The following is a 72,089-nucleotide window of genomic DNA, read 5'->3' as shown; positions in this document are numbered from 1 at the left end:
ATGTTACCTCAGTATATCAGGGACCATTAAAATCTTCGACTGACAATGAAGCATTGATAAATCTGGGGCAGATGAGCTTACTCTAGAGGATTAAGTTAAACACAGGCTCTCTATTAACGGTTGCTTCAACCAATCCATTTAAATATTATTGTGCTGACTCTCAGTAAGTGGGTCAAATTAATTATATCCTAGTTACATTGAAAAGAGCTTAAGAAAAATATGCACACAGTGTCCACAAAAATACCCTGTTATGTGCATTTGAACTTAGAATTTTAGTGAAGTTTTGTCACTTCCACACAAGATGCATAGAATAAATTGGGTATATTTTTTGAAAGTCAGAATTGGGGTAGAAGAGGCCCCCACAAGGCTCCTTAAAGGGGCACTGTACAGAGGGCACAGGGCAATCTTGTTTGAGGGCAATTTTTAGCAAAATACAGTTGTAAATAAGGCCCAAGGAATTGTACGTAGCAGAACGGGCCTTGCAAACTTTATACGCAGAGTCCTGTTAACTTCAGATATTGTGGAGCTGGCAGGGGAAGTCCATTGTGCTGTGGATTGTGGAGAGTGAGGGCTATATTGAGGTGATGATGGGGTAATAAGGAGGACTGGGGATTAGAGACAAGATGAGGAGGAGGGCACCGGGTGGGATAGGTAGGAAGAATCAGGCTGAAGTTAGGTTAAGCAGGGAGAGTCAGTTGGAAAGAGATTGATGGTTGAAGAGTTTAGTCAGTGAGGGAATCAGGCTGGAGTCAGTAAGGGAAAGGATCAAGGTATATGAGGGAGAGGGTCAGGAGTAGATGAGGGAGAGAAATGGGAGTTGATTGGGGAGAGGATCAGGGATTAGGTGGAGCCTCGAAGACAACAGCAGGGATGAGGTATTGAGGTGTGTGTCTTTGTGTGTGTGAAACGAAGGAATACACAAAGTAGAAGTGATAGAGAAGCTGATATATTTATGTCTCCTGGCAACTAGTGAGGGGGAAAGCTGGGTTGCCTTCAGCCAATGCCAAAGCTGGTCTCAACCCTCCAGATAAGGTTGCTTCATCGTGTGAGCCAGCACCAATCACAGGCTTCATAGGTGTAGAAGTATTTCAAGTAAGTGCCATCGAAGCATAAATTGTGTGGCACTTGAAACTGCTGTGCATACAGTGGTTCCTGTGTGTATGTGTACTATACACATGGAGAATCTGGAACAAATGTCTAGAAGTGTACTATTAAAGCTTGTAATCTAGTTATGATAACATTCAATCAAATAATGCATTGTAGTTTTACACCATGCAATAGAATTGCAAGGTTTCTTCCCTCTCAAGATGATGAATTACATCATAGATATCTATATTTGCAGAGAGGTGTCTCCCAAAGTGTTTCTAGAAATGAGAAGTGATCCATATTTCCTAGGGACCTACTGTGGACCTTTGCTGTTGGAAGGTAATGTTGTACAGCAGGGCAGGTTGGGTAAGGACCTCTGCCTTGCAGATGTTGATTGTAAGGCCCAGCCTCTCATATGCAACAGATGGTGATGGAAAGAACATAGGAGGCTCAGCAACCCATTGACAGCCATGACATGTGGGGTTCTTCAGCACTGTTGATGCTATCTACAGCCCAGACAAAAAAAGACCCCACCCAATGAGCAATAAGAACTGAAGTGAATTTATTAAGGACAGAGAGGAAGTCAATGCCCATTGGAAGGGCACCCAGTTCCCACTCTCATCCCTCTTTATCACTCAATGCTGAGAAATCCCATTAGATTATTTAGTCAGTGGGGCAAGGTAGGTATGCAAGATGCAACCCTCCAATAGTACTCCTTTCCATCCACCAGTCCCATACATTTGAGATGCAGTTAGCCTAATCTTGGCCGGGTTCAGGAGCACAAGTACTAAATTGATATCAGTGCTACCATTGTTGCCTGTGCACAAGTGTATTTGCAGTAAATGTCTATCATTCTTCTTTCTGCTGTCATGTAAATATTGTTTCAATTTGGCCAAGTCTCTTCAATCTTTCTCATTTCAAATTAATTATTTTATTATTTCAGTCATATTGTGTCTGAAATTTATTTTGTCTTTTTGCGTGTGTTTCTCCAAGACTGTAGCTGCTACAGCAGAGCTTCTACAACCCCCAAGGAAAACCAAAATTAAACATCTAAAATAATCCAATAATAATTCACAAAACAAATCTAATTGGATGGTTTCTCCATTAATTTACAAGAACAGCCTTCATTCCAAATGTTCTCTTCATCTCGAAAAAACAATAATATGCCCATTCAATCTCCTGCAGATTGAATATTGCTCAAACCAGATTAAGCCTAATGCAAAAAACAGATGCTTAGAAAATCAATGACATGTGAATTCAGACAATGCTATCTCTCCCTGTGATTATAGAGCTGCATATGGTTTTCCCACCAACTGTCTCCCATTTTCCTTTACTCTCTGTTGGGTCCATCCATTCACATCCTGTTTTATATGTCCATACAGAACCATAGCTGAGGCTATGTCTTTAGTTTTTATTTCAGCTTCAGATCATTGCAGGAAAAAGCAACAGCTATAGGCCAATGAACCAAAGGAGCATTGATAGAACTGATGAAATAATAGGGAATGTCCCAGGATCAACGAGGAAGTAAGGGTGAAAGGCACACAGGAAGGAATCAAATGTGAAGTGAAAAACAGAAGAGTTCAACTCAGTGGGCAGAAAATTCTGGGCCATTGGCCTAAGATCCTGATATGCACACCCAACTTCTAAAGATATTACGGAGGAAAACGTTAAGGAAACACAGATGACACACAAATAGGAAGAATTTGAAAATAGTTATTCAGGAGGTCCCCAAATATCTTAATGTAGCCACTTATACCAAGTGACTCCCAAGATGATGCAACAATATTGGAATACATCACAAAATATTCACCATCATAAAATATCCACAAAAAAACATGATCACTCAACTTCAACCTGGCTCCCGGTCAATGTCTCTCTTCAATGGACAAACAAAACCCACAAGAAACAGCTGCAAAGCCTTGATGAGAAACAAAATGGGTCAATGTGGGTAATAAATATGAAGCACAATGTACCACACTGCAGGCTACTTGTAGAAAAACAATGCTCCAGGAAATCAACCAATTATACAAAGCATTCCCTTATTGTACTATAAATATAACTTTGATTTCAGTAAAAATGAGAGACTTTTGGCATCTCAGTGATTGGGGATATTTCAGAGCCAGAAGTCATATACCTATCTGTTTTGAAAATTAATGAGAAAAATAAATCATCATTGTTTCTCATGCTTAACAAACACCCTTATGTTTAAAAAATAACTTTGTAAAACATATCACTCATCATAACTTAATGAGATTTTAATCTGTTTTTCAGCACCAATTAAAGAAAGCTCCAGTAGCAATAAAAGTGTCACACAGAGTGTTTTTACAGTTATTGCCTTGCTTATATAAAAAAATCCTCTAAAAACAATTTTACCAATTTCATGCATGCATGGAAAAACACATAAATAAGTGATAATGATAATTTGGCAAAGAGAATACTTTCAAGACCCATTTTGTTTGTAAGAGTGTTTTTAACCAACTTTTATTTGGAGAGAGGGTATAGAATATAAGAACTCCAGTTTATTTTCAGCATAAGTACAATGTATTAAACATAATTTAACCAAACTAAAGATTGGCAGAAGCAATTGAAGAAAATATGAAACCCTGCAATTCTGCCTGTGAACGTTCCTTTGTAAAAGAACAGATCTGGATGGAGAGTACAATGCTGACATACTCTAAAATGTTAATTAACCCTATGTAAGTTCTTTCTGTGTTCTGCAGCACTTCTGTTTGCTGTCATTTCCTTAACATAGCATTGAACTGAAGCCAACAACGGCTTCCTTACCCAAACCATGTTGTTTTCATCGGATTTTCAAACAGGGTCAGTGTATGTCTGATGGGTTCATTAAGGCCAAGCCTACTTAATTTATTTCATGCTCATGGCAAGTTAAGGAGATGAGAGAATTCATAAGTAAGTTGACAAAATTTAGATTATAATTTTCCAGGGTCTTTTTATCTCAGCAGATGAAAGATTTTTTCCCCTCCATTTGTTAGATGATAAAATCCGCTCAGTGTGATTTATTAAGGAACTTGAAGTGATTAGTTTCACAGCCCATGAAATTCCTTGGGTTCAGAAGGATGTCCAATCTGTTACACCACAAACTGTTGACTGCATGAGAACATGAGCAGCTCTGCTCTAAGGAGATTGTGTTGAGTTATTAAACACTTGTGTTAAAGCTGCTTATTCTTAATTCCCCAATGTCCTGCTGAACCGATCAGATCAAATCAGATCAGATTAGATCAAAGAGCCTGGGAACTGGGGCTTTGAGCAGATTCATTTAATCAGTAAAAAGAGCCTCCTGAGGAGAGAGCAGTACCAGGATCACAGAAGATTAAAACAGAAAATATGAGACAACAATCAGATGAGCAATGTCAGTAAACCAAGTATGTTAAGCATGGGAAAGCGTATTAGTCTACCAGTAAGTAACCTTTTAAGTGCTGTATTTCCATTGCTGCCCATTGAACAAAGTATGTATTTTCCATTAAGTTGTTCTTATAGTGCCACTGCAAAAAACTTCATCAACAAAAATAATTTTAAAAAGCATGAGAAAATTGCTCTAAAAACATAAGTTCCTAAAGTAAGGAGGCTTTCCCTCAGTGTGTATCTGCTTATACTTTTTTCTGTTAGGTATCACATCTGGCCAGGCTTTGTGCTTGCCTCCAGTTTTCTCTTCCCTGGTCACAAAAGTGCGAAGTTGTGGCAGAAAATTGTTCCAAAGGCTGTGACAGCTTTCACATCCCTTTCTTAATGTGTAAGTTTAGACAATGAGTGTCAGTGAACTATTTAAACGCTTGAAGCATCACATTCAAGCCTATTGTGCCTTTAACTTTCAAGCACACCTTTGACTCAATGCAATACAAGTCATTGGAGAATGAGCAGGAACAAGATCACATTACCAGGAGTACTATTTTCTGATTTCTGAAAATATCACAATTTATTGAAGTTATATGCATGTAAGATATTAATAAGCAACATTTTTTTAAATAAAGTCAGAAATGCTGGAAACACTCAGCAGTTTAGGCAGCATCTGTGGAAAGAGAAAAATAGTTAATGTTAAAGGGAATATCTTTGACAGGGTGAGGCCATGTTTGTCGAGGTGATCCCACTGTTTATGGAGCCATTTGACTGATAGGTTAATGAGGGCAGTTACAAAAAGGGATCACAAACAAAATGACATGTTAAAACTGTGAAAAACAGGTTAGAGCTGCTGCTGTAACCCAAAACCCAAAGAAATATGCTGGAAATGCCCAGCAGATTGGGCAATGGATGTAGAGAGAGAGAAAAATAATATTACAGAAGGATAAGCTTATAGCAGAACTGGCCAGTTCTAGTCCTACAGAAAAAGCAAATTATTCAGAAATTAAGTCCTGAAGGCTGAGGACAGAAGAGTCTCTATCTGACTCTCACCCTGACCTATTTGTCTGTGAACTCCTGTACTGTTCCAATGAGGTTCAACGTAAATAGAGTCGTACAACACAGAAATCGGTCCTTCAGCCTACTGTTTCCATGCCAGCCATCAGATACCTATACGTACTAATCCCATGTCTCAGCACTCAGCCAGTAGCACCTCATCTTCCATCTGCAACATGGCAGCCCCACTGTGCACAGCTTCTTCCATAATTCTTCCACAAATCCCTCTAAGTCTCCCATTTCTTTCTTGAAACCTGTGCCCTCTGTTTACAGACACCTGATTATCGAATGGGAAAAGCTTCTCACGTTTATTCTAACTATGCTCTTCATTATTTTATATTCCTCAATGAGATTCCCCTCTTAGATTTCTTGCTCCAAAGAAAACAAACCAAGCAGAAAACAAACCAAGCCCATGCAATCTCTTCTCACACCCAAAAAACTCCAACCTGGGTAATACCTTGGTAAATCTGCTTTGCTCCCCCTCCTCTGCAATCAGATCCTTGCATCTGGGGTCTGAAGCTCAAATGGTGTCAATATGACACCAAGGTTGCAAATGGTCTGGTTCAATTTCAAACAGTTGCTGGGGAGGGGAATGGCATCAGGACTTAGGGAACATTTACAATGGGGAGAAAAGACAATGGTTTTAGTCTTTGCTATTGCTCATGATTCTCTGAATGTGACTCATACATTATAGTAGAACAAGACTGGTGTGATCCTATCCAACTGATGATAGAAAACTGCATTTAATTATAAATGCTAATCACATCAAACATTAATGTCCATGTCAAAATACAATCTGGAGAGAGAAGAGGTAAATTCTGATCTGAAGATTTTGATTTGTTTAGTTCCAAGTTGTTGATGAAAGAAAGGAAAATGAAAGGATGCAGACACATTTATAAAACACATTCAAGGTGTCCCTATTTATTTTACATCAGCTTTACTACTTTGGAAGTATCATAACTGTTGCAATTTAGGAAATGTTAAGAAATCAAAGCACTGGTTAGAGAATTCAGGGTCACTGGGGTCATTGTTGAAGGGAACATACTTCACTAATCTACAGAAGAACCTCCTAATTTGCTTGCTTATTAGACTGCTAGGGAATGAGACCTTGGATCCAACTTCCATAGATGTACAACCATGGAATCAACATACAATATAAACAAGTAGAAAACCTGATAGAACATAACAAATTAAAGACATCCAGGGGAGAAATCACATTGCCCACAAATATAACAGAAAGAAATGAACAGATTGAGTTGCTCTGTGAATGGATCAATTTCAAACCTGCAGCGACTTGTACTTTACCCACATTTACACCATTGGAGGCACTGTTCTTTCTGAATTAGCAGTTATTGGCAAGCTGCTGCTAGTTTGGTTTGAACTATCTAAACAAGAAAACTTACTTTAAACATTGCTTAACCAGTTCCCTCTCTTTCTGCTAAAGGTTTTAACTCTTTGTATGCTAAAATTGCCACCTGTGATGTTCAAGTACTTTGCCCACCATTGTATGATTCTTTTCATCTTCTTCTTCTTCTTAGGCAATCCCTCAGGATTGAGGGTTACTTGCTTCCACTCTGACTTTATGATTCCTTAGCTGGCTGTTGGGTCTTTGTGGGAACAGCAGACTCTTCCACTGATGGAGCAGGTGGGTGGTTTATGAGCCTGTGCACTTCTTCTGCCATTTACACTGGGCTTCTCCATGCTCCCAATGCAGGAGCTCAAGGTTCTCAACATCTTTTCAAATACTCGTCCTTTTAAGGAACAGTGGACTGGGTATTTTCAGGTATTAGTGGGGATGTTGTATTTCTTCAAGAAGACTTTGAGCACATCTTTGAATTGTTTCCCAAAGTAAGGATAATGGGGTATACTAAATAATGAAAGTGTGTCCATTTTTCCTTCTCATATTATTTCACACATCTGAAAATGCAGTAATAAAGCTTATAATTTTTCATGAACTGCATGTGGCCATAAAATGTGACCTTGAATGGTTTAACTATCTCTAAATAGAATTGCTAAGCAGAATTGAACCAAATATTAGGGACAAAGTTGTCCATAGGTTTCACATTGTGATTCCAGTGAGAATTCAGCAACAACCTCTAGACCTGGATGTCCATAATCCTGTATGATACTTGAGGCAGCACCAGGGTTGAAACTGTTTCTCCATCAAAAGAATCATAGTGTAACAGACTGATGCAATGTGCTCCTCTGAATAATGAAATGACGCAGATTTCAGTCTGTAATTTTCTACCTAATCTCTTAATTATAGGTAAGAGAGAAGGCTTAATTTTAATTGCACTGATTGGTGAAAGGCAGGCAACAATGGGCAAAACATAAGTTATACACCCTGCATGGTTAATTGGGCTTAATGTAAACTGGTATCTAGCTCTCTGCGTCATATTTCCTGCTTGGCAAGATCATTTGAAGTTGACTCAAGTGGGCGAGGTACCGAGTTGAAACCATAAAGGCAGATGAGAAAGAGCCCTGTTGCAGGTTGTTTCAAGTATTGATCAGTGATTGTCTATCTTCTCAGCCGAGAAAGTGCATGTAGCCTGGGGAGGCACATGCACTGCCATTGGAAGTTCTCTGTCTGGTTATTTGTGGCATGGAATTGTTCTTCCCTTCCTCATACTATATCTGAAATTGATCTGAACTCCTCCTCTCCTAAAATCTTCTGAATTATATCTTTGGAGGGAAATCCACTAAGGTATCATATGACCACAACTCTGTAGAGCACAAATAAATAAAAATTATAATATATGAAACATGTTTAAAGGGCAAGGAACTTAAATGTGGAGGGGTGACGGGGTGGAATGGGAAAACATATAATGCAGTGCATTTCACTGGAAGTCTGTTTCATTTTGAAATAATATGACCACAGTAAATAAAAATGATAATACATGGAAACATCTATTATTATAAGTTGCCTTTATGGCTTCTTTCTCTCCTCCTGCTTTCCTTCCTGTCCATCCTGCAGCAAGCATAATTTTTTTTATACATAATGCTTCACCAATTTTGTTTCTCTTTCCATACTCCTTTAAAATTATTTCATTAAACTAAATGGGGCAGCCACTCAGATAAACTAGCTGATTGCTTACATTGAGTTAAAGCTGCTATTTCAAGATAATAGCATTTTACCAACAGCCTTTTCTATTTCATTTTAAATGTCAAAATCCATTGCATCTAATCCCATAAACTGACCAACAACATAATTCATTTCATGAGTAAAGTTTACTACACAGACAATATCATTCAACAAATCTAGTTTTGATCAGGCAAGCTTGATCAACATTTTATGCCATTACCTCAGATGATTTGAAGACTGATTTCAAATGTGCCACATTAATGAAGCACAACAGGATCCAGAACTGATGAGCATAGTGAAAATTGGGAAAAATTATTAACAACATCTGTACTTAAAATTCAATCATGCAAAAATCAAGTCTTAAAAGTAAATTCAGCACTTTGTATTTAAACCTAACTTTCATTGCTAAATGTGAGGAGGTCTGGATAGGGAGTAGCTTAATTTCTAGTCTTCGTTTAGTTGAAGTATTCAGCAGTATAGCACCTAAACAGGAATGCACTACTATTTTGTATGGTAAGATTACCTACAAAGGGAATGCACTCCTAGAGTTCTCCTAGCCATTTGGTGGCCACACTGCAAAGCTTTGCACTGCTGTATGGAATGTATTTTCCCCTAATGCAGTTAACATTACATTGATTTATAATTACAACAATTTGCTGGCTTTTTAAAGGAATTTTGAAGGGTACAAAACTAAGTGTAGATCGTGGAGGCCACATGTTACAATGCACACATTGGTTCCTGAGCTGGTGATTCATGAAATTCTGCAACAGAATTTATACTTTTTTGGGTGGGGAATGAAGTAGAGAGATAGAGACATGGTTACAGTAACCTTCCTGAGGTGACTGAATAAAAGGAAAAAGAGTCCATGAAGCAAACACAACAGGATAAAAATGTTGTCAGCATGATATGATCTTGTGAATGAAGTGACTGAGAACCCTGCTCAGTAAAAAATAGGTCAAACTAAAGACAATTGTCTACTGCTTATCCTTATCCTTTCTGGGAGTTTAGGATAGCCTAAATATGCCTTCAAAAACTGGAATCCATCCCCATCCCCAGTCTTGCCTTGTTCTAGATGAAAAGCCCTGACAGAAGTGCATCCATGGGTGGGCATGAAAAAGATGTTGGGAAATTATGTTTAAAGCGGATCTAATATAATTCTCAACAAGCATAGAAGTAGTGCAATGAAGTGAGCAGTGAAGGGCTATAATGTACCACTGGACTTTGCATTGAATTTCCTGGCATGATTAAATTAACTCCAGAAAGGTGTGTAAAATTCAGCTGTTAAGTAGCAAGAATTGTATTATGTAGTTTTTTAGCATTTACAATTAGCTTGCGTAAAAAAACATGCAATCTGGAAAATCCACCTTGTTAGTTTGCATCATATACTCTAAGTGTATGTCACAAATTCTTGTTTCACATCAAGGTGTACTGAATGGCTACATTTTCCCACACATCAATGAACCCACACATTCTTTGGTTGCTAATACGGCTCTTGTTTATGTAAATTCAATGCATATACAGGTTTAGTGAGATTTGAGCTGCTGGCAATCCTTCACCTTTCCCAGAATATAACATCAATATGCTTTAAAAAACTGTCATTTGTCCTTGTCCTCAACCAAGCCTCAGGAAAAAAAAAGCATGCACTGTGACCATGAAAAATATTTATGACAAAATATATTTACAGGTGGACCTACTATATGGAACTCTGGGTGGATTATTCATCCACAAGGGCAGTTTCAGTTTCAGTGAAACTTACTAAGCACACACATCACAGAGGCTCTATTATATAGGAAGGTGTACCAATCAAATGTGCTGAATTGTAAAGATGTTACTTCAGAATTATAACATTTATCTTTGAATTAATTAGTTCCCTTGTTCTTTTCCACCCGGTGCACCAATCTTTCAATTCCAAAAAGAAGCAGCAGTTTTACAGCACAATCACAAGTTCATTTCCCTCCTTAAATTCTCTTAGATTTCAGAAATTAATGCTTGTTACCTGAATAACATATAGGAAGTTATTAAAAAATCTCTATTGTTTTAACACTTGTAGACAAATGGTAGAGGGAATGGCAGGAATTTTCAGCTTTGCAAGTATCTACAGTAAAACTCCATGAATCCAGCATGCTTGGGAATTTGGCTGTTCAGGACTGGCTGATTATTGGATGTTATTCCACTAATACTCTCACACGCTTTTAATTCACTTTTTTTTCCAAGAGGTTACACAATGGTATGATGCATTTTCCACTGAACCCAGTAAATTTAAAGGGAACTCGAGCAATGGAACCCAAGTAAACTTAAAGGGATTGTAGAAAATGGGGTCCCGGTAAGTTCAAAGAGAGCATTAGAAAAGGGTTCCGGTGAGCTAGATGCCAAAGCATCAGGATTTCCAAATACAGACTGTTCCTGGGTTAAGAACGTCCAGCTTAAGGAGATCCCTTAATACAAATGAGCTCTTATAATATTATTAAAATTCAAAAGTCTGACTACATACATGTTCATTCCTACAGAAGGCAGAACTGGTTTCCTCTCTCTCTCCACTTTTCGTAATTCTTCTTTCTTATCAGTCTTATGTGCTTTTGATGCCATTCATTGCAATGCTGTGGAGGTATGGTTATCATATCAAGTGATCTTTGTGTATTTTCCAACTTATGGACAAAATTGACTTACGAATGTCGGTAAAAATGGAACCCATTCGTCATCCAGGGATGGCCTGTAATTGAATTATCAAAGTTTCACTGAATCTCAGAGGGGTGTCTAACAATATGTCACAGAAAGCAAACTCAAAATAGTATTCTGGAGACACTAGGATGGTAGAATAATAGATCACAGTCTCAAGTTTGCGAAGGGCAATCTTAGATGAATTGTCAGGAAAGAGTGATAAGCAGCTGGAAATGGTGGCTGAGTTCAAGATCTAGAATGGAGAATGGTGGAGCTGAATGAGATCAAATGGACTAAAAGGCCCTTATTCATTTATATCTCTCCAGTAGTTTTGCAAAATCTAAATGTCATACATATTTGAAATACTTTCCCAGTTTTGTTCTTTCAGCATAGAACTTGAGAATGTGTGCAGGCAAGCAATGATTCAGAATTCAAAATAATTCGGGTCAATAGTTCAATACAGCAAAAGATTCAGGAAATCTAGCTCAAAGTGTCACGAGGAACATCGCCACTCAAAAGGTAATAGGGTTGTGGAATAAGTTTTATTATTAAATTAATTAAATTTTATTTACAGCGTGGTAACAGACCCTTTCAGCCCAACGAGTCCACGCCGCCCATTTTAAACCTCAAATTAACCTACCCGTACGTCTTTAGAATGTGGGAGGAAACCGGAGCACCCGGAGGAAACCCACGCAGACACGAGAGAACGTACAAGCTCCTTACAGACAGCGACGGGAATCGAACCCCGATCGCTGGTGCTGTAATAGCGTCGCGCTAACTGCTACGCTACCGTGCCGCCCGTGTCAGGAAAAGATATTTAACTTTACATTTAATGGCTGTTTCTTAAAATCTGCATCTATTGACAGATGATCTTGACCGATTTCTTACAATTCAGTGCATTTTTTAAAATCAAACATACTTTTTAACAGTCTAGCTCTCCATACAGTTCAATCGTACAAGACCTGATTGATGCACCGCTAATCAGGGCTTTCACTTTGACTTCTATCTCAGATATTTCTGAGATAGATGCCTTCTATCTCCCATCCACTCTCTTAGCAGATAAAGAAGAGATAAGTATTGTGATATGTGTCCATTGCTTCCATGTAAATGAGGTGCTGCCAACCAATACACCTACACCCACCGTTAACCCCAATCCACCCATCTGTCCTGACTTGGGTATTCCAACAGATTCAAAGTTACTCTGCTGGTGATGTAAGTAATGGATTTTCAGGACCTAGTAGCTTTACAAGCTGAATTAATTTCTAATTATCTTCATAGTTTTCAGTTTTCTAAAATTACTATTGATTTTCTTTCAACAGTTGACTGACCTGCAGATACCCAGAGGTTGATTTTAATTCTTCTTGAGAGCAGTTGGACATGCTGACAGTTCAGAAGAATTCAATGTAAGTTTTTTTTAAACAAATTGTAAACTCTATGGGCCAAAAATATGCAAGAGTGAACTCCCCACACAATGATGGAGGAACTCAGGAACTGAATCCAGATGAAGGGTCTCAACCCGAAACATTGACAGTCCATTTCCTCCACAGATGCCTCCTGACCGACTGATTTCCTCCAGCATCTTGTGTATTGCTCCAGATTCCAGCATCTGCAGTCTCTTGTGCCTTCAGGAGAGAACTCCCCCTTGCCCAAAGTCCCCTCTCTCTCCTTCCAAATTGCCTGGCTCCAGTCAACCCTCTGTACATCCAACCTCTCCGTTCACCATCCAATTTCAACTCCATCCCTAACTTTTAAACTGCCCCCATTCTACATCCTTCAATTTAAATCCCTGTCCCCTTCCTTTCTCTACCCTTTTGTAATACCCCACGCTGCCATTCCCATCCAACCTCATCACACATACCAATAAGAAGTCCTACAACCTCTTCAGCCTGATCTTAATATTTTTCTCTTGGTACTGGCATTGCTTGACATAACCTTTAACCTATCTGACATTATTTTATGCCTTGGATCATCTGCTTGGATTCTGTTGTCCTAAAGTTCCCAAGCCAACCCTTATTCCTGCCTGCTGGCCTAATGTTAATCCTGACAATTTCAAGAGGGAGAATCTCCAGGGTGATAAGATTAAATTAGCCTTGGGAGATAAAATGATAGTCATGTCACCTTCGGGATTTCTTTCCCCATTATGAATGCAGACCCATGCAATCACTCACCCACCTCTGACCCTGCACCCTCCCATCTGGTTACAATTGACCCTTCAGCCTATTGAAGAATAAACACTTGGGCAAGGAACAAGTATTAGCTGTGCTTATGAAAGTGGACCCCAGCTACAGTATATACCTTCAGGGGCAGAGGAGAAAACAGAGGAGATTGTCCAATCAAATCGTATTCTATCATTCATCTTAATGGACCTCGGATTGGATTTTGCCTTCCAGCATCCATGAGGCAATTCATTATCTCACACAAGTAGATGGCTAACACATTTCAAAGAGATTCTTCGTTCTGAGATTAATTTTAATTTTAAGCAGCTTTATTAACATATTTTAATACATTTTCCTCAAAGTAAATGATTTTGTTATATTTGAGTGATAAAGAATTATTAAAAGGCAAAGTTCATTTTCTCATAATTTTCCTTCCAGCATCTTTTATTTCTTATTAACATATTGTTTTGCCAAAACAAATATGGCAGGTAAATCGTGAAGTAAACTTTCACTCAAAGGCTCACTCAATCTCATTTCTGATTTTGCAAAATGATTACCCAACCTTATGTTCTTTTGGTAATGGAAGAGAAATGCTTCGGTGACCAGCATTAAGGATATATTGGTTAATTACTTATTTGCAGTGGAAAATATGCCGGCAAACAAGTTGAAGGATTTTGCAACTCCAGAACCAAGATCACCACCACCACACCTTCCCTGTGCCCCCCCCCCCCCCCCCAATCAACAAACACCAACAAGCACAACCTTCAGCCAGCTGTGGAAAAGAGTGTTTGAAGAGCAAGACTTCAAATCTGGCATCAAGCACATGGTCTACCTGGCAGCAAACATTACAGCCCTCTGATCACTTTGGCATCATGGACAGCCTACACTAGGCACCAGTGTTTCATATAAATGCAAATAAATGTCATATTGTAAAGATAGTTGCAGAATTAAATTCCCTCCATCTTTGCCAAGAGTACTTTGTACAATGTTAATCTGATAGTTCACCATTTATCACATCACCTTCCCTTCAGTTTGCGCCAGATTTCTTACAAACTAAGCTCAACTTTCATTGAATGCTTACAACTAACAGACACCTTCATCCCTTTAGGTTGCATTGAATTCAGACCCAGGTGCTAGAGGTCAAAGGCCAGGGTCTAATCTATTGCATTAGCCAATCTCACTAAAGATTTGTGTTAGAGTCAGAGATAAGCCAATAAATCACAGATAACCTAGACTTCAATCATACAACATGTAAATCTTGAAGTGAGTTATTTTAATTTGATGCAGAAATACTGATTATTTTTAAAATAATAATTTATGCATAACAAAATTCTAATGCAATTTAAATCTGACATTATAGCTGAACAATTTTTTAAAATTAATAATTGTTCAGGATTGTTTTTGTTTTGTTTCTGACACCTTTTTTTGTTATATTTCTCACCAGTTACATTGCTAATTTTCTCCCCTTCTTGAACGCAGGCCTTGACTGATTGTGGGTACTGTTCAGTTTTCAAGCCTTGAAAATGAGTGCTTGTGAAACATCCAAATCCAGACTGATGAACATATCCATCTTACGTCCACATGCACACAACTCCAGACAGGGACACAAAACTGGCGACTGGCCAATATCTTGATCAGTGAATATTAAGTAAAGCCAGTTTGATGTGGATGGAAAAGAAACAACTTGAATGAGAACGGAGTGAACAACACAGACACAAAGCCACAGGAAAAGAGTAACAGTGTCAGTATGAGGAAGAGATGGTGTGATTGGCTCTGCCCATGGTTCTACAAGGAGGAACAATTTCACCAGCCACCAAGAGATAGAATGTTCTTGTGCTCTTGAACTGAGAGAGTAGGACAGATCAACACCACCTTTTAAGCAAAATTTTGGAATACAGACCCCAGGTGGGCATAGTATTAGTTATATCCATACATTTAAACTGTTTGCTTTTCCATATGGGGCAAAAATTATTGGGTTACTTAAACTGTGACATTGCTAAGTATTGAAAGTCACTTGTGTTTTCAGTTTGTTTCTTTCCATCAGTAGTATAGTTTTTAACATATAACATATGGTTTTCTCCTGGGCTTATGATTTAATGCCTGAAGCACACTGGCAGAAATATAAGAAAGTAAGGAAATTTCCAAACAGTTCTCCAAGTGAAATAGTCATTGAGCTAAAAGGTAGGTAAAACATGCAGCAAACGTGTGACAAACTGCTGAGATTTTTGGCATTTAATGCGTGAAGACACATTTTTGGAACTGGTTCCAAAAGATTTAACAATCAGAATACTGGATCAAGATCCAAAACACTGCAGCAGCTAAGATTTGAGATTTAGATTGAGAAATCAGAGATTTCTTGTCGATATACTGCCTCATGTCATCCCACTGAAGAACCACAGTGACAGAGGAGCCCATCTCACCACAGTTAAGACCAGAGCCTAACAAAATCAGGCCCAGGATACTCCATTGACCATAAGACCATAAGACATACAAGCAGAAATAGGCCATTCAGCCCATCGAGTCTTCTCCACCATTTGATCATTTTTTCCTTACATTCTCCTGCCTTCTCCCCGTAACCTTTGATGCCCTTACTAATCAAGAACCTATCAACCTCCACTTTAAATAGACCCAATGATTTGACCTCCACAGCCATCTGTGGCAAATTCCACAGATTCACCACCCTCTGGCTAAAGAAAATTCCTCTGATCTAAAGGGACATCCTTTTATTCTGAGGCTGTGCCCCCTGGTCCTAGACCCTCCCACTACTGAAAACATCGGTAGGTTTCAATGAGATTCCCCCCTCTTCCTTCTAAATTCCAACGAGTACAGACCCAAAGCTATCAAATGCTCCTCATACATTAGCCCTTTCATACCTGGGATCATTCTCGTAAACCTCCTCTGGACCTTCTCTAATGCCAGCACATCCTTACTTAGATATGGGGCCTAAAACTGCTCACAATACTCCAAATGTGGTCTGACCAACGCCTTATAAAGCTTCAGCATTACATCCTTGCTTTTATATTCTAGTCATCTCAAAGTGAATGCTGACTTTGCATTTGCCTTCCTTACTCCTGACTCACCCTGCAAGTTAACCATTAGGGAATCCTGCACAAGGACTCCCAAGTCCTTTTGCATCTCCGATTTCTGAATTCACTCCCCATTTAGAAAATAGTCTATGCTTTTATTCTTTCTACCAAAGTGCATGATCATACACTTCCCTACACTGTATTCCATCTGCCATTTCTTTGCCCATTCTCCCAATCTGTCCAAGGCCTTCTGCAGACTCGCCGCTTCCTCAACACTACCTTCCCCTCCACCTATCTTTGTATCATCCGCAGACTTGGCCACAAAGCCATCAATTCTGTCATCCAGATCATTAACATATAACATGAAAATTAGCAGACCCAACACCGGTCCCTGTAGAACACCACTAGTCACTGGCAGCCAACCAGGAAAGGTCCCCTTTATTCCCACTCTTTGCCTTCTGCCAGTCAGCCAATCTTCTATCCATGCTAGTACCTTTCCTGTAATACTATGGTCTCCTATCTTGTTTAGCAGCCTTATGTGTGGCACCTTGTCAAAGGCCTTCTGAAAATCCAAGCAAACAACATCCACCGACTCACCTTTGTCTATCCTGCCTGTTACTTACAGTCATAGAATCATAGAGTTACACAGCTCAGAAACAGGCCCTTCGGCCCAACTGGTCCATGCCAACCAAGATGTTCCATCCAAGTTAATGCCATTTGCCAGCATTTGGCCCATAACTTTCTGAAACTTTCCAATCCATGTACCTGTCCAACTGTCTCTTAAAATTTGTTAGAATTCCAACAGATTTGTCAGGCAAGATCTCCCCTTAAGGAAACCATACTGACTTCGGCCTATTTTATCATGTATTTCCAAGTACCCCAAAACCTCATCCTAACATCTTACCAACCACTGAAGTCAGGCCAACTGGGCTATAATTTCCTGTCTTTTGCCTCTCTCACTTCTTAAAGAGTGGAGTGACATTTGCGATTTTCCAGTCCACTGGGACCATTCCTGAATCTAGTGATTCTTGAACGATGACTTACAGACTGGGAAAGATTTGCGCCAGTAAATATGGTGAAATATATCCTTTCAGGGTGAAAGACTGTTGTGTTAATTTGACCACATAGAATTTAGACAAATTTAATTTCCAAAATGCAATCCTCTAAAGTCTTCTAGAAACATCATTTGAATGGGTTAATAGGGTTAGTGAGGTTAACTCTTCTACCACATTCCTAGTTATTTCTTCCCAACACCCATCTCAAATAATTACCAACACCATGTTAATAGCAATAAGAGATGTTGCAAGATATCCCTGAGGCAGATCCTGCACTGACGGCTGGTGGTTCTTTGCCTGTATAATGATCTTGTTAGTATTGTCCAGGATTGACATACGACTGTGCTGCCTTTTATACTCAGCTCTATTTTCAATCTGGAAATGTGCTTGTCATCATTATTATTTTTGATTTAGACCTGAGGAGAACAAGTTTATGAATTAATTTGGGTTGGGAACCCTTAGAGTGAGGCATCACTGAAGGTATCAGCTTCCTAGCTGTAGGCATTTAATCACTAGGATCTACAGATCAACAAGGTCCTACTAAAAAATCACCCTTGATAAAGAAAGGAGGATATGGAACAGTAGAGTCAGGAGCCAATGCCCAGGGCAAACACTGCACTAGTGATTGTCCAGAGCATTAAGAAAATAAGGGTAACTTCACTAGATAAAGTCACAGGACATCAGTTTGTTATCTTCTCACATCCTTAATACCCTCTACTTCTTCTACTGTAGGCATTTGTAAGGCTGAAGTCCACATTTCCACTCATTCACTTGCTTGCAAGAATAGAGAGAAGACACAGGAAAAAAAGCCTCAAAAACCCTGTCAATCAACTGTCTTTAAACAATATCATTTATGAAGGAATGCCAATAAAATCCATTCTTTACAGCTATCCCCCTTGTAGCAGCTGACTTCATTTGTCTATGTTCTAATTTACATTCCTTTTCAAATTCTACCTGAATGAGATAGCCTTGTTTTAGTTATTTAAATAGATGATCCTGTAGGAGGAGCAGAGGAAGGGGAGTGGGGTGTTGGGGACAAGGGTTTTCTGGGCTCCCACAAACCACATTATGGAGAAGATCATGCAATACCACCAGATCTAAAGTCCTGCTTGATGACAATCTACAATGCTTCCAAATCATTGTTCTTCTGAAAGCTGAGTGCCAAAGATTACAGTCCTTAAGATTTTAAACCAAAAACCCTTGGGAAAAAAAGGTGATATCTGTGATATAGAAGATGAGTTGGAGGGCAAAGCTAAAATACACTGGAAGGGGATGTTAACAAGATATCATTAGAAGCAGAGATGGTACAGGTACTGTATGAGGTGAAACTTTATAGGCAAGATATACTGGAAAACAGACTATGCTCCAGCTGAATAAGTTGCCTAGTCTGGAAGTTTTTATACCTAATTTGCCAAGGGATGTAGCGAAGGGCTTTCCATAATCTTCCAGTCTTTCCTAGATGTGTAGGGGAAGTGCAAAAAGATTGGAAGGTAGCAAATATGACGTCCTTGTTGAAGAAAGGGTATAAGAATATACATGGTAACTGTAGGCCTGTCAGTTTAACATTGGTGGTGGGCAAGGATTTAGAAAGAATAATCAGAGAAAATATTTAATATGTAGTTGGAGAGGTCTGAGTTAATCAAGAAGAGCAAGCAACCTAAATAAACTGTTTGACGAACTAAACAGAGAAGGTTGATGAAGGCAATGCAGTGGATGTTGCCTATGGATTTTAAGAAAGCTTTGATAAAGTACCACTTAAAAAAATAATAAAATTGGTTCTCATGGAGTAGGAGAGTCAGTGTTAGCTTGCACAAAAAAATTGGCTTAAGTTCAGAAAGTTGCAAGGTGTGGTATGCAGTCACTTTTCAGACTGAAGGATGGTAGACACAAGTGTTCCCCAAGGGTCAGTGATTTACTTACAAATGACTTGGATATTGTTATAAAGAGTAAAATTTACAAAAAAATGCCAATGACACCAAACTTGGAGGTGCAACAAGGATGAAATCAATGGATTAATAGACAGACTGTCAGACAGATAAGAGGCAGATGGAATTTCATACAGAAATGTGTGAGGTGATGCATTTTGTCAGAAGGAATGGGAAGAGGCTACATCAACTTATTGACATAGTTATAAGAGTGTGCAGAACAGAGGGACCTAGGGTTCGTGTGCATAAATTTTTAAAGATCACACAGCAGAGCGCGTAGTAACCAAAGCATATTGGATCCTGGGCTTCATTTATAGAAGTACTGAGTTCAAAAGCAGGGAATTTATACTGAATCTTGAAAAAGCATTGTGTTCTGATCTGGTCAGCACACCTTGGGAATAATGTGAAAATCCTTAAATGGATGCAGAGAAGATTTGCCAGAATAGCTCCAGGGATAAGGGTTTATACCTACATAATTAGCTTGGAAAAGCTGAAGTTGTTCTTTGAGCAAAGGAGGTAGAGGTGAGATTTGATGGGATGTGGAGTTATACACGTTTATGGCAGGTTTAGATCAGGTAGACAAAGAAAAGCTTTTTCCATTAGCTTTTCACATTGTAGCTGATGGTACAAGGACTAGGACATCTAGAATTAAGGGTTTTGGATAAGAGATGGAGGGAATATGTGAGAAGAGGGTTTTTTAAGTGACGAGTGGTAATGACCTAGAACTTGGTGTCTAAGAGGGTGGTGGAAGTGGAGATGATCAATGATTTCCAAAGGAAGCTGGGGAGTAGGCACTAGAGGGAAATAAACTTTGCAGTGTTGTGGGGATAGTGCAGGTGAATAGAACTGACTGGACTGCTCTACAAATAGCTGGCATGGAATCAATTAAACAAATTGGCCCCTTCTGTGCTATAATGGCAATTTTTTTCTGATGGTGACCCTCTTTTCTTTACTCTTGTGAATTTCAATTCATTAAAGGTTAAAGCTTAACACCTTCAGGAAGCATGAGAAAATTGCTGTGGAATAGATGTAGAGCACCAGTGGAATATGTTGTTAGTTATTTGAGGTGATATCAGGACCACTAAATTCGTTAACCTAAGGTGAATATGGGCAATTATGTTTTTTTTGTTCTGTTGTAGAAATACATCAGTCAGTAAACCATCTGCAATACCCAAGTGGATATAATCAAAAAATTCTTTAAATATGTCTAGCACACTTGAATTTTCAACTGTGCAGCTTTGCTGCTCTCAGCTTTGTGCAGATATGCCAATGGTTAATTGCTCTGGGCTGGCTTAGCACTCCTCTCCAAATCAGCAAGCATGCAAAGCTGGCTACGATTCAATTTGACACATTATTAGTAATGATTATTGTCACAGATAAATTAGATTGAACAGAAAATAACCTTCATCCTCAGTGAATTTTAACTCTCAGAATTAATGTGATTTGGTGAACACATATAAATAAAAATTTGATGAGTCCCCACTGACTGCCAGCCATGTCTGCTCTGAAGTATATTAATTTTATGCAGATGATGAATTCCTTAAGCGTTCGGTGATAATCATGCTTGATTTGACAAGACTTTCTCATGCTATTTTAAGGCTTTAATTTTCTGTGAAGTTCTGTCAAGTGCTCATCAAGCGCCCACTTATCTGCCTATATTACCTTGACAGTCAAATATGGGGTTGCATAACAGCAGTGAAACAAGGTGCCAGCTGATTAATATTCAGGTCATGTGACCACAAGACGAAAAGCCAATCATTGGCTGATTAATATTCAGGTCACATGACTCCTAAGGAGAGTAAATGAATTACACAGTAAGACATCAAACAAAGTTCCATCTCGAAAGAATGATTGCCTTTTCTGCTGCTGTGATGTTTGTCAAATTCACTCTAGTCTTGTCCAATTAAGCCACATGAACTGAATTAATAATGAAAGGATGTATTTCTTGCCAAAGCACATGCAATAAATTGCACCATTGAATATGAATATTGTCAAAATGATTGAAAAATCACATCTGGAACAGTATCATATTTGTATTTAAGATTCAGTCTGCATTTCCCTGAGAGCAAAGTGTGAATTACAGTTTGCAATGAAGCAACACATTTCCTTATCACATAAAAAGTGAAAATTATTCTGTGTGAAAACACATTTTAATTGCTGCAAAGATGCAGAATAAACAGGCATTCCCTTGTAACACTAACAAATATTAATTGAATGGTGTCAATTTATTGTAAACCATCAATCCTGCCATATTTTACACAGTAGCTGAATAAATTAAAACATTAAAAGTCACGCAATTGAGTCTTTGAAGTGCGGAGCACTTTTGGTCTTCATTATGTAAGCATTATTTTCTTCAGTAATCCTTCCTCTGTCTTCTACAGGCATTCACACACAAACTCTTACTTTATTACACATTTCACCTGTGACAACATTATTGCTCCATTTATCATTAGGGATGAATCACAGGCTAACCAACAGAGAGCAGTGGTAAATAAGTTTTAATTTGTTGATGTGGAATGGGAGGATGTAGTGTGCATGATGAAGGGAGAGCAGATTTTGTACTTCCTGGCATTTGGTTGATTATTCTCCACATCTACTGCTTATGCATTAGCAATTTCAATTGTGTTACAATTGTAAAATAACTATAAAATGTCTCCCTTTAAAAGAATAATTACAATGGGCATCAGACCCAGAGTTATATGTAAATATGAATATTATTGCTGGATTACAGAATAATTAATTAAGTTATGAAGTGTATTAAATTTGTGGCCTAAATGTAATATTCATAAACCCAAAAGATGTGGTGATGTGATATGTGCATGTTAATAATCTAGATGGGTTAATTCACATGAGCTAGGAGTTGATTATTTATGTAGACTGGAGTTTCAAAGGGATGATTTTGTGAAATGCATAACTTCAGATTTATTCATGTATATCCTTGGCTCATGTGGCTGCAGGAATAAAGAAACAACTTTATTAATAAAATATACTTAATTAAAAAAATATGGAGTTTAGCAGAGTAATTGTGTCTTCTGGTCATATATTAATTGCAGTTTTACGTGGCAGCTTTGCAGCTATTAGAAATCCATTCGATAGTGAAAAGTACAACTAGTAATAATCTGTACAATCCAGTTGTATCTGTGTCTATTTGTCTGAAACAGGAATCAATGAGCTGCCAACTTCCTCGTTCCCTTTTACCAGGTCACAATCCTACAACTCTCTATCATGTGAATCACCCTGCTAATCATTCAGGAGTCAATTCTCATGGTTAATCTGGAATTCAGTGTCAATAGTTCATAGAGATTAATATCAAGTTATCAAGCCTCATAGCAAGTTGTAAAATTTAGGTCTAAATACTATCCACATTTGTCTAATATTACTCCCTACTTCATAGATGAGAGAAGAATATCATTTTATATCAGAAAATCATTAAGCAACATCACACAATATAGTTCCAGCAACAGAATTCCAATGAAAGTTCATTGAGCTGTTTCTCTTCTTGTATAAACTGCCTGACCTGTTTCCAGTATTCTTGCTTCTTAATCATAATTTCAGACCTCCATTACTGAAAATAGCAATCAGGATGCCTTATTTACACTCTTCGTGTTTTTATACTTCACTGATTTCAAATCATCCAATCCAGTCCTGCCCTGTTTTCATTCAGCTGTTTAGTTTACAATCAGAGCCATTAATTCTTCCTCAATTGCAAATTCTGAAACTGAATTCCACACAACACAAATCTCTGTATAAATGCACTATTCCCAGTTGCTATTTAGAATTTCATATAAAATGACACCATGAATGTTATAGTGGGAAAATAGTGATTCAAAATGTATATGAGCTCAGAATTTGCTGTACACTGTTTTCTTGCTATTAAAACAACAGCTTCCTAACGCTGTTTGAAAGTCACTTAAAGATTGAGGACTTCAATTGTGTGGTTCACAGAAAAGTGTTGTTATGTTTTCCTGTTTAATGCTGCACTGATATTGTTGGTTTCAGTGCAGTGTTCCTTACTGAATTCTCACAGTTTCCAGCAGATGTGAACTTTGCAGACAGTTTTTAAAGGGGCAAACAACACAAGCAACACTCTTCCAGTTACAGGGGAATATTGCTACTGAATGAAAGGATGTTACAATGATAGACATGGGTTGGTAGAATGCTCCCAAGGGATCAGAGGTAACTGGAGAGACTGGTGAAGAGAAGTGCTTGCAGAAGGCTATAGCCAGGCAGGACATTTCCCTGCATGTCTCTAAACTATGAATGTTAGCCCCTTAGGGAAACCTGAGAAATACTAGTGTCTGCTCTGTCTGCTCCTATGGGTTGAAGGTTGCATCTGAGGTCATAGGAACTGAAGATGTAAGTAATGTTGAAGGATGCAGCCCTTTAACCAGCATGGTTTTGCGGAAATGTGGTTAGTAAAAACAGGCTGTTCTCTGAATACACAAGAACTCTCAGTTTTTAAAACCATTAAGGTTAGAGATCTCACTGAAAATGAATTTTGCATGCTGCACTATTGTTGACATCAAATGGGGATTTTTGTACTGGAAAAGAATTGCTGGGATACAATTCCTGCTGAGCAATTTGAGGTAAGTTTCCCAATGGGTGCAAAGAAACCACAGAATTGCTCCACTCTAGATTATGCTGACTTTCAACAGCATAATACCACTATTTTTGTGTGAACAAATCTCTCAATCATGTTATTAGAAGATAAATCAAATATTCATCAATATTTTTTTAAAGTTCATATTGTTTAAAAGTTTGCATATTTAAAGTATATTACAAAAATCACCGCAAAATTTTACTTTGGTGAATGAGACCAAATTTATGTGACAATAGTAGTAAAAAAACTATATAAACAATAAAATCTGCAGCTTTCAAATGCATTAGCTCAATGGAGAAAGAGTTCCAATTGCAGAGTATTACAATGATTAAAAAAGCATGTGTGCAGAGAGGAAACAAAGCTCATTTTGCAACCTATTGAATAGGGACTTTATTCTCAAGAGGAGGACTGAATAATATTAGTGGTGCATGCTCGGCCCCTTCAATCTATGTGTATTCTGTTTCACATATACCTCATAAAACATGATTTTGGAAGGAAAGAATTATTTTATTTCATGACTATCTATTTACTTTGTATCTGAGATATTGTAATAAAGTGAAAATCTGAGGAAATACAGACAAAAGGAAGGCCATCAGTCTATCCATCTTCCACAGAGCTTGTATGATTTTGTATGGATTTTCGTCCAATTTCATCTTCCAATGAAGATGAGGAGCAATGGAAAATTTGAACAAGGTCAAGCAACATGAAATATCTTTGTAGTCCATTAGGACCATACAGTGAAACTCCTATGTATAGATTTCTCTGCTTCAATCTGCTGAATTACACAGATCCCCTTCATCTTTACAATCCTTTTCTTTGATAAGTCATGATCTTTGTGAATGGTAGAGCAATCTCAATGAGCTAATTGGCCTTTTCCTGCTCCTGTTTCCAATATTCTTATGAATGTTTCCAGGACTATTTTGTTAAGTTCCACAAGCTAGCACAATTAAACATGCGTACTCTAAAGTATTAAATACAAAAAGCAGTCAAGCATTCGGCCTAATATGCCTGAAGCCTGGGTAGCTTTACTATGACCAATATGCCAAACCATGTCATAGGTAGTATTAGATCAAGGAAGATAATACACCAAAAGCCATGTTAAAGATTCTGAGCAACTATTCAGTCACAAGTGCTGCAGCCACAGTGAAAACTGGCTCAGCTGGGCTCAGTACAAAACTGAGCATATACATATGCTGGAAAATCAGTTGCTTGAATGCATCAGGAAAGATATTGCCCAGCACCAACCTTCCAATTACTGGTTTTTGCCTGGTTTAAGTATTTTCTTTCAATGTTATACTTCTGGAATTCATTTTTTATGACTGACACAAATGAAGAAAAGTGATAGCTAATCACAAGCCTATGGACCAAGATGTCCAGTTGAGATAACTATCACCAGGCTATATGAGAAGAATTTACTTCTGTTTAGCTACTCAGTTCTACATGCAATGCATTTTTTAAAATAATTTATAAAGCATCTAAAGGCTGATAACAGTTGATAGAACTGCACAACTGTTTGGTTAACTCTGTGTAATGTATTCCAGTAGAAACAAAGGAATTTCTGTCACGTTCACTATGGAAAATTTAGCATAGAAACTGATGTGACTTTTGTCACAGTTTTTGCATTAGGAACCTCAAGGTTATTTTGCTTTGCCAACAGTACCAATGATGATAATAGCCTCAGAAATTACACGAGCTGAAAACTACCATTGTTTTCTTATCTGATGAATAAAGTGAACAGGCTCTCTAGTTAATATACTTGCTTTCATTTGTGGGGCTAGGAAGAGCAGGGAAGTTTAGGGCTCTCCTATTCCTGGCCTTTCCATTCATTCTGCAAGAATACAAAGTCAAAGTGAGTTTATTGTCATATGCGCAAGTACATGTATACGCAGGTAAATGAAAACCTTACGTGTAGCAACATCATAGGCACATAGCATCATATAAGCAGCATACTGTACTCCTATGTCTGTCCATGGTACCTTCATTCCCCAAATTACCCTGGTTTCAGCAGACACCCAAACTAGTTCTCCTTATGAATGATGTCACCTCATGCACCCTCAACCTGCAGAACTACTACTTTTATTGTAAACTAAGATTATATTTAATTGTTTTAAAAAAATAAAGCGAATAGGGAAAGTAGCCGGACAGACAATAACTTTTTGGAGTACGTTGTTTGTCAAGTACATTGAGGAGATAATTATAAATGGAGTCAAGCAGTGAGTCAATTAAGGTGCAACTGGAATGGTGTCAAAATGTCCTGAGTGCTCACATTATTTGCATAGTTTGTGGCTGAAACTAGATACTGTCAAATTACTTACAGGATGAAGTTACTGAATAAGAGAATTGTAAAATCATAGAAAATTTATTACATGGAAAAAGGATATTGGTTCATCAGATCTGAGTCACTTGAAAGAAAACTATTCAATCCGATCCCATCTTCTCGCATCAGATCGGCAGCCCTACAGGTCACAGTTCTCCATGGGCACATTCAACAATCTTTTAAATGTGATGGAGGGTTCTGCTTCTGCCACCTTTAGGGTAAAAAAATTCTTTCTTCATCTCCCCCCTAATCATTCTGCCAATTACTTTAAATCAAGGCCCACTGGTGTTTAACCTCTCTGCTAGGGGATATAGGTCCTTCTTTTTTACTTTATCTAGGCACCTCATAATTTTAGATACTTCAGACAAATCTTCACTTACCCTCCTCTGTTCCAGAGAAAACAAACTTAGCTTATCCAATCTTCTTTCATTGGAAGAATTTTCCAGGCTTGGCAACATTCTTGTAAACCTCCAATCCTGGTTGGAGTACTTTGGGTTAGGTTGTTTTCTCTGGGGCGTCAGAGGCTGAGGGGAGACCTGATAGAAGTTTATAACATTATGAGAGGCACAGATAAGGGAGACAGTCAGAATCTTTCTCCCAGCGTAGAAATGTTAAATACTAGAGGACATGCATTTAAAGTGAGAGGGGGAAAGTTTAAAGGAGATGTGCGAAGCAAGTTTTTTACACTGAGAGTGGTGGGTGCCTGGAAAGGGCTGCCTGGAGTAGTGGTGGAAGCAGATAACAGGCTTTTAGATGGACACATGAATATGCAGGGAATGGAGAGATATGGATCATATATACAGGCAGAAGAGATTTAGTTCAGTGCAGACATCATGAGCCAAAGGGCCTGTTCCTGTGCTGTAGTATGTTCCGTCCTGCCTGGTGCAATCACTTTGTTGACCAGCTTGCATGTGGGACCTTGTCAGAAAGCTTGTAGAAAGACTTCTTCTAACAATGTTAATAGAGCAAACTGTGCCAGACCTATGTAATGCTTACTGTGCCATCTGTCACACTGCCTTTCTAAGAATGATTGTTTAATTAATAGTGATTCAAGCTGGCCTTGTGCTGTGGCCGTTGGCCTATCAATGGTTGGTTTGAGGCAGGCTAACCTCAGTTCACACAACACTCCTCCAGCCAGCAGAAGATAAAGGACTTTCATAGGTAGAACCAGAATCCCAAAGGGAGGCAGTTCTTTGATCTGCTCCTCAAACACCCCAGCTATAGCTACAGGTTTTAAGACTCAGATTCACAAATTTCACATAGATTTGCAGCACTGAAACACCCCACTTAATACAGACTTGGGGTTTTTTTGTCCACAAAAGACTCATACAGTCTTAGGGCCATAGAGAGATACAGCACAGTTACAGGCACTTTGGCCCACCAAGGCCGTGCTGACAATCAACCACTCATTTACACCAATCCTATATTGGTCCCATTTTTTATTCTTCCTTTATATTCATTAGCTAATGGGTAAGGGAGTTAAAGGTTAGGGAGAGAAGGTGGGAGAATGGGTTTGAAAAAAAATCAGCCATGATCGAATGGTGGAGCAGACTCAATGGGCCAAATGGCCTAATTCTGCTCCTGTATCATATGGTTTTATGGAAAGACTGGCTGCATTTTCCTAATTCCTTGTGCAAGCTAGGAGCTCCCTCGTGCTCCTTGATATGGCAGTCAGGCAGGACAGTCAATGCCCTGAGGATCACGTTCATCAACATCCTTCTGCAAACAGCCCCATTATGGTCCTCACCTGAGTCCTCTGCCATAGGAATCTTGTTTGCCGTCACCCTCTGGGGATACTATTCTTTCACCCTGACATGGCTTCAGGCCACTCATCCTACTCAAAGCCAATTATCTAAAAGCTGCTAGCTACTCCTGAAATAAAGGAATACTCCCCGTGTGAGCACCCTGAGCAAATAATAAGATGAACCACATATTTCCTATGTAACGTTGAATGGCTCTGATGACTTGGGCTCTGTGCCAATTTTCTAGCACTATCACATTTCTCATTCATATTTTTTTCTGTACTTAGCTTTGCAACATATTAAAACATATGAAATCCAGGGAAGTAGAGTAGTTGACAAAATGGGAGCAGGTATGAAATATCCATTTGTGTAGTTAATGCCATTATTTTTATAACAGTTAGAACTTGACATACTTTCCAGTATATATTATTGATGCAGTCAATCACAACCATGAGATATATAGGTTTGAGGGGTTGAAATGTAGTTCTTCTAATGTGCACTGAGCACTCTTGCAGAGTGTGAAAGATATGTAAGCTCCTACAAGTCAATGAGTGCTGATGACACAAGCACTCATACTTTCAGGTGGTTGGCTCAGATCCAGGCCCTGAGTTTTGCGGAGACAAAAAGAGCCTGTGTCATGCCATGGCATTTAGTTTCTTGTTTACTTCCTATAGTAACAAGAGCACTATCAGCACTTGCAACATCAGACTTGTTGACAGATTAAGGCTAGGCAGCCAGCACTGATCTCTTCTAATACATTGCTGATATTCTTGGTCTCAGTCAATTCTGCCTCGGTAAGAAAGAAATGGTAATCATTCAGCATAATGACCCAAGATATTAAATATATCTCAAGAAGTTGAGATTTTTAAGTCTCAAGCGTGACCTTAGAGTTCCAAAATTGTCCAAAGCATGCACCCACATTTGTGGGGACTATAATAGTGATGGATTAACACCAGCACAGTCAAATCCTGTGGTATCACAGAATCATAGAATGTTTACAACAAGTAGGAGGCCAGTTTAGTCTGTATCAATTATATGTAAGAGCAATCTAGTTAGTCCCACTCCCCTGCACTTTCCCCAGAGTCCTGCAAATTCTTTCCTTTTGGATACCTATCTGGTTACCGTTTGAATATTACAATTGAATCTGCCTCCATTCCTATCCTTGCCAGTGCATTCCAGACTCTAACCACTTGCTGAATAAGAAACAATTTTCCTTGTGTAGCCTTAGTTCTTTACTTGCCTGAATGAGTGCAGCTCCACAACACTCAAGAAGTTCAAAGCATTCCAGGGCAAAGCAGCCTGCATCTTTGACAACCCACTAATATCTTCTAGCTCTAGTGTGTGACATTTATAAGAAGCAAATCATTAAGGCTACTCTCAAAGCATTTTCCAAACTCATGATCTCTACTGCTTAGGACAGCAGTAGCAAACCCAATACTTCTATCTAGAACCATCACTTCCTCTGTAAATCACACACCATCCTGACTTGGTTTTGGTATTGGTTTATTATTGTCACTTGTACCGAGGTACAGTGAAAAATTTGTCTTGCATACCGTTCTTGTCTTGCATACCGACTTAGGAAATTTATCACCAATTCTTTATCATTCAGTGATCAAAATCCTCCACCTTGTTACATGGTAGCACGACAGAAGGGTCGTTACTGCAAAGATAGCAGCAGTTTAGAAAAGTGGCTTATGACAGCCTATTTACAGGCAATTAGAAACGATTAATCTGTCTCATTCAGGCTGAAGCCAAAGACAACTCACAGCAACATCGCAGTTTGCTATCCACTGTTGCATTAGGCAGATCCCCAGCACTCATGAACTCAGCTTCCTGTGTTGCAAGGTGATGTTGTCACACACTCACTGCTTTGTAAAACAGACTCGACTCCCTCAAGATCTAGCTGTCACATTGCCATGGGCAGCAGAATCTTAGAGATCCATGCATGGTAGTACCAATGTACTTTCATTATGTGGCAATCCACCATGTTAGCTGCATTTGATTCTTCAAACCATAGAGTGCTTAATGACTGACAAGACCTTTACATTGACTTCAAATTCCCCAGCAAAACATTGTCAAAATCCTCAAAATCCCTATCTGTCATGAATCTTTACCACCTTGACTGCAAGGGTTTAAAAATTCATTCACAACCATCCATTCAAAGCAATTATGGTTAGGCAATAAATGCTGCCTTGCCAATGATATCCATGCTCTGCATGAATGAAGAAAATATTGTAAGTGAGTGATAGTGGGGATTTGGAGTATTGGACATGGTTTGTTTCTGATAGTGCATTTGGTGGAATACGGTAATTTAATACACATTTGCTGACACTGATTTTGTGAGGACATTGAATCGCCAGGTCCTCAGGGGTTGACACTGAGCATTGGTCTTCAGGGCTACATGTTCCCACCATCTTCTGAGCAGGTCTCCTGACTCATTGTGGAAATGTGGCATCTCACCTACTTTGTTCCTCCTCCACCAAAGGTTATGGTAGAGCACCCCAAAACCTCGAAGCCCATTCTCTTCAATGTTTTGCCATTCTTCATTGTTTCTGGGCCAGATCCTTTTACCGCTGCTGGAACCTTCTCCAGCCACAGTTCACCTTCCCTTTGAGAGGTGCAGGCAAGCCTTGAGCACTGTAGAATGGCTTTATTGGATGATAGTTGCACATGATATTGTCCATCTGATGGGTACAGCCAACCAACAGCATAATTTTCACTGGCAAAAATATTGCACTCATTGAAATAATGAAGCAGCATAAAGTTGCTGTGGTACTTCCACTGAAATCAATAGGGACAGATTATATGTCCATAATCCTCTGGGCTGGATTTTGGTGAGAGTAGGTCAACAACTAACATAAAAAGCTTTCGTCTTCTTTTCAGCTCTGATGTCAGGTCTCTGACCCGAAACATTAACCCTGTTTCTCATCCCACAGATGTGGCCTGACCAACTGAGTATTTCCAGAATCTTCTGTTTTTGTTTTAATTGGTTTGTTCTTGTCACATGTATCAAGATCCAGTGAAAAGCTTTGGTTTGTGTGTCATCCAGTCAGATCATTCCATATACAAGTACATCGAGGTAGTCCAAAAAGGATGAACAGAATACAGAATACAGGTACAGAGAAAGTGCAGATGCAAGATCAAGAGTTCATCTTTATTGTAGAAGAGTCTAATAACAATGGGTCGGAAGCTGTCCTTGAGCGTGTCCTCAAGCTTTTGTATCTTCTGCTCGATGGGAGGTTGAGAAGAGAGAATCTCCAGGATGGGAGTTTTATCTGGATTTTTAACATAAAATCCTGTCATAATGCAATTATTTAAGGATGGCAGTAATGTGATGATGTCATACTTTAATGTCATGCTTTTAATGTTAGAAATTGTCTTATTGTAACTTTAGCTGTTCCTATGTTGGAGAAAGGAACCACTTTAACTAGATGCAACTTGAAGGCAACCTGTGACATGGATTGTCCTTTGTGTGCTGTTAAAAGATGCAAAACAATAAATACTGTACTTCTTCACCTGGACAATTAGGTGACAGAGCAGATCACCGAACCATTGTAGAAGTGTCTGATATTCATTTAAGTCATTGTAATAATAAAATAATGGACGGGTTTCTTAATGGCTGGTAATCCACAGTTACAGTATATTGTCCCAAAGAAGAAGTTAAAAATTTACCCAACTTGTTTCTTGAACAGAAGATCTGTATAGTTTAATGTTTTCTTGAAGATTTTGTTGGAGTAAGCAGGGCTCAGTGAATAGCTGGATCCATTTCACCAGCTCTAGCACACATTCCTTTTCAGTTCTGCGTGTCTGCGAACAGCTCAGAAGGTACTTCTGTACTCTAACTAACTGCTGCAACCCTGGGCTCAGGAGATAGATGAAAACAAGCTCGTAACACTATTCAATGATTACTTCCAGAAAGGACATTGTGCAGGGACAGGATTAGGCTTGTGTGCGATCTTCCCATGATTGAATATCTGTACAGCCATCATGCTGTGGAATGGCACATGAAAACTGGTAACTTCATGACGTGCTAGAGAACTGATGACCTCTGTTGATCATATCTCAGCAACAGTCTTCCTTCAGGAGAGGAAAGGAAAAGAAATGAGGAGAACTGCTCTCGCCGGGCATTTATTGTTGGATCTTTAGTGGACAATCATTGAATAAAGAAATTGGAGTTTAAACAGAAGTAGGTAAATATGCCCATTGATTTGGCAGATTGTAGAATGCCATGCAACACATTTGCTGAATGCTTGTTCCTTCTCACCATCAATGGTGATTAGCAAATAATTGTTTTGAAAAGTCTGAGCCCAATACAAATGCAGCTGTATTTAAAACAAAAACGATGCTTCCATTTCATCAGGATCTGATTAAAATATCTCAGTTTGTAGTTTCCACAGTATGAAGTCCAATCAGTGCTTTTTGTAAAGTTCTATTTTGAAGTCAGTGATCTTGAGACCAAAGAATACACCAATCTAAACTGTATTTATTATAGTCAATTGCACACAAAGTCTGCATAGTAACTAGGTGGTTAAACTGTCTGCCATGTGTCAAAATGATTGTGGGTTTCAGAATTTGGTAATGTGTGTGAGATTCAGTTAGGTAGGAAGTATAGAGGAGACTTCAAAGCTTGTACTCATTCACCTTCTTGGCTAAAAACAATCCCACAGAAGTAATGTATTGCTATGAAAGTCACAGATTAAAATTCAGACAGAATGTTACGGTCACAGGAGGAGTGTCATCTTTAATATCTTAATAAAAACTTTTTCAAGTGTGAGAAAGTGTTGCTTAATGTTGTTGAACACCTGATGTTATATGACTTCTCAAACTTGTACTTCTAGTACTGCAGGCAGAGACAAAGATGTCAGAGAAGATTCTTTTGACGCAAAGGTTTATTACATTGCGGAATGTATTACCACAAGTATTCATTGAACCACAGCCAAAACAAATATGGTATTTAAACAAGGAATGGGCAAGCAGTTGGAGCATAAAAAATGTAAAGGGTTCAGGGAAATGGGTTTAGATCGATTGCTGATTTGGGAGGTCTGGTAACGAAGCAGAATAAATCACTATGGCCTGATGAAGTATGTACCAGCCTGCTGTGGGAGGAAAGGGAAGATGTTGGGGGGGGGGGGGGGTGCTCTGACAGAGGTTTTTAAATCTTTGATAGCCACAGGTAAGGAGGTCGATGATTAGAGGACAGTGAGTGTGGTACCTTTATTCAAAAAGGACAATAGGGATAAGACAAGTTATTACAGGCATGAGTCTAATGTCAGTAGCAGGAATGTTATTTGATAAAATATGAGGGGCAGGATTAATCTATCTGTGGAAAAGGCAGAGTTTATTCAAATGTAGTCAGCATGGCTTTGTTCAGGAGACAAGCCCTCTGACCAATTTGAGTGAATTTTTCAAAGAGGTAAGAAAGTATACTGATGAGGATAGTGTGGTTAATATCTTCTATATAGACTTCAGTAAGACCTTAGGCAAGGTCCTACATTGGAGAATGGTCCAGAAGATTAGATCCCATGGTATTCAGGGCAAGTTGGCAAATTGGTTCCAAAAGTGGCTCTGTAATAAAAGGTCGAGGGTGATGGTGGAGGATGTTTTTCTGTTTGGAAGCATGTGACCAGAGTGATTATTGCTGGGACCCTTCCAGCAATGGATGTGAATGATGAAGGTATGATTAGTAAGCTTGCAGGTGGCACAAAAAATGTTGGTGTAATTGATAAGCTAACCTTTTAAGTCTATTGAACAATATTGATCAGTTGGCAAGATGGCCAGAGTATGGCAGGTGGAACTTAATCCTGATAAGTGTGATGTGATGCATTTTGGGAGGTCTAATAAGGGTAGGATGTACAATGTTAGAGTCCCAGGGAGTACTGAGGAAAAGATAGACCTCAGTGTACAAGTTTAAGGATCCACAAAGGCAGCAGTATAATATATAAGATATTAAGGTGGTGTATGGGATACTTGGCCTTCATTAGTTGGGGCATAGAATATTAGACCAGGAAGGTTATAGTACAACTTTATAAAACATTGGTTAGGCAACACCTGTAGTGCCATGTGCACTTCTGGTCACAACAACATAGGAAAGATGTGATTGTACAGAAGACGGCACAGAGGAGATTCACTAGAGGACTGGATAGGCTAGATTTATCTTCCTTGGAGTGGAGAAGGCGGAGGGACCTAGATAGGGTAGTTAGTAAGAAACTTTTCCCCATAGGGGAGGTGTCTAAAACTAGAGGGCATATATTTAAGGTAAAGGGCAAAACATTTAGAAGGAACCTGAGGAAGAACTTTTTCATCCAAAGGGTGGGTGGAATCTGGAATGCCCTGCCTAAGGGAGCGGCGGAGGCAGAGAACCTCACAACATTTGAGAAGCATCTAGACAAACACTTGAATTGCCAAGGCATGGTAGGCATGGGTCAAGTGCTGGATAACGTAATTAGCATAAATTGAAACTTGATGACCGACCTGGACATATTCGGTAAAAGGCCTGTCTCTGTGCTATATGACTCTATCTATGACATCCTTCTGAATTTATGGCATCATTCATACTGTGATTCAATAAATCATATTTTGAAAGAGTTACCATGTTGCTTTATCACTTCCCCCTCCTCCATCAGTGCCAGATTATTAAACAAAGAAGGATTTGCAAGTATATTGAACGTTCAAAGTGCACCCAATTAAGCACTTTTGAAGTATAGCCACACTAGGAATGTAAGCATCAACAAATAACAATATGATAACATCCAGCTCATTTCTTTTAGGTATTAGTTGAGGGCACCAGGGAGAACACAACTGGGGCTCATCAGTATGAGGTTATATGTGATTTTACGTTGATCTAGGAGGGAAGTTGTTTTAGTGTTTCATTGTTTGATTATGCTGCATTTCCTCAATTCCTCACCTTTGCTCTATAAAATGGATCATAAACATGCAACCTTTTAATCCATCTCTACCACACCAAGTAAATCCAGGTAAATGTATATATTTAATATTGTTAAAACCAAGCACAGGATCATACTTGAAGATAAAACTTACAAAGAAACCCTTTCTATATAAGTCAATGATATTCATAATTTATCAGATTATATTGTTATTTTAACATTGCAAGAATATGCAATGCAAGGAGACACAACAGGATTGCGAGTTAGGATTTATACATTAGCTTTTGATGGTCTATAACTCACAGCTAATAATCACCATGAAATTTCACTTGATGATTAAATAGGTCATTTAATAAATTGTAAGATCTATCCTGCTTGTGTGAAATTAATTTGCAGCAATCAAAATACAAACTTTTTTGATTTGTTTTATAAAATTCCCATAAAGCCTGAATATAACACACCACTGAGCAATCAGCTAAACTAATTGTTTCATTACCAATCACTGGAGTCTTCCTAAATCTTAAAAGATCACACTGTCTGATAAAACTTAAAAAAGATCTTTATCATTTTTTTTCATGTGACGTAATAGGATATCAACATTGAAGCATATATAAATAACCACTTGATTCCATTTCTCAGTGCATTGCTTTATCCTGCAGTATGTTTCTTTGGAGTATCTGGTCACAAACAACAGCCCAAAGGCATAAGAGTTCCCACTTTGTTGCTTTGCACAGCTGTTGAGAGTGCTGTGTGTAAATCTGGCAAATCTGCCAGCTGAAATGTTGAGTGTGCACTTTCAATTCACAACCCAAGAGATCCTGAAACAAATCTTACCAATCTCTCTATTGATTTTAAAATAATTTTATTCTACCATACTTCCTTAAGTGCATCTGATAATGCCTGCACTACTGAAAGATTAGAAAGTCATATTTTAAACAAACTGATTGAGTGGCAAATAAAGTGCAATTTGACTTATGCAAAGGCAGATTTTCCAAGATGAATAAACAAACTTAATATGAAATAGCATTTTTGTAAATCCTAAATGACTCATGAAGGATGAAGTTGCGCACACTGACAATGAGCGGTGTAGGAAAATAGGATACCTAATAATTGAAATAAATATGATTTATAATTTTTATGTTTATTGGTATAAATGCAATTATTTAGGGTCTTTCTGGGGTAAGTCTGGAGATCTGAATCAGATAGGAGAAGAACAGATGGAGAAATGGGGAAAACATCCCAGAGATCCTAGGAAGGTTCCCTATGCTGGAAGTTCTCTCACATTGCACAATATTTTTAATCAGGACACAAGTAAATTTTAAATGAAACCTGATCATTAAAAGTGATTGTTATTCTTTGCTCGTGTAGGGCCTTTCTGAAAATGTAATCTTGGTCTTCCTTTTTTTTCTTGTTCTTTTTTCATAATTCTCAGATTTGGGTTTAGCCAGCATTCATTCAGGGTTTTGCATTACTCGCTGGTTCATCTTTGAACAATTTCCCTGTCCTTTTAAATTGTAACATGTGAATTGTATTAGTGAAGAAAATTTACTGGAGCCATGCTCCCAGTAGGGAGCATGCTTGAAAGAACAGTAGGATTGATGAATTTATCTGTTCTTGTTAGAACAGCATATTGTTTAAAAAGGCTGACTGACATAATAATTCCACACATTTAACTGTAATATTTAATTCTATTTTGAAGTTAATATGAAATAAAGCAAGACGTGTTCAGGTTATTCCAATCTTGGTTGTCAAGTACATTATCTGAGGCCACAGATGAAGAAATGTGATCGCCAGCTGGTCCAAGTACATCTGGGAAAACACGCGCTGCATCACATCTTGAACAATCAAATTACTCAAGTTCATTTAAAATAATAATTAGTTAACAAATGATATACAAAACTGATAAATCAGGAAGAAAATACTGTGGATTCTGGAAATCTGAAATAAGAACAGAAGTGCTGGAAGTACAGTGTGGGTGTTTCCAGTATTTTCTATTTAAATAAAACTTGTTAATAATATTTCATAACTTATTTGAATCAGCATGCTCAGCTATAAACATTAATATGTATTATTGGTGAATAATGTTCCATTGTCAGCTTGACCTTTCTTATTTGGGTTGTCATTGCTGCCAGAAAGCTACATCTGTTCATTATTATGTTGAACATGTCTGAGCACAGTCACTTGAAGAGTCCCATCCTTGTCGAATGTATCATTGAGGTAAGGACAGGCTGTTGTTCTGTTGAAAAACAGTTTTTTTTCATAATTCTGTATTTGGATTTAGTCAGCTTCAGAACTTCACAAAAAACCATAGTAACCCTCAGCTAATGCTCACCTGTCACTCACTTTCACATACACTGGTAGAGGAGAGTTAAAAGGAGCAGGCAGGAAATTACTGTTGCAGTTTGGAAAAGGGAACAGCTCTATTTGAAAGCAGATGGGTCAACAGACCTATTGATTCATTACCTGAGTTTCCTGAGGTTAGGTCATGCAACAGGGAGCAGAGATAAGGCCAATCACAGCACTGATTTGTTTTTCAGTGAGTGCCATTGCATCAAGCACAGGCGGGAATATCTCTATTGTTTGTGGAGGGACTACATTTCAGTCAAGTGTTCTGATGGCAATCATTTTCTTCCTCTTGAAATGAAAGCAACACTAATTTTCTGACCAATCTATTGGACATTAGAACTAATGAACTAATAATGGCTAGAATAAAATTGCTGGGATTAAAATAAAGGTTTTTGTAATACACGGCTTCATACATTTTCATGTTCTTTGGTTTAATATTTAAAAATAGTATTTTTAATTGTTTACAATAAAAAAAAGGTGAGAACTTTCCATCTTGGTGTAAAATGGATGATAACATATCAGCCATATGTGGCCCAATGCTATTGATTTTCTTTTGCACTGTCTTTACTAAAATATAGAAAATTCTATTTATTGAGGCAGACTGTATCTGACCAGAGTACATTTTTCACCTGCAAGATTCTAATGGCTGCACTAAACTTTTGCCACTCAAGGTCCAACCAAACACAAGGTCTCACCTTTGAAGTCATTCCACAAAAGTGTCCATGGATGGCAGATTATTCATAAGTAATGGACCTAATGCAAACTCTCCTGCCCTCAACCACCCTGACAGTCTTTTGACAGCTTGCTCTGCCAAAGACCTTTCCAACTGTTTCTAATTGTCTCTTTTAATCAAGGCACTATTTAAAATTTAGCAATAATGACAGGACAAGGCAATGCGTGATAAGTGGCAACTTCTAGACATTTACATGTCCATGGTGATGAATACCTGAATTGGTTATCCAAATGGGATTTAGAGGGTAAAGAACTGTGATCATTCCAGAGGTTGATAAATGGAACAATGCACATCTCTATGGAAGGCTGAGTAACATCAGCCAACTGGCCTTCATTGTCTGTTCTGATCAATGTCAGAAAGTACTATTCTGACATTATCCATCTTGTACATAATTCTCTCCCTAAGGTTGCTCAGTAATAACCTTCTACATTGAAATAATTGACATTGTGTTTATGTTTATGAATGGTTATATTAATTCACCCAGTACCTCGTTAACATTTGATAAAAATTGATCTCTCTTTGCTGCCAGTATTGTATCCTACTATTGAGCTCTATAAATGCATGTGCATTCCAAAATAGTGACTCTGTAATGGAACAGTGAAATGCAGCTGCTTCTTGCAGTGCACACTTTGCTCCTTTGCTATTATGGTTCTATGAGATGTCACATTTTAATAATGGTTCTCTTGGAGAGTACACAGTAATCCTCAATGAGAGACAGATAGGTTAGACAGCTCTGTTACTTATACTGCATGGAATTATTGATTTCTGATCACCTGGATGCTATGCCCTCTAATCTCCCGAGTCTTCCTTGCTCTTTTGTTTCTCCAGCTGCTCCTGAAAAATACCTGTCAGTGTCATTCTAAATGACTATACTTTATGGGCCTAGCAGGCAAGAGCTCCAATAAAATAAGATTATAAGATAAGGTATCTTTATTGGTCACATGTACATTGAAACACACAGTGAAATGCGTCTTTTTCTTAGAGTGTTTCTGGGGGCAGCCCACAAGTTTCGTCACACTTCTGGCGCCAACATAGCATGCCCACAACTTCCTAACCTGAGGATTTCTTCTACATTGCAAAGATTTTCTGCTCTCTATGGTACACCCCCACCCCCCGCCCCCAGAACTTCCATTAGTTAAATGAACATAATTCAAATAATACGTGGGCATCAAGTTAATGATGCTAATTAATTTTGGATTGGTGTCTTCATCTGTAAAGGAATGTGTAAGTTATTCATCTCAACAAAATCTATTTATCTTGCCTTTAGAACCTCATGGCACATTATCCACTGATTTTTGGGCAAGATGGAGTTCCAAATTTCGACACACCTCTGTGTGAAAGTGTACTTCTCCATTTCCCTTCTAAAGAGGCTAGCTCTAATGTTATTATGATTCCCCACCTGAAGAAACAGTTGCTCAGTATACAGTTGTTATCATTGTAAATGCTTCGATCAGATCAACCTTCATTCTTCTATACACAAGATGAAACGTGTATAGAAATCATCCTAACATCTTATGTACATGAGCAATTTTATGATAGCGCATAGAACTGAATAAGTGAATTTCATTATTGTAAAAGCACTAATTTCCCAAATTTCAATGCAAGTGTAAATGGAAATTTTACTCCATTGCATGCAATTTTGTGAGTCAAACTAATCGTGTAATAACCAATACCTGACATAAAACTTTTTAAAATATAAAAGGCAACAATTACTTTATTGCCTAAGCAACAATTACCTAAACAAATGATATTTATAAAAAGTAATGTTTGTCACATTTATGTTATGTAATTATGTTTCATCTGTCTTTTTCCTGAGGCTGCATATGGCACCATTCTCTGCTGATAAGTTGTGAGGAAACCAACCTGTGCCTTTTTGTAGAATAGTACTGTGTAAGAACATGCCATTTTTCCCTGAAGTAAATGGGGATGTTTCTCCACAACACCACCCACAAAGGCTTATCTCAACTATGAAGCATGTTGTTTGGAGTATTGCCAAGATACAAAAAACATTTACAGCATCACATTAGATTGAGTGCTTGTGCCAGAAAAATTGAGGAAGATTTCACTGATGTGATAAAATATATTAAATGAGAAAAATCACAACTGTAATGTCCAGCAATTAAATTTGTGCAAATTAACTGTGAACGAAAGGGACATTATCTCTGTAAATGCATCTATATTTCAATACGAATATCATTTGAACAACATTAGAGAGCTCTACTGGCTCATTGAGTTTGAATTCAGTTTGCTTTCATATTGTTTAATTGTAAAAGTGAACTCTGCCAACATTTGAAAGATTTCACTGCAATGTACTCAGTGAGTATTAATACCCACACTCCCTCATGCTGCCCCTGCTGCATCTGATCAATAATGCAGGCCATCGGAGCCGCAGAAAAATGTACATGAGACAAGGTCTCCAGGGTAAAAGGACTTAATAATGAGAACAGAGTCATCAGGATGAAAAGAGGAATATATGTCATGTACAGGGAACATGTGGAGAGCAGGTGAGATGTAGTTGCTGAGTCTGAAGAATGCATTATTTAGACTGTTGTATTGACTCCAGAAGAAAACACAGTTATGCAGCCTACTTATTCTACCTTAGTGCATGGAAATAGGACTAATCTGGGAATCAAGCTCAGTGGATATAGTCTGTATATAATGTCTTTGTATGCACAACGCATTGCTAATAAAGATGGCACAAGGTAACTTACTTTATATGATGGTTCAGATTAAGACCACTGGATTTTTATCTTTGCAGACCAAACATGCTTGAACTTCCCGAATATTAATTTTGGATTTGTTAAGTGAAACCCATGTCATTATATGGGAACACACAGCAAAGAGGCTAAAAGCCTGCATTCATTTTAAGCAGCCACTGCAATATCTGCTCCAGTGTTCTTTATCAGTGTTTCTTTCCCAGTTTTAACAAATAATTTCTAATGTAAACAGACTCTGACAACCTTGCCTTTGTGCTATTGCTAAGCCAATCTGTATGAATTCAAATACTCCAATCACACTAGTATTGCTTTTCTGTCCATCAGACAATGAGAACCTTTCCAAAATCCACACATGGACTGGTCACTGAGCTAAGATTGGTTCACACGGTTATCAGGAGGAAAACTGAATGCTGGGAATGACAGGCCTGTGGTCTACCCAGTATTGGGCCTGGTGCACCGTTTAAACGAGACTGGTGAACTGCAGATTCCAGGGGGATGAACCCAAGCAGCTCATTAGAGATCAATGTTGGATTTTGAGCATCTGCTGCACTGGCATTGGTTCTCTGCCGAGTCCTGGGAGGAGATGTGGGAGCATAGGGGAGAGAGTGATAGGGAGAAAAGGGAAAATGACTTAGAGGGAAAGGCTGACTGGTAGAAGTTGATGCGATCAAGAGGGAGTGAGTGACAACCAAGAAGCAGTGAAATTCAATGGCATCTTCCTTTGGCACTATATAGAGCCATGCAGAGCTCCACATCCAAGTGGATGCTATTTAGCAAACTGAGCTTTAACTAGCAGTCTCCAGTTATCCTTTTAAAGATTGTTAATTAAGCTGCATATAGAATCTACTTTGCTGAGTCCAGCTAGCCTGTTGGTGGTTGTAACGGTTTTGCAATATATTCCTGGAACATATGTTAGGCTTGTTATTTAAATAATAACAAGGAGCAAACCCCTCTTCATCTACCATCATCAAATTGGCAGGAGACGTGCTTCCGTTTTATGCCTATAAAATAAGGGCAACATCAACCACTTTTTGTGGCATCATCTCTTATATACTGCTGTACAGCTTGTCCCAGCCTGTATTATAATTATTGCCTTCCCTAACCTATTCATCACTGAAAATGTTCCAACATATCATTACATCTGGAAGCATGTAAAATAACTTTCCCTTTGTGGGTTTTATTGCTGGTGAAGTTACAGAACATTCAGGTAAGAATGGAATATTTTCCTCTTTTGACATTGAAATGGCAATAGCAAACACTGAGCTCAAGTGTAACAAGGCCGAATGTAGAGCAAAAGTCCATCCATTCTGTTTACTCCTAAAAATGTGAGACGTCTCAGTCTTATCAACTCTTTCAATGAACTGTGTGTGACAGCACAGCAGTGTTGCAGCAGCAATTTTAGAATTTGTTGTGTTGTACTTGGTAAATTGGTTTATTATTGTCACATGTACCGAAGTACAGTGAAAAACTTGTTTTTGCACGCCATCCATACAGATCATTTCAATACAGAATGCAGAATAAAGTGCTACAGTTACAGAGAAAGTGCAGTGCAGGTAGACAATAAGCACAGGGCCATAACAAGGTAGATTGTGAGTTTGTGGGTCCATCTTATTGTGTCAGGGGACTGTTCAATAGTCTTATAACTGTGGGATAGAAGCTGCCCTCGAGCCTGGTGGTACGTGCTTTCAGGCTTTTGTATCTTCTGCCCGATGGGAGACGGGAGGAGAGAGAATGTCTGGGGTGGGAGGGGTCTTTGATTATGTTGGCTGCTTTACTGAGGAGGCAAGAAGGGTAGACAGAGTCCATGGAGGGGAGGCTGGTTTCCGTGATGTGCTGAGCTGTGTCCACAACTCTCTGCAGTTTCTTGCAGTCACGGGTCAAGCAGTTGCCGTACCAAGCCGTGATGCATCCAGATAGGATGCATTCTATGGTGTATCTGTAAAAATTGTTGAGGGCCAAAGGAGACATACCAAATTTCTTTATCCTCCTGAGGATGAAGAAGCACTGGTGAATTTTTTAGCTGTGGCACCTACGTGTTCAGACCAGGACAGGCTATTGGTGATGTTCACACCTAGGAACTTGAAGCTCTCAACCCTCTTGACCTCAGCATCATTGATGTAAACAGGAGTGTGTGCACCGCCTCCCTTCCTGAAATCAATGACCAGGTCTTTCATTTTGCTGACATTGAGGGCAAGATTGTTGTCATGACACCATGTCACTAGGCTGGGGGGCGGTGTACATACATCTGTCTACATCAATGGTGCTGAGGTCGAGAGGGTTGACAGCTTCAAGTTCCTGGGAGTGAACATCACCAACAACCTGTCCTGGACAAACCATGTGGATGCCACGGCCAAGAAAGCTCACCAGCGCCTCTACTTCCTCAGGAGGCTAAAGAAATTTGGTTTGTCCCCTTTGACTCTCACCAACTTTTACCGATGCACCATAGAAAGCATCCTATCTGGATGTATCACGGCTTGGTTTGGCAACTGTTCTGCCCAAGATCGCAAGAAGCTGCAGAGAGTTGTGGACACAGCCCAGCACATCACGGACACCAGCCTCCCCTCCTTGGACTCTGTCTTTACCTCTCGTTGTCTTGGTGTAGCAGCCAGCATAATCAAAGACCTCACCCACCTGGGACATTCTCTTTTCTCTACTCTTCCATTGGGTAGAAGATACAGGAGCCTGAGGGCACGTACCACCAGACTTAAGGACAGCTTCTACCCCACAGTGATAAGACTATTGAACAGTTCCCTTATACAATGAGATGGACTATGACCTATGACCTCATGACCTCACGATCTACCTTGTTGTTACCTTGCACCTTATTGCACTGCACTTTCTCTGTAGCTGTGACACTTTACTCTGTACTGTTATTGTTTTTTTTACCTGTACTACATCAATGCACTCTGTACTAACTTAATGTAACTGCACTGTGTAATGAATTGACCTGTAAGATCAGTTTGTAAGACAAGTTTTTCACTGTACCTCGGTACAAGTGACAATAATAAACCAATACCAATACTCTGACACATTGTTATTTGAGATACAGCCCACTATGGTGGTATAATCTACAAACCTGTAGATGGAGTTAGAGCAAAATCTGTCCACACAGTCATGAGTGTATAGGGGGTAGAGTAGGGGGGTGAGGACACAGCCTTGTAGGGCATCAGTGTTGAGGATAAATGTGCCAGGGGTGTTCCTGTCTATCCCTACTGATAGCGGTCTGTTGGTCAAAAATCCAGTTGCAAAGGGAGGTGTTGAGTCCCAGGTCTCAGAATTTGGAGATGAATTTGCTTGGAATTATAGCATTGAAGGCAGAGCCCTAGTCAATAAATAATAGTGTAACATAGGTGTCTTCACGGTCCAGATGTTCCAGAGGTGAATGTAGGGCCAGGGAAATGGTGTCCACTGTAGACCTGTTTCAGTGGTAGGCAAATTGCAGTGTGTTGAGGTTGGCTGGGAGGCTGGAACTAATGTGTGCCATGACCAGCCTCTCAAAGCACTTCATGGTGGTGGATGTCAGAGCCACTGGGCGGTAGTTATTAAGGCATGTTACCTTGTTTTTCTGAGGTATCAGGATAATAGTGGTCTTCTTAAAGCAGGTGGGAACCTCAGATTGAAGCAGGGAGAGGTTAAATATGTCTGTAAATACCCCGCCAGTTGATCAATACAGTACCCGAGGGCACAGCCAGGGATACCATCTGGGTCAGATGCTTTCCATGGGTTCACTCTCCAGAAGACTGACCTTACGTCCTCAATGGTGACTGTGAGTTCAGGTGCATTGGAGGCTGTCGGGGTGGGTGGTGACTTACCAATCCCCTTCTGTTCAAAACATGCATAGAATGTGTTTAGCTAATCAGGAAGAGATGTGCTGTTGCAATGGAATACCTGACTTCGTTTTGTAGCCTGTTATAACATGCAAGCCCTGCCACAGCTGATGGCTGGTCTGAGACTCGATTTTGGACTGGTATTGTCTCTTAGCATCCTTGATACCTTTACAGAGCTCATACCTCAATTTCTTGTATAGGTCAGGGTCAACTGATTTGAATGTTGTTGTCCTGGACTTCAGTAGTGAGTAGATCTCCTGGTTCATCCATGAGTTTCAGTTTGGCAACACCCCTGATTGATTTCTTTGGTACACAGTCCTCTGTACACTTGCTGATAAAGTCTGTGATGGTGGTAACATACTCATCTTGGATGGCTGCTGAATCTTTGAACCATGTAGATAAAGTCGGGGTAGGGTTCTCTGGATGTCTACATCCAGATAAATGTTAGTCTTTCATTTCACTTGGTGCAGTTATCTGCATTTTAATGTGGGCTGTTTACAATTACATCAAATCATTCTATTATACTTGCTTCTTCATGACTTCCTTGACAACACAGTGATTAATTGAGCAAAGCAGATCAGGAAGGCCAGCCAGCCAGCCAACAGATAGACAGCTGCAGATGTCCAGTCAACAGCAGCCTCCTGGAAACCAATCAATGACCAACCCTAGCATACTACCAGAAACCATTCACAAATGGGTGAAGTACCAAGCCTGGGCTCCTATGTGGGTACAATCACCACTGCAGCTGCTAATATTCCTGCTTGCACTCAATTTATCCGCTACCCACGTGCGATCTCGGTTTGGATATGGCAGAAAGTTGAATACAGAGCAAGAATATTTTTGAAAGTTTGTGAATTTTCATCACCTGGACCCCGAGTTCAGTGGGTAAAAATAGGAATGAAGGCTAAAACTTACAGTGAAAGTGGAATAACAGATTGAGTCTGAACTTGAATGAGTCTAACATTTCCAGCTACGCTCCAGTACTTAGTTAAAATATGTTCCAAAAACAAAGCTGTACTTCGATGAATATCACATGTCGGCTGTATGTGTCACCATATCCTGATGATCTGATCTCAATTTCTGAGTCATAGAACAGGAAAATAGAAGATTTTGTTATGGCTGAAATTTGTGAAGATTAGTTCTCTCCAGAGTTTTAGAAATAATGCACTTGTAATAATAGTATTAATAATTTTATACAAGTTAGTAGAAACTGTAATAAAAATAGAAAATGTTGGAGAAAGTCAGCAAGTTAGCTGACATCTGTGGAGAAAGAAACAGAGTTACAATATTGACTGAAGTTAGATATAGATGGAGGGAATTGAAAGCTGTGGGAAACAGCACTACTGGATTATTCACTGTGGTGTTACTGAGTAAGGACAATGGCCTGGAACATGCTTGGTGCAGCTTGCCGCTCACCGCTGGGATAAGTGGTTCCTCATTTATTCACATCCAGAAGTAAGTACCAGCTGGCCAACTACCTCCCTGGCCCAACTGGCAAGGTCCTGATCACACTAGGGCCTTGTGTGGCATAATTGGGTTATGTGCGTGGGCCAAAATAATCCCCATCCACAAAACAGTTGAGAAAGCCTTTGACAGACCCTGGGAAAACCATATTCCCAGCTTTGCCAACCGCTTAGATTTTTTCAGTGCTTCAAAATGATCCTGACCTACAGAAATATTCAAAATGTGTTAATAAGTGACCAAAAACACACTGTAAGATCATCAAAATCAATTGCAACTTACCTTTTATTCCTGCTCCTCTTCCTCATGACATGCAATCTCAATTCCAACGAATGCGCTGGAGGATCCTGCACTGGAGTTACTGCTGCAGCAAGTTCATGCTCCACCACCAAACCCCATGTGGAAACCAGCAGCAGAGTGAGTGATACATTCCTTGGCAGCAATCTGTCAGCATGCTCTGGATTTCTGCCTTAGTTCCATACTCATTGGCATATACATAGGTAAATGCATGAAGGAGTCTCTGTGCATGAAGGTTCTGATGGAGAGGGCTATCAGCCAAGCAAGGTCTTGATGCTCATTTGAAAGTTCTGATGATGAAGCCTTCTGCCAAAGGACCCTCACAATCTGCTCAGGGAACCATCCCTCAGATGACCCAATATCCTCTACTACTTGGGATCATCTTCCCTTAGACCAGCATCCTTTCCGATACAACGCACAAACAAGGCACTTGATGGAATGGCAAACTATTTAAAGAGGACCAACCCGAGGGTGACTTCCCTCCAATAAGCTCCACAGTCCCAGGAAGTCCCCTTTAAGTAGCAATGAAGCAGGCCTGACAAGCACTGTGAAGGCCTGCTCCTTCTCAACAGCCCCCTCTATCTGTCCAATGCTGTTGGGTGACACTGTGCACATCTGATACTCTTTGAGCACCAAGGATCCGGAAAAATAAATGACAATTCATGTAACTCACCGTGAGTCTATGATTTTCCTCTGGGTATGACTCTTTATTGAATTGCACCAGGATTACAGAAACATAATGCTATGTGATCTAATTCCCAGCACATACCTTGACTACGCTATGAAATATCTCAGTGAGTATAATTGCTATAGCTTTTCAGCTTTCACCAGATCAGTTTACCTTTGTTCCATTGCAACTTGTTAAAAGTAACATTAATCTAAATAACATTTTGATACTCGCTTATTAATATTTTCTTTCCTTTTTTGGGATCTGGGAAATCGGTGTGAAGACTGGTGCTTATTGTCCATCCCTAATTGCCCCTGAGAAGGTACTGGTGAGCCATCTTCTGGAACTGCTGCAGCCTTTTTGGTGGTACGTCCAAAATATTAGAGGGAATTGTGTTCCAGGATTTAGATTGGGCAACAAAGCACTGGCAATATATTTCCAAATCCTAATGGCTACCTTTGTCTGTGTGACTTGGTGGATAACTTATAGGTGTTGGTGCACCCAGTCCCTTGTTCTTCCTGGACATAAAGACTATGCCTTCATAATAACAGTTTCACTGTCTTATTAACTTATCCTCAAGATTGCATCTATGTACAGTAAATTTTACATTGAAATGAACACTGTGGTAGAATAGGCCAAAGCCACCTAATTTAAATCAGCTGTTTCTACAGGGCCAACTGTAAAAGAAATAATTAAGTAATAAGGCTCTTTTTTTAATAGGTATGGGAAAACCTCATTATTTACATAACATAACTTCATTTCGATCTGAGTTGGATTAAATCAAAATTATCTACCAAAAGTGTGTCAGTTTTTATATTATCCAGATATCTAAGCCACAGTAAATGCCAAACACATTAGTGAGAGGGGAGAACTGGACACAGATGGACTCAAGATGATTGCCAGTTTGATCTGTGGTTTACTGATGGTTTGTACATATGGAAACATAAAACAGAAACTTAAAAGGAAACTAAATTTCCTCAAACGAGCTTGTTAAGCTTTATTGATGTCAACATTTTCCTCAAAGTAAATACAAATTTTAGTAAGGGATGTGGCTATAATCCAGTGATCCTCAGACTGCTGCTATTTAATGTAGATAGCTTTCTGCTCTGAATACTGTCTCTTCTCAGTTGCTAAAGTTGTTGTCATTCTGCCCATCATTTTGAAGCTATTAAAGTTTAATTTATTTAGTGTGGTAAAAGAACAATTATCATGATCCTGCATGCAGAAGACAATTGTAGTTGATCACATCTGAATTTAAATTCCTTCATTTTTCCAGGCCAACTGACTAATGTTCTAACAAATTTTTAAAATATGGTAAATGCTTCTGCAAATATTCATCGATTTTCTTTTTCAAGATATCAATGTATGCCACTTCTTTAAGAAATCCCCACACTGCCCTAATTGTCTGACTCCAAGAATGCTGATGGTATTCAACATATAAGGCCATGGAGAAATACTAACATGCATCAGTACCTTCAACAGTTTTGTTTCTCAGAACCTCAATGAGCATTATGAAGTGATTTCAATATTACAGTAAATAAGACCATATAAACAAAGTTATTTTTGTAATAAGAAACCTTCAGTGGATTTGACTGCTTAGTAGTTATGGTACCACGCGAATTATTGATTTTTATTCATTCTCTCTCATCTTCCTCATGTTTAATACAGGTTGACACCGCAAAATTTTTTCAGCAACATTCTCACTGTACTCTCACCCGGTGCCAGTATTGTAACCTGCACCTTGCCTTCCACAGACCTCTGTTGTACTGGGTATCTCTCTGGGAATTGAGCACATGCTTATCCCCATTTCTCTCCACATCCTCCTCAGGTGCTCCTTGTGCATTATGTACTCAGCCTACCTCTTGCTGCATTAATTTCCAATCTCCCCTCTCAATGTTCCCAGAACTTTTCCTCCTTATCATCTCCCCACTTCCACTCTGAGTAATTCTATCCAGCTTATACCAACTGTGCAGTCTCTTGCCAGATCTCCTTGACCTGCCCACAAGTACCTGTCAAAACCAAATGATCACCAAGTCTTCTGGGAGCATCACTGCAATACTTTATTCCATTTATCACTTCTACATCTAAACACATCTCCTCACTGCCTCTGCCTTGTCTGCTTCTCTCTCCTACAGGCCAGCCTTTAGTCTCCTGTCTCCCCACTGTTACACTTCTTTAGATCTTTCTTGCTAAAGTCCACCCATTCTGAACTCTTTTATGCATGCATATTGTAACACTATTCCAATGGTTTACCCCTGGTATGTGCTGCCTCCCATTTCCTTTAAGCCTCAAGTAAATTAAAAGGACATAACAGACAAACATGAGAAAGGTGAATAACAAATTTGAAAGTCAAATAAACAAAAAGGAACAGAAAAACAGAAACAGAGAGGTTGTTACAAGACAAAGATAAAAAATGTGAAGACCCAAGATCCTTCATTACTGTAGTAAAGTACTACACATCAGTGCCTCTAATTCTAGCATTTCCAAAGCATAAATCAATGTAACAAGGGAACGATTGAGACACATCAAGAATAAAAAGGTAATTGCCTCACTAAATTAATATTGATTGCAAAATTCATGAGATCACACGTCCTTTAAAAATAAAATTAAATTAAATGTTCCCTGGACTTGACCATAGAAGAAACAAAAATCATGGGTTTAGAAATACTTCCGCATAGCACACTTTTGTGCAGCACACAAAATAATTTAATCAACCATCAAGTGAGCTTTTTCTCAGTTCTGGCAAAGGGTCTCAGACCTGAAACATTAACTGTTTATCTTTCTATAGATGCTGACTGCCCTGCTGAGCTCTTCCAAACATTTTTCTTTCAGATTTCCAGTATCTGCAGTTTTTTAAAAATTTTCATTTAATCCATAACCTGATTGTCCTCACTGCACAGTCCTTGTAGGATGCCATCTTAGTTCTGGATCCTCTGAGCTTGTGACATAATGATACATGGAGGCTTCTGGAAATGTGTAGTGATATCAAATAAAATTCAGTGCATGAATGGATATTACTTCTGTCAAATTAATTCATGAATTCATGTCCTACAAACTGCATTGACACTCATACAGAAACATATTTCACTAGACAGTTGAGACCTGCTTCAGGACACGTGAAAGGAGACCTGCTGGGCCAGGTCCATGCCTGCATCCTCCTACAGGAAGAAGATCTTTAAGTTTTCCATGTACCTCTTGCTTCTACACCACACCTACTTTCCAGAGAACTTTGTAACTATATTAAAATTAGAATGGGTGCTCCCAAAATATGGTACAAGGTAAACTAATTCAAGTTTGGCATAGAGAGAGATACAGGATGGAATCAAGCCCTCCAGCCCAATGAGTCCGTGTCAACCATCAACCATCCAGTTACACTAATCCTACATTAACCCCATTTTCTATTCTCCCCACATTCTCAACAGCTTTCCCCAGATTCTGCCACTCACCTGCACACTTGTGGTGGCCATTTACAGTGGCCAATTAACCTACCAACCTGCACATGATGTGGGAGGAAAACAGAACACCCAGAGGAAACCCATAGGGTCGCAGGGAACAAATTCTTGCAAATTTAGCTTTTTAGTTATCTACAATGTGGTAAAATTTGACTGCAGTCTTGGCTCCATGAGCAAATTGAAAATGATTTAAGAGCTGTTGAGTATCCTGACTCACTATTCCTCTCATACTGCTATGAAGTTATCCTTAAGTTATTTATTTCTGTTTTCTGTTTCCTGTTTTATGCCTATAGGTTTGGTTATATGTGGAAACAGACATGAAGTTCCACATGTAATTAATCTCTGATATGTCCAACAGATATCGCTAGTCTCCAACAACAACCAGATTTCGCATACATCATAAATGGGGTTTGCAGTAATTTAACTAACTCAAACCAAATGCATGGAGATACATCCAAATTAGATTTAGCAAGCCTGGTTCTCATTACTTCAGTAACCACATTTAAATTAATGGAGAGGGCTTATTCTTTTGATAGTGTGATGTGGTTCATATGTAAATGTTTATATATATATTTACATATATTTTATATATATATTTTTATATATACACACAATACTTAATACATTGGAAAAACCTATCTCGTAGTGTGTTCAAGTGTAGCACAAAACAGATTAAAGGATGCCCATAATCGTCCTCTTTTTATAAGAACATATTGGCAACTCTTTGCCTTAACCATTCCAAATAAGGAGCCCTTTTTAACTCTCCCCATTATTTTACTGTGCTATCTGCTGCTCATAACAAGCTGCCAATATGAAACATTCTGTCCAAGGATGAAATATTGGGTTCATATTGCTGTCTCAATTCCAAATCCCGATGTTTGCATGAGAATCATGGAGCCAGTAGAAATGATAAAAATTTGAATATGAAACCAAATAGTTAAGCATGTATTCATGAATATTATCAATTTTTAGAGAGGATAGCAATTTTGGGCTTAATAAGGGTGGGCTCAGTAGAAAAACACTATGATGCTGGAGGAACTCTGCAGGCCAGGCGGCATCTGTGGAGAAAAGCTGGTGGTGAGCATTTTGGGTCAGGACCCTTCTTCAGGACATCTAGATTCCAGAATCTGCAGTTCTTTATTTCCCCGTACTCAGTAGAATCTGAGAATGCAACAACAAGCAACAAGAAAGAGATAGGCAACTGATAGTTCAACCTAAACTCTTTTCTTGCAGAAAAGCAAGGACTCAAAGGCTATTCTGCATTTTAGGAAAGATGAAACTCTATGGACTTTTATATCTGTGTTCATGACTTGCTGGCATTTGTGAACACATTATTCTGAGCAATTTCAGGGAATGAGTAGGAAAGAAAGTACCAAATGTGCTCAGTTCCCAAGAGTGTTAGCCACACAGTCCCGAAGACAAAAGAACAGCACTCATAAAGTTCAAGTGAAGTAATAATGTTCTGTAAAAAAAATTGCAAAGAGGAAATTGAAAAGACACAGCCCTAGGCGAAACGTTGGGACCTCTGGCTACATTGTTTTGTCTGCTGATATTAGGATTTTTCTTTATATGTACTATTGGTCCAATATTACTAAAGTATTGCAACAAATAATTATTCATACACAAGGAAATTAAAACATTCTCATGAAATTGTTTGTTCCATGTAACAACATTCCACTAAACTACATGTAATAAAGCCATTTGTATCCAATCCTTTTGCTTCCAACCACCCTCCTCCACCCCCACCCCCCACTGATGTTGATTCTTTGCTTGTATCTGAATCTTAAGATGTTTCTGGCTTTCCGCCATTTTGGTCAGTCCTAATATGTAAACCTTAACCTTCAATGTTGAAAACTGTAAGGAGCTGTCAAAGCTCAATCAGCAATGATATATACCAACATACTTTTCCAGCATGGGCAGAGATCTTCTACATGAATCCTGACAATGCAAGCAACTTGTGTGAAATGTACAGGAGAAGTTATAGACGAATTTTAACTCCACCCTGGATTACTCAGCAAAGATTGATGGGTCAAATTTGGGCCCTTTCTTCCTAGCAAGAAGCATCTAGTCATTACGTAAACTAACAGGAGAGCTTTCCTTAGAATTCTTATAACCCAATCAGGTCAAAGAATCAAAAATAATTTTCCAAAATCTGCAAGTTATTTTTCAGCCTACACATGAGTTCTTTCATAGAGATAACAGAGAGGAAGGCAATTCTCCCAATGACAAAATTTTACCCTCCTACCAACATTACTAAAGTGATGACCATCATATTACTGTTTGTGAGACCTTGCAATGTGTAAATTGGCTGTAGTATTTTACGCACAGTAAAAGTACTTCCTTGTAAAACCAATTTGAGACATCTTGATGTAATGAAAGGTGCTGTAGACATGCAAATTATTTTTACAAGTTCTTTCACAATGGTCTTCAACTGACATTCTTGGGGTTTGGCTTCCTTGAGGAAGCTCATTTTATTTAATGATATTATACAAGATTTCCATGAACCAGCAACAAACATGTGGACCAATTAAGTCTTTAAGTCCAGTGTTAATCCACAATGTCTGGATTTGACACTATTAACACCAGCTGTTGCTCAAAGATACCAGACTTGAAATATCCAAATTAAAAGATTCCATTATGTTGGGCATTTTTTTGTCAATCATGATAAAATAGTGTAGTTTCAGATTATGTGTACCATGATGCTTCTATACATGTACATATAGCATGAATTGGGATAAGAGAAATCCAGATGAGGATATAAACAATACTTTTGCAGGGTGGCTATTTTCCCTTCTGAAGATAAACCACTGATTATGATAAATTTTATTTAAAAACATTGGAAGTGTTTACTTAGTAAGCCACAGGTTTTATTGAGCTATAATTCTTCTTCTTTCCTTGATCCATAAGAGAATGAAAGGAATTTTCCATGAGTTTTGTGGTCTTGGCACACTCATGTTATTTGTGTGAAAAAATGCTGTTTGGGTGTGTTTAATCATTTGCCAGGGCAGCAGCTGGTGCAGTAGCGATCTGCAACAAATTACAGGGCAGTTAAACCGAGATTTTCCACAATCAAGAACAAAGCTGCGCCATTTAGCAACAGAACAGCTCGTTCTCATTGCTGATGTGCTTAAAAAGTTGCTGCGTATAATCTAAACCAGCTTTGGAGTGAGGATACCAAACCTGGCTTTGGAGGTCTTTAGACTAAATTAAAACCAAATGTAAGGATTAAGCAGAGAATGACAAATTACACAACAGCTTGTTCATGCTCTTGTTATACAAGTTGGCAGTTTTCTTTTGCTTCTTTTATTATGAAATATAAATAAATTTTAATTGTCCAAAGCAATGCTTTGTAAATCTGCCGTTAATAATATAATGAAAACAACACTTATTAAGACAGAGCTGTGCTACTTACATACCAGCATTCACTTACAGGTCAACACATTTATTGTTGCTGATTTACATAGATAGCTTTGCTTGTGCAGTACGATGAATACAGAAGAACACCAAGGGAATATAATGGGTTACTACCAAAGAAAGGCAGATTGGAGGACAAGGCCACAGGTGGAGTGCCCTAGTCATCCAGTCAACAACCACATCCATTGCTATCCTCAAAATTATCAAGTCAATCCATTGCAATCTATTCCCTTGCTTTTCTCTTATAGTTCCCTTGATGCCCATGGGCTCTGGTGGGATCTGATTCTATGCAATGACTGTCACTGGAAACAATTAATTGGGAGCCACTGAATTTCACAGGCTATGGTTTGAAGTCACTCGGCCAGAAGTTGCTGTGAAATCCCAAAAATTCCATGCCAAACTGCAGGTAATTCTGTCTGATAGGCAACAAGAGATGCTAATGTCCCAGACTTGCAGGCCATTCTTTCATGAACCTTTAATTATTGTGACCCATGAGGATTTCACATGACCTTTTCGTGACTTCTAGGAATTCTGCCCATTGAGTCTACTTTGTGTACATTCACTTTAATGGGGTGAAATGGGTGCAAGAGACAAGGGAATGCATTAGGTAATTTAGATTTTTTAAATGAATTTAATTTATTTAATGATTTTTCATTGTTTAAAATGTCCTTGTTTCTTAATTGTTTTACAATTTTAAGTTGTATTTATTCATTTTTATTGTTTCATTGATTTTTAACAGTTTAAATATTACTGTATGTCAGAGGTATTCAGAAATATTCCAGTTCCTTGACACATTCGAGCAAGCATGGAATGTGACATTATTGCTTTGTGCTAAGTCTCCTGCCATGCAGAACTTCACTGTTTAGGACTAGGTTGGCTTTAGGCAGCAAGTCCATACTGGCGGATTCAGAAAAGGTAAATCAGTACTGATTCAGTAGATCAGCGGCAGAAATAGACAATGAGCCACTGGCATCAAGATTTGGCCCAGTGCTTTGCTTTATCATCAGGAATACAATTGGATATATCGTTCCACTGAATCTGCAATGTAGAAACACAGATAAAGGCCCTAAAATTCAGAAATCAAAATTAAAGAAGTACTATTACATTGTATTAGGTTCCATAAATATTCAAAAGTCTAGTTTGAGTGTTATTATTTATGTGATACTGATTAATGCATGTACTGTTATGTTTTCATAAATCAGGGAATGCTTTGATCAGGGAAATAGTAAAATTTGTCTATTTTCAATCAGTTGGATTATTTTTTAATTAGATGAACAATACATAATTGTTGTGCCATTAAAATATAGTGATAAGGTTCAGAATGAGGAGCACGAATCAAATGCTACAGTTTCCTTATCCTCTCAACTCATGGAAATCCAAACACATTTTTTGCCCAGAGCATTTTAACATTTGGGAAAGCTGGTCTAAGGTCACAGTAATGGGACAGGGGTCAAATTGAAGCATGGAATTTAGACATCTTGATTTGATTGCAAAAGCTGATTGGAACTATTTCATGCTGTGTTTGAATACTGATATCCTTTGATATGTAGTATATAGCTTTAAGGAAATGTGTTAATTTGCATATTTTTTCTTATCATTGGTAGTGAAAAAGGTTTTCAACCTGAATTGGCAAATAATGATTTGTAATTCACAATGAGAGTTCTATCACAACTCATAAAAGGGACGGGTTTTCAGTCATTCTCAAATGAATGTATAATCAAAGGATAGCCCAGCCAAAGTGACTCATGATAGTATGTCTCTGAACACAATGGCCCCTTCCTTTTCTTTTGCCTGTTTAGTGAGATTTTTTTCATCTATGTCATTCTGTCATTTGTTTGACTTTCTGCTGATACTTCAGGGGATTAATTTACTGTTTAATGTTGCTGCATCGGAATACTCCACAATTCTTTCTAGATAATTGCAAATGAGAAATTTGTTCAGCTGTGCTCTTTTTCACAATTAGAAACAGAAATGATATGCTCTTGATACTTAAGGTGTGTAATCATTTTATATTATTTAGTGATTTTGCCTCAACTATGAACCTCACCACAATCTTTAGAATTTTCCTTTATAAAGCTATTCAAGATGTATCTAATCGTAGTTTCATGCAGCATAGGAGCCCATTCATCCCAACTTGCCTATGGTGACTCTTTAAAAGAACTATTGAGTCCAAGATCCCTGTTAGTTTCCCATATCCCTATCCTGCATTTCCTATTCATGTGTTTAACCAGTTCCCTGTGAAAGTTATTATTGAATCTACTTCCACCTTCCAGGCAGTGCATTCCAGATCAAAACAACTTATTGTGTAAAAGTAATTCTCCTTTGCATCCCTTTGGTACTATACCATAAATCCTTGCCCACTAGTTTCTGATCCCTCTGTGAATGGAAATAGTTCATTCTGTCTCCAAATGCTTCAAAATTGTGAATACCTCTCTGTGTTAAAAGCTGTAATGACAGCTTTGTTAGTTTCTCCAGATAGCCGAGTTCTTCATCGCTGGTACTATGGCAGTCTATGCTTCTAAATTTCCTCTGCGCCTTACCTGAACTTTTGACATCCTCTCTGAATTATGGTGCCCCTTATAAATGGTGTGTTATAGAGGTTTGGCGTTAAATACCAAGTCAATTTTTTTTTGTTTAACCTTTTCTTTCTTAATTTCTTTCCCATTTACGAATATTCTTTCCCAGAACATTTGTTCTGCTTTAGTGTTTTTTTTCGAGGTGTCATTCACTGGCAAGTGTAGATTTTAGGAGCTAATGGTGCTTCCAGTCCTGTGGAGCTTTAACAGGAAACCACACAAGCACCCTGTGAAATATTGTACAAACCGTCATGTAGGTCGCACCTTCCTGCAGAGTTTAAGATCTGCCGACTTGTTTATCTGATTTATGTACCGGTGTGATTAATGAAATTTTACTGGGAAGCAGGTAAGTAAATTTGTGGCATGACTTGATTAACTGCAGCCAAAAGAAGGAATTGCAAGGGAATTAGTTAATACATATTGTGCCAGAACTTCTGCTGAGCTGTTTCTAGCTTGTCCTTGTGTTTATAAGCGCATGGTGTTGAACTTCTTACTTGTGTAACTATAACTTTTCCAGGGCAAGAGCTGGACAGGTCTGGAATGGAATGCTGAGACTGAATTAGACTGCAACCTATTAGCTGTACTGCAAGGAAGTTAGCGGAATGCAGGAAACACAGCAAAGTCGATTGTGGTGGTGAACAATCAGCTGCGACACCACCAGGCAGAACTCCAGGTTGTGGAGATTGTGTATTGTTGTTAATGGGAGCAACAAATGATCTGCTGGAGGAACTCCGTGGTTTGAGCAACATCTGTGGAGTGAAAGGAATTGTCAACGTTTTGGGTCAAAACCCTGCATCAGGACTGGGGATGGAGAGGCAAGGTTGCCAGTATGAAGAGGAAGGGGAGTGGTGAGGCAGGAGATCAAGGTAATTGGTGGACTGAGGAGAGGTGTAGGATGACAGGCAGGTAATGCCAGGTAGGGGAAGTGAGCGGGGCTGGAGTTGGGAGACGGTGGCAGGTGAATGATAGATGGAGCCAGATAAAGAGAGAGAGGGAAAAAATTTATGGAGAGACAGATAGATGAGATTTCCTTATTAGTCACATGTACATCAAAACACACAGTGAAATGCACCTTTTGTGTAGAGTGCTCTGGGGGCAGACTGCAAGTGTCGCCATGCTTCCAGCGCCAACATAGCATGTCCACAACTTCCTGACCCGTGTGGGAGGAAACCAGAGCACCCGGAGGAAACCCACTCAGTCACAGGGGGAACGTACAAACTCCTTATAGACAGTGGCAGGAATTGAACCTGGGTCGCTGACACTGTTAATAGCCTTGTGCTAACCTCTACACTAGAGTGTGAGGATTGGAGACAGCTGCTGGAGGGAGATAAGCAGGAAGACAAAGGGATATCAGTATTGGACTCTGATAAGCAAAGAAGGTCAGAACGGGAACCATTAGGGGAGAAGTGAATGGTACTTGGAACCAGAATCATGTAGGTGGGGTGTGGGGGTATTGGGGAAAGGAAAGTGGGTGATGGGGGAGCTCAGAGAGGGAGAGGGGGATGAAAAAAAGGTGGGAGGGAGTTGCTAAAGGGGGCTTCAGCTCATCTGCTGTTGAAACTGCCATCCATGTTAAATTACTAACCGATAATTTCAACTATTTACATACAGTCTTGGCTAGCCTTCCACCATGCACCTTTCATAAACTTGAGCAGATTCAAAACTCCTTTGCCCAGAACCTAACTCAAATCAAACTTTATTCAGCCATCTCCCCTCTGCTGTCAGATCCACATTGAATGGCATTGTGCATAGCTTCAGTGTTAAAATTTAACTTTGGTGCTCTATCCCAATCACTGTGGCATTGTCCAGTCCTACAACCTCCCAAGAGACCCATGCTTCTCAATTTCTGACATCATTCATTTCCCTGATTTTTTTGCTTTGTGTTACCAATGGCAGCTGTGCCTTCACATCAGGTCTTCAGTGATGACATTAATGCAAGTGAGACACAGGAATAAGGCCCGCTTCCCTTCTGTTGGCTGGTCTATTAAATCAGTCAATGCCATGAACACGGGCAAGTGCATAGCTCCTGGAACCTAGTTGCATCACAGGAACAAGAACCCCAAGATAAGATTAAAATTCCTTACCCTCTGCATAGCTTGTTTTACTTCAGGCATTCCAACACTGCTCTCAACAACCTTACAACCAATAACTAGGCACAGCTCCACAGCGGTAGCTTCACAGTTCCAGTGACCAATATTTGATCTTGACCTTGAGTGTTGTCTATGTGGACTTTGCATATCCTCCCTGTGACTGTATGGGTTTTCTCCCCCAGGTGCTCCTGTTTCCCGTTTCTGCAAGAAACTGCAGGGAGTTATGGACATAGCTCAGCGCATCATAAAAACCAGCTGCCCCTCAATGGACTCTGTCTACACTTCTCACTGCCTTGGTAAAGCAGCTAAGATAATCAAAGACCCCTCCCACCTCAGCATTCTTTCTTCTTGTCCCTCCCATTGAGCAGAAGATACAAAAGCCTGAAAGCACATACCACCAGGCTCAAGGACAGCTTCTATCCCACTAGTATAAGACTATTGAATGGACCTCTTATATGATAAGATGGACTCTTGACCTTACAATCTACCTCATCATGGCCTTGCACCTTATTGTCTGCCTGCACTGCACTTTCTCTGTAAATGTAACACAATATTATGCATTGCTTTTCCCTTGTACTACTTCAATGCACTGATGTGCTGAAATGATTTGTATGGATGGCATGCAAAACAAAGTTTTTCCACTGTACCTCGGTACATGTGACAATAATAAACCAATTACCAAAGGTGTGCTGGTTAGTAGCTTCATTGGCCTCTGCAAATTGCTCTTAGTGTAAGTGGGTTGGTGAGTTGCAGGAGAATTGGAGGTGGGGTAGGGGTTGAAGTAGATGGACACAAGAAGAAAAATGGGAATATTGTAGATGGATACTTGATTGTTGGCAAGAATGTGGTGGAACAAAGAGTGGTTTCCACGCTCTGTGACTCCAGCTTGCATTTATTCAGTGCTTTCAACATTGTAAAATATCACAAATCACTTCATAGGTTTGTTATCAGATAATCCTCTCCTTCAATCACAATGGGATGCCACTTACTCAAAACCATCCTACCAGACAGTTCCTGTTCTCACCTTAGCTACACTTCATGTTTCTTCCTCTAGGTTTGCACTGAGCACTAGGTTGTCTCACAAATATTCAGAGTACTTCCACATGGCACACGTAATTGAAAGCTGCTCCCTTACCAGGAGAATATGGCACAAAACACAATGTAGAGGAAGAGGTCCTAGTACAATTTAAATGCTGTCATCAACTGAAGATGCCTCCAAAATACTAATCATTAGGAAGAGCATTGGAGATGAAGCTGCAGGCACCTTTGTTTATTTTCTTTCTGCATAACCCCCACTATCTCTCACAGACAAGCACCCACACATACGTACATGTGTGCACAGTATGATAACAGCTAACCCAAAGAGTTATTAAGGCAAATGATATAATTTGCATTTAATGGAAAGTGAGATATTGTTGGAAGGAGAAAGGAATAATTTCCTGCCAGGTAAAATAAAACTTTAAACAGACACCAGGGATAGTAATTAGTCTGTAGCTTTCTGTTCCAGTCCATCAAGTGATAATTTTTCCAAGACTTTTGTACTTAGCAAGTGCCTCATTAGTGCTGGGAGATCCTAATGAAAATCAGTGACAGTCTTTGAGCAGATGAAGCTTGTTCTGGGACTGAAGGACTGGGACATATATTGAACAGAGCAGTGGAGCTGAATCACTTACCAATGAAAAGCTGTTGAAGAGTTCTTGGTGCAGGCAAAAGGGGAAATCCTCCACCTTTCCTCCATCTGCAATGCATCAGTTTCAATTGCCTACCGTGCAGCTGCTTTACCTTCAGGTGTCGGCACTACTGCAGAGCCAATGACCACCATCATGTGGTGTCATGTCACAGTATCCAATACATGAAGCCATCAATCTGATCAGGGGCATGTATCAGAGAGGAAAGAGAAGGGGTGAAGGGGCCAGTGGGATTTAAAAAAAAGGGGTCACAGGGGAGTGTAATCCCACCAGCCCCATCACCCCTTCTCTTTCCCCTCCCCTGCCCCCTCTATCTGCCCATCCCCCACTCATTCCTCCCTCCGGTTCCCCTCATCACCTCCTTCCCTTTATTCCGTGGTCCACTGTCCTCTCCTATCAGATTTTATCTTCTTCAGCTCTTTGTCTCTTCCACCTATCACCTCCCAGCTTCTTACGTCATTCCCACTCTCCCACTCCCTTAATTGCCTATCATCCCCCTCACCTGGATCCACCAATCACCTGCCAGCTTTTGCTCCACCTCCTCCCCTCACCCTTTTATACTGGCTATCTCCCCTCTTTCTTTCCGGTCCTGAAGAAGGGTCTTGGCCCGAAACGCTGACTGTTCATTTCCCTCCATAGATGCTGCCTGACCTGCTGAATTCCTCCAGCATTCTGTTGCAATAAAATGCAGAATAAGGTGTTACAGTTACAGATAAAGTGTAGTGCAGGCAGACAATAAGGTGCAAGGCCACAGCAAGGTAATTAAACATGGCAAATAACTACACTGTCCTTGGTATATAGGGAGTTAGTAAGACCATGAATAATAGCAGCAGGAGTTGACCCTACTGCTCCGTGAGGATGCTCTATCACTCTGCAAGTTCATGGCTGATCAGGCCTTGGCCACAGCCCCACCTCCCACCTGTTCTCTATAAGATTTGACTCTCCCACTGAACAAAAACTATGTCTACTTTGAATATTTAATGATTTAGTCTTCACACCTCTTTCAGGCAGAGAATTCTGAAGATTCCCAACCCCCTGACAGAAGACATTCCTTTCCTTGTCCATATTAACTAGGTGTCCATTTAAACTGAAGCAATATTTCATATTTTTTTTATATTTCCTAATGGAAGGAGGCCATTTGGCCCATCAAGTTCATGCTAGCTCAACTCAGGTTTTCCTGTAACTTATTCTCTTTAAATTGCACACTGATTCTCCTACTCTCCATCTACATTGCTGGTAATTTAAAATAGCCAATTAACCTACAAACTAGTTGATCTTTGGGCAGTGGGAGAAAACTGGAGCAGCTGGGTGAGACACATACATTCACGATGTGTAAACTCCAAACAGACAGCTCCCAAGTTCAGGATCTAACCTGGTTCACAGGCACTCTGATGCAGCAGCACTACCTGATATGCCACTGTACTGTCCTCTAGCTCCATGTTACCCTGTGAGGGGAAACATCTCCCAGCAGCTAATGTCAAGCCTCCTCAAGAACTTAAATACTTCAGTAGGTTCACCTCTCATTCTTACAAACTCCAATGTGTAAAGGCCAGCCTCCTCAACTTTTCTTCTTAAAACAACCCCTCGATACCTTTGCTTACACTTATGGCCTTCTCACAACTCCTCACACAGCTTTCCCACAACCTTATCTTATACTGGTACAGAAGGAGGCCAGACTCAGATTTGACTGTGAATGTCTAATGTCTTCATTTTTGAAAGATAGTTGCCTGTAATAGGATCATAAGAATTAGGAGCAAGAGTAGGCCATTTCACCCTTTGAACCAGCTACGCCATTCATCAAGATCATGGCTGATCTACCTCAGTGCCATTATAACACTATTATTCTGATATAATTTCATAGGTCATTATAACCTTCAAAGCTGTCTCTGAAGTCCCTGAAATTTCTGTTTATTTACTAAAGCATGAGTAGTCTGATCCCATTGTCACTTTGAAGTGTGTAAAGAAATTACTTATATCCTCATATTCATTATATTGTCACTAACTTCCATTAACAGTGTAATCTGTTTAATGTCTGTTGTTTAGATATGTTGTGCTACATGTCACAAGTAACACATAAAACACGAAAGAATTTTTTGTTGATACGTTTTTTTTGCAACATAAAAATTGACAGGACCAACTCTTACTAGAACAAAAGGAATACACCAGCAATTCTGGAGACATTAAAGATGATTGGATTCCTTGGTGAGTTGAGCCTACCAGGAGCACTCTCCTTTTCTGAAAATTATGAAATATTTCCAGCAAGGCATTTGAGTGTTACAATGATTTAGCATTTATAACTGAAAACAGAATTTCTGAATGCTTAAACATTATTCCTGCAGGTTCTTATATCCTAAGTATACAGGCAAATCTCGAAAGCTATTTACTTTACTAGAATTTGAAGCCTAACAAAGATTAGCTGAATTTAGGGCATAGACATATTCAGTTTGGTTGACCTTTCCTTGTAGCAATTTCATAAAATTGGAATGTTTTGCCAAATCTTTTGTACAATAAAACTAACTTAGTTTGTTCTGTCAAATACTTCATTGGATACTGCGGCAACAAACTAAATATTCAATATCACTTCATTACAATTTGACTCATATTATTTACATAAATAATTAGAAGCCTCTTCAGATATAAAGCTTTAAAGAGAAAGATATAGTTCTTGGGAGTTCAAAGAATCTCAAAATGTAAGAAGGAGATGAGGGAGAAAACTTACAGGCAAATAGCAGAAGGATGTGAGAAGTTTAGAATAGTAATAACAGGGGACTTACAAATAAATAGTCAAGTGGAACCTGGGAGAATGACAATGTAAAGGGCAAAGAGAGGGAGGAATCACTGACAAGTAGGCGGGGAACTTCCCAAATCATTATGTTTCCAGCACAACAAGAAAGAAACAAAGAAAGACTTGTATTTCTATCGGCATCTTTTACATTCCTCACAGGATGCATCAAGGCACTTTTCAGTTAATGAAACACTTTTGAAGAGAAAGTTATTTTTTAATATAAGAAAAGGATAGCCAATTTGTGCACAGACAATCCTGGAGTTGAATGACAAGTCCCCAAGCAACATGGTGAAGAGTCTTGTATGGGGAAAGTCCTGTCCACAAAACCTCTCTGCAAGATTTTGACAGCTGACAAAGCCCCACCTCTGCCTTGCTGGCAGCCAAAGTGCTGGAGTTTTTATGTATGTTCTTGACATTCAAAACATTTCTAAAAAATTGAAAAGAAAATAAATAACTAAAAAAAATAAATATTACTTGAGAAAATCATTTAAAATACAACATGTTTAAATAATTATAATACAAAAAGACATTTTTTTCCATATAAAAGAACTTACAAAATCTTTATACTCCTCTCCCCTACTTTGCTCCATCTGCCTCTCCATATTTTTGTTCTTTCTCTCTTTGTCTACCTCTATAATTCCCCTACCACTGTCTCCCAGCTCCACATCCCCTCCCCTACCTGGCACAACTTGCCTGTCATCTTACTCCCCTCCTCAGTCCACCAATCACCTTGGACTCCTTTTTCACCACTACCATTCTCCTCTTTATACTGGCCATCTCGTCTCTCCACTCTCAGTCCTGAGGTAGTGTTTCAACCCGAAACATCGACAATTCCTTTCCTCCCACAGTTGGTCAAACCACTGAGTTCCTCCAGCAGATTGTTTGTTGCTCCAGATTCCAGCACCTGAAGCCTCTTATGTCTCCCTTACCTAATACTTCCCTTTTAAAATCAATGGGATCACATTTGCTGGGGGGTCTGGACATTTAAGATAAGATAAGATATCTTTATTAGTCACATGTACAGCGAAACACACGGTGAAATACATCCTTTTGCGTAGTGTTCTGGGGGCAGCCTGCAAGTGTTGCCACGCTTCCAGCGCCGACATAGCATGCCCACAACTTCCTAACCCGTACGTAATGGAATGCGGGAGGAACCCAGAGCCCCCAGAGGAAACCCACGCAGACACACGGGGAGAACGTATAAATTCCTTACAGACGGCAGCTGGATTTGAACCCGAGTTGCTGGCGCTGCAAAGCTTTACACTAACCTCTGCACTACCGTGCCTGCCCTAATTTATTAGCACTTATGCCAAGAATTGCCAGCAACTCTGTGTGGAATTGCCAACATATACAAATAAAATCCTGGCGCTTTGTGTCACAAAGGTGGATATGACTGTTTCTATTCTCTTAGGACATGATGCAGCAACTCTTGGGCTGGGTTCCCAACACCATGGGCCTTAGCACAATTGTTCTTTTGATTGAACAGTGGAAAACTGTTAAGACCAGCAGCTCTATCCTCTTTAGAGAACCAAGGCTCTAGCTCACAGTCTAGCCAGCTATCTGCTGGCTATACTTCCACCCTCACCAGCCCTCGTTCAATAATTTAGATTCTCTCTGTGCAGAGACCATTGAATCACTATATCCCTGCTGGTGCTTGAGAGAGATGGGTTGAGGGATGGTGCATCCTCTTAAGGAATATTTCCTTTATGTCCAGTGAATAACGCCCTAGTCACAGTGTGGACGACCAAACTAAAATACGGGGGCAAGCAAGGAACAAGAATCTGACGAGGTTATGCAGCAGCAGACAAGTAGCAGCACTCCACCCAGGAGACAATTTACGTAAAAAAACAAAGGAACAAAAACAGAAAAAATTAAGAGAAATAGCCAGACAGACTTGTGTAATCAACTGCTAGTCTCAGCACGCCTAATTCGCCAGTTGCTGCTTGTCCTTATTATCTCCAATGCCTCTTCCTTCTTTCGATTAAGCAATTGTATGAGGCCACATGAGAACTGGCCAGTTCCCAACTTAGCTTTCTCCTTGCTGTCCGGCTGGAAGTGGGGGAGTTTGTTGCTGTTTGGTCCTGGAAGATGTTGCCCAGATTTGCAGCACTGATTGGTAAGGCTGGTGAGACAGAGAGAGGCAGAAAGAGAGAAAGACAACAAGTTGCGAGAAAGATGACAACTTGCCCTGGAAGAAGGAAACATTTTCCTTTTGTTCACAGATAAAAGTTGAATGCTTATTCTGCTTGCTGTGAGAGCAACAGCATCAGGTGAATATGCGATTGTAATGAGAAGAAGGGCTGTGTGAAAGCCCATTGGGATTAGAGGAGAAGCAGGTGGAACAGAGAAGAGCACCTGTGTCCTGGTCTCCTGATGGTGCTCCATCTGGACCTTTGTCATTTGCCCATTGTGCACATGTGATACCATGCATTGTTTAGATAGCATAAATAAACAGGAAAACACAATATTTAACACGCAGTCAGCTCTATTAATGAGGTTTATTGGGAAGATATGATTTTGCCCACGATATCAGTTTCCATTCATCAGCTGCAGGGAAGTTTGGAATTACCCCTGCTGCACTCTCTGTCTGTGTGCTGTTGTAATTACCCCTAATGCATTCTCTCTCTGTGTGCTGTTGCTTTGTTTTTCTTTTCTGTTATTTCTTATGTAATTTTTACCCTTATTTCATTCTATTCTTTACAAAGTTTTATTATTTAATCTTTCAGAGAATATTTACAATTTTTAAAAATTAGAGTTTAAGTTTAAAACTTTAAGTTTTCATAACAATAAAAAAATGCTTCTGTTTAACAATGACTGATTCCCTTTGATAGGATTTTGGTAGATTTACTGACACAAACATGGTCAATCAGGACTTGCCTGCAATATCACTCGTTTTGAATCTCTTAAGTGGCTTAACACCCACTTAACCAGTCAAGTAATGGCCAAGGAGATTAATTCATCTATGGAGAGCAGGAAATTAGGAAATTAAGTACAGCAGAACTTTTATTAGGTCTAATTCACAAACACAGCCATATTTCAACACATTTTCCATTGTTGTAGTTTAATGGAGAAATACGGTATATATAAATCACTGTCTTATTGAAACTGTACATAGCAATTTGTTTAGATACCTAAACTTTGTGATTTTGAATTTGTCACAAGGAACAATGTAGAGCTGAATCATGTTTTTTTTCCAATTGTTTGCTGCTTTTTCAACTGTTCAAGCTGTTTAGTGCAGTGGATAGCATAAAGACCCAATGTTGGTTCATGGGTTGGATGCTTCATCTCCAGTCAGAGTTCAGCTGCCTGTTAGCCATCCCACTACTGCCAGCACTGAATCAGTTAGTGTAACTAATGTGGCATAATCCAGGCTGAGCAGATGCTTTGCCAAAGAATTTTGCTGCTCCACAACTGAATTAGCTCAGCTCAGCACGTCACCTTATTTCTACCTGGCCCTGTTAATTTTCCCCAGTGGAAAACTGCTGCATGTTTCTCTGTAAACTCATTAGCTAAGCTCAAACAAGAAATAAATGGTACCAGTTCAATTTCCTTTTGTGGGTGGTAAATAGAAAATAACAGAAAAAAAATTACAGTTTCAGCTTTTCACTCAGTTTTTCACCAGTTTTAACATTTAGTTCTGTCATCCTTTCTACCTAATTAACTGCTTAGTTATTATGACATTACTGTATGATCTTGCTTCAAGGTATTTAGAAATCCTCAAATCATCATAGCAACAACACAATGGTTGTCACATATCAGGTGCCTTTTTTACATTAATAATTACCAATGATTTATTTTGCTTTAAGTTATGCTATTTTATCGCAGGCTCTTCTAGGAACTCTTTGCATGATACTTCATGCATTAATAAGGAGGTGAGTGATCACTTACACACTAGACATTTTAATTCCCCTCCCCATTCCCACACTGACCGGTCTGTCCTCAGGCCCTCCACTGTCAGGGTGAAGGCAAACACAAACTAGAGGAACAGCACCTCATATTCCGCCTGGGTCGTCTACAACCCGATCTTCTTAGGTACCTCCTCAAAAAACTCAAACAAGCTAGTGCCTGGGTATTCTTCAACCTGACAGCATGATTCCCCAGTTTCAGGTAACCCACTCCCTCTCTGTCCCTTTCTCTCTCTTTCTGATCTACCCAGGTCCACCTGCACACATCCAACCATCCCCCCAGCCCCCAATTTCTTTCCCCTCCTCCACCTACTCTATCTGCCCGTCACATGCAGACTGGGATCTTCCCCCACTGTTCCCAACTGCCCACTGAGATAAGGTATCTTTATTAGTCACATGTACTTTGAAACACACAGTGAACTGTATCTTTTGGCATTTTCCCTGCACCTTCCCTGTAGCTGTGACACTTTACTCTGTACTCTGTTATTGTTTTTACCCTGTACCACCTCAAAGCACAGTGTAATGAATTGATCTGTACGAATGGTATGCTATACAACTTTTTCACTGTACCTCAGTACAAGTGACAATAATAAACCAATACCAATCTTTTGCGTAGAGTGTGCTGGGGGCAACCCACAAGTGTCACCACGCTTCTGGCACCAACATAGCATGCCCACAACTTCCTAACCCGTACGTCTTTGGAATGTGGGAGGAAACTGGAGCACCCGGAGGAAACCCACGCAGTCATGGGGAGAACGTACAAACTCCTTACCGACAGTGGCCAGAATTGCAGCCAGGTTGCTGGCGCTGTAATAGTGTTACGCTAACCGCTATATGATTTGGTTCCTCATCACCTTCCTTTCTTATCAATTTCCAAAACCTGCAGCCCTTTGTTGCCTTCGCCTATCACCTGCCAGCCTCTGTTGCTACCTCCACCTTTCTCTGTCCCATCAGACTCCATCTGCTAATCACCTTTCCTCACCTGGATCCACCTATCATTTGCCAGGTTTTGCCCCACCTCTACACTGGCTATCTCCACCCTGCTTTTTCAGTCCAGATGAAGGGTCTCAACCTGAAACATTGACTGTCCACTTCCCTCCACAGATGCTGCCTGACCCGCTGAGTTCCTCCAGCAGTGTGTTTATTACCCACAGATGGTGTACTTGTCTTCATTGGCCGTGGCATTGAATATAGGAAGTGGGGCGTCATGTTACAGCTGTACAAATCGTTGGTTCGGCCACACTTGGAGCATTGTGTGTAGTTTTGGTCACCATGCTGTAGGAAGGATGTGATTAACCTAGAAAGGGTGCAGAAAGGATTCACAGGAATGTTGGCTGGATGGGAGGGCTTGAGTTATAAGGAGAGATTTGATAGGCTTGGACTGTTTTCCCCGAAGCAAAGGAGGCTGAGGGGTGACCATATAGAGGTTTATAAAATTTATGAGGGGCAGAAACAGGATAGGTAGTCACAATCTTTTTCCTGGGGTCAGGGAGTTTAAAGTTAGAGAGCATATGTTTAAGATGAGAGGGGAACAATTTAAAGGGGACCTGAGGGGCAAGTTTTCCTCACAGAGCCTGGTGGGTATATGGAACAAGCTGTCAAAGGAGGTGGTAGAGGCAGGTACAATTACAGCATTTATATATTTGGACAGGGACATGGAGAGGAAAGGTTTAGAGGGATATGGACCAAACACAGGCAGATAGGATTTGCATAGATAGACACTTTGGTTGGCATGGATGAGTTGAGCCAAAAGACCTGTTTCTGTGCAGTATAACGATATGAATCTATGAATCATAGATTTAAGAACAAATATTAATTTCTCATAAAAAGATGTCAAACCTCGTCAATGCAGCCCTTTCATTACTGATTTGATTGCCAGCTGAGATTTTGTGCTTATGCCTTGAATGGATCTTGAATCCATGATCTTCTGATCAGGACTCTAGAATGCTATGATTGAACCTCACTCTCTCTGAATTCACTGTCATCCACTTCATGATTAGTTAGCAGGAGCAGGTACTTGAAGAGATGATCTGCGCCAATTTGGCTTTTTGTCAGGAGTCAACAGACTCGTTCGAAAATGGAAAACCTCACCCAATTTTGTCAGGCAGTTTGTGTGACATGAGGGTGAAATTCAGTTGTTAACACTGCTGTGTCAGATAATAATGATTCTCCTTATGTTGTTGATGATTCATGGGATAGAAGAGAGTAAGACAATGTTATTGTTCATCATGATTCATTTATGTTGTTGCATTGGACTCAATGCTGCATAGTTTTGGTTGCTTTCATCCTATTGTATCAATGTATTCTCACTAACTTTCTCTCACTTTATCATCTAAACAGCGTTATTTCCAAGTTAGTCATCTTTGGGACACAGTCCCAGTAACACTGATATTTGAAAATTCAATCCTTATACAAGATTAAAATTTAATCTTCTGTGCATCTCAGCATGTTAAAAGTGCTGACTTTGATGCAGCACCCTCTAGAGGCAAAAATAACACATATGTATATCAAAGTTATTTTTTAAATAGGATCTGTGAAAGAGAAAGATCATTTGTGTCTGATTCGATTTATCTATCAGTATCATGCAAGGAGAAGGTGCTCAGGCAAGGAAGTGTTTGGAAGAAAGAAAAACAAAACCTCTGTTCGGAAAGATCAGCTGTGATCTGTAATAGTAGTATAATAATTAATTTGTGTGTAGATGTGTCACAGACTACTGCATACTCCAGAGAAGTTGGCTTACAGTTTGTCTCTCATCATTGAATAACAAAAGCAGAATCAAGGCCTTGAGAACTTAAAGCTCATCATATGATATCATGCAGAGATGTGAGTTGTCCCTCTGAGTAGCACAGTATGATTTAGGATTGTGAACCAAAAGGGACAAAAGTTTTTGGAGGTTGAGTCTGCAACTTGATCCCATTAGGAACAACCAAATTTTGGGCAATTTTTTGAAGGAGGATTCTCCATGGCTCACTTATTTTTATGTTCACGTAATATAGCATGTTTTTCTGCTTGTCTGTTGAATTATTTTCCAAATCACTGCCAGATACAAACATCTTTTATGCATTTTGAATCACATGGCATTGCTTTGGAGAATTTCTGCACTGTCTTTCATGCCAGGTTCCAGAGGGGAACATCTTTCTGCAAAAGGAACATATTAAACTAAAGAACTTGAAGAAAGTTCTTAAAAAAAACTTGAGAGTGTTCACTTTTCCATGAACACCATCATTCACATTATGCTGATTGGCACAGAAATGGCAATAGAAAGAACAACCCTTTTCCCATCAAATTAGCAATGGTTACCATTGCAGATGGGCTGTTGATGAACACAACATCGTTGGTGGTTAGACTGCTGAGGCCCAGTCCAAGTCTACCTTTCCCATCTCGCTGTTGACTGCTGTAAGTGTTTCAAGTTGTTGTTTTTGTCTACAGTGACTTGTGGTTAGGGACTAGAAGCTGGTCAGATTCAGAGTTTGAATCCTGAAGTGGTATGTTGGTGAGAATAAAGGGGCATGCAAAGTCAACTGCATAAAGTTTTGTTTTAAACTTGTCTAAGGTTAAGTTGCATTTCCAAGTTTAAAACAAAGCACAAGAGGAGCTGATTTGGTACTAATGGATAGTGTGTTAATAAGATAGACCTATTTGATATTGGCCACAAATTTGGAACTAATTTGTGAATAACATGCTTTAAACTTGCCCTGCATTGTGAAAATCTAACTGCTGGGGTTTTAGTATTTGAGCTCGAATTAGAAGCAATTTTTTGTGATGGAACATAGGAAAACTCCAGGCTCCCGCATCCATGAAGGGGTAGCAATGTGCTGGCAGAGACACAATGGATATTTCACGCTTACTGTGAGGCAGAAAGACAGGCAGCACAGGTGGTCAGACAGGGTACAGAGGGCCCTGGCAGAAGAGGTTTAGAGGAGGAGGGATATCCTGTAGGGGTAAAAGAACCCACTTCCTTCTTTTGTTCCTCTTGCCCTTCTCTCCTGCAACAGCAGGTACTGCTCTGCCTGATCTCCACATCCTCTCCCCATTCCTCCTCCAGACTGAGAAATCCCTTAGTGAGGTGGCCATGAACTAGTACTCATTTTCTTCAGGAGGCACCTATAACTTCAGCAATATGTTTGAGTAGCCTGGGACTCGTGGGTGAAGTCCTCAGGGAGTTTCCAAAACGTTGGCAAACTTTGACCCAATATCCCAGAGTGGTTCCCCCGTTAACAATATACCAAAAAATTACTTATTTCATTTAAGGTAATTAAAAGTTGATTTGAACAGTTACCTCAAGTTTATCGTTCTTCTATATATTTAATTGAGATTGAGAACACAGTGGAGGAATAACAAATACATTTGCCCAGGTCAATTGAAAGGAAACTAATAGACTATGAAATGTTTCAGTCCAATAATTTCCTACACCCACTCTCTCAGCATAGAGAACTATTTATAAGGAGCTTGTAATGAATGTTAAATTGGAACGCTGTAGTCCCGATTCTTCAACCTTTGGGTTTGATTTCTTTCCGGAAAACCTGATGCTAGTTGTTACCTTTAAAATGCATCCAAATAAAAACAATGTGCCTTACCATTCAAGGTGTTTGAACAATTTACTATCAGTTGACATTTGCAGTATTAGTTGAAGTGCACTTTAAACTTCCATGTATTGAAGTATCCTTCTAATAGATTCCCTACCAACTTCAGTCCCTCAGTTATTTTCTTTCCAAAAACTGTTATGCATTTCTGCTGAGATTACTTCAGATTTAAGGGGTAATTTCCAATTTCATGCTCCTGGCAGGAGTTTCGCCTACTGGTATTACATGGTGGAAATTCAGGCACATGTTGAGCATGATTTTTCAACTATTAATTTAAATGGGCGGAAAATCATGGGGCCCGTGACCATTAAATTTCTAATATGTTCTCAGCAGGTTCGGCTCCTCGCCAGAAGAGCAAGACGGAAGTGACCTCTTTAATCTAAACTTCTTAACATGATATGTTTGTACTTTTTGGAAAACGATCTACTAAAATGAAATATTTAAGATCACAGATTATTTTCTTCTATTTTGGGAGATGTTGACTTACATGAGAAACTTTATAAGTATGTTGACTGCCTAACAAACATTCCTCTCTCTTCAGATTTGGAATCAGCAGAACCTCTTACTCAACAGCTACCCTCACCTTCACCCCACCCTATGCCTTCCT

The sequence above is a fragment of the Pristis pectinata genome, chromosome 7, assembly GCF_009764475.1.
Source record: "Pristis pectinata isolate sPriPec2 chromosome 7, sPriPec2.1.pri, whole genome shotgun sequence".
Lineage (NCBI taxonomy): Eukaryota > Metazoa > Chordata > Chondrichthyes > Rhinopristiformes > Pristidae > Pristis > Pristis pectinata.
Note: the sequence above shows the minus strand (reverse complement) of the source record.